The 71,542-nt window shown below is 44.9% G+C and overlaps 3 protein-coding genes and 1 long non-coding RNA gene across 5 annotated transcripts in view; 1 reads left to right on the top strand and 3 right to left on the bottom strand.

Moving 5' to 3' along the window:
* Positions 1-24,988, bottom strand: part of ino80 (INO80 complex ATPase subunit) — a 99,835-nt gene extending 74,847 nt beyond the window's left edge. Inside the window, exons 1-17 of the mRNA XM_029700776.1 lie at positions 24,821-24,988; positions 23,213-23,284; positions 22,787-22,986; positions 21,081-21,232; positions 20,831-20,898; positions 20,482-20,622; positions 19,585-19,705; positions 19,164-19,369; positions 17,268-17,321; positions 16,644-16,847; positions 12,923-13,118; positions 12,664-12,731; positions 12,316-12,528; positions 12,088-12,168; positions 10,930-11,025; positions 7,580-7,782; positions 3,975-4,059 (exon numbers count right to left, since the gene is read on the bottom strand). Coding sequence (XP_029556636.1) covers positions 3,975-4,059; positions 7,580-7,782; positions 10,930-11,025; positions 12,088-12,168; positions 12,316-12,528; positions 12,664-12,731; positions 12,923-13,118; positions 16,644-16,847; positions 17,268-17,321; positions 19,164-19,369; positions 19,585-19,705; positions 20,482-20,622; positions 20,831-20,898; positions 21,081-21,232; positions 22,787-22,944 — 2,046 coding nt within the window. The 5' untranslated portion in view covers positions 22,945-22,986; positions 23,213-23,284; positions 24,821-24,988. The remainder of the gene's footprint in view (positions 1-3,974; positions 4,060-7,579; positions 7,783-10,929; positions 11,026-12,087; positions 12,169-12,315; positions 12,529-12,663; positions 12,732-12,922; positions 13,119-16,643; positions 16,848-17,267; positions 17,322-19,163; positions 19,370-19,584; positions 19,706-20,481; positions 20,623-20,830; positions 20,899-21,080; positions 21,233-22,786; positions 22,987-23,212; positions 23,285-24,820) is intronic.
* Positions 24,989-25,973: 985 nt separating this feature from the next.
* Positions 25,974-55,792, bottom strand: vps18 (VPS18 core subunit of CORVET and HOPS complexes). The gene is made up of 16 exons (XM_029700907.1): positions 55,690-55,792; positions 51,334-51,475; positions 46,439-46,530; positions 43,788-44,038; positions 41,424-41,603; positions 40,565-40,738; positions 40,216-40,341; positions 32,789-32,895; positions 31,866-32,148; positions 31,367-31,612; positions 30,877-31,011; positions 30,361-30,588; positions 29,945-30,085; positions 27,924-28,133; positions 27,370-27,609; positions 25,974-26,972 (listed from the first exon to the last, which is right to left on the bottom strand). Exons 1-16 carry the CDS (start codon positions 55,790-55,792, stop codon positions 26,673-26,675), a joined length of 2,958 nt encoding a protein of 985 aa, XP_029556767.1. The 3' UTR covers positions 25,974-26,672.
* LOC115154596 (uncharacterized) lies at positions 44,938-45,752 on the bottom strand. The gene is made up of 2 exons (XR_003867916.1): positions 45,514-45,752; positions 44,938-45,475 (listed from the first exon to the last, which is right to left on the bottom strand). It is a non-coding gene; the product is annotated as an uncharacterized LOC115154596 (long non-coding RNA).
* Positions 55,793-57,463: 1,671 nt separating the features above from the next.
* rhov (ras homolog family member V) lies at positions 57,464-59,450 on the top strand. 2 transcript variants are annotated; one of them, XM_029701203.1, is made up of 4 exons: positions 57,464-57,722; positions 57,867-57,989; positions 58,224-58,282; positions 58,702-59,450. In XM_029701203.1, exons 1-4 carry the CDS (start codon positions 57,608-57,610, stop codon positions 59,146-59,148), a joined length of 744 nt encoding a protein of 247 aa, XP_029557063.1. In that variant the 5' UTR covers positions 57,464-57,607; the 3' UTR covers positions 59,149-59,450. The 2 variants fall into 2 exon arrangements, with proteins under 2 accessions (XP_029557063.1, XP_029556983.1); XM_029701123.1 differs by having other exon boundaries at positions 57,464-57,989.
* The last annotated feature ends 12,092 nt before the right edge of the window (positions 59,451-71,542 follow it).

Genomic DNA, 71,542 nt, shown 5'->3' on the forward strand with positions numbered 1-71,542 from the left:
AGCCTGCTTTCCAACAGACTGGGAGATAAATTCACCTTTCAGTAGAACAATAACCTAAAACAAAGCCAAATATACACTGGAATTGCTTACCAAGGTGACATTGAAATGTTCCTAAGTGGCCTAGTTACAGTTTTGACTTAAATAGGCTTGAAAATCTATGGCAAAAATTGGGAATGTCTGTCAAGCAATGATCAACACCCAACTTGACAAAGCTTGAAGATTATTTTTTTAAGAATAATGTGCAAATATTATACAATCCAGGTGTGCAAAGCTGTTAGAGACTTACCCAGAAATAATCACAGCTGTAATCGCTGCCAAAGGTGATTCTAACATGTATTGACTTATTACGGGGTAAAGAAAAAAATATTTAAATACATTTTTAATTCAGGCTGTGACACAGCAAAATGTGGAATAAGTCAAGCGGTATGAATACTTTCTGAAGGCTATACAGCATATACAGACAGGCTGAGAAAGAGGCTGAGAAAGAGACATAGAAAGGGAGAAAGAATTCACAAAACAATACCTGACCACTGTGACTGATCCAAAATAAAGGAAAGCTTTGACTATGAACAGACTCAGTGAGCATAGCCTTGCTATTGAGAAAGGCCGCTGTAGGGAGACCTGGCTCTCAAGAGAAGACAGGCTATGTGCATACTGCCCACAAAATGGAGGTGGAAACTGAGCTGCACTTCCTAACCTAGAGACTCATATTTCCCTCAGATTAAACAGATACAAAGAATTAGAAAACAAATCCAATTTTGATAAACTCCCATATCTATTAGGTGAAATACCACAGTGTGCCATCACAGCAGCAAGATGTGTGACCTGTTGCCACAAGGGCAACCAGTGGAGAACAAACACCATTGTAAATACAACCCATATTTGTTTATTTTCCCTTTTGTACTTTAGCTATTTGCACATTGTTACAATACCGTATATAGACTTATGACATCTTAAATGTCTATTCCTTTGGAACTTTTGTGAGTGTAATGTGTTTACTGTTTATATTTTATTGTTTATTATCTGTCTCACTTGCTTTGACAATGTAAACATACATTTCCCATGCCAATAAAGCTTTTTGAATTGAACTGTGAGAGGGAGGGAGAATTGGAGAGTGAATATGAGGAGAGAAAGAGAGTCCATTCAATCTGGTTTGTTGCCGTTTGCTTTCTCATGTGTATTCTTTACTATGTATAATTGTTTTGGTTGAGAGAGAGATATATATATCTATATCTATATATATATATGATTATTGTTGCTCAAACATATTTACATAAATGAACATACTACATATAGTGTACATTGATTTAGCAACAGTGGTAACCACCCATCCATGACAAAGCATTTATTAAATACAGAGAGCCAGAGAGACAGACAGACAGACAGAGCGAGAGAGCGAGACAGACAGAGCGAGAGAGCGAGACAGACAGAGCGAGAGAGCGAGACAGACAGAGCGAGAGAGCGAGACAGAAAGAGCGAGAGAGCGAGACAGAAAGAGCGAGAGAGCGAGACAGAAAGAGCGAGAGAGAGACAGACAAAAAGATCGAGAGAGCGAGAGCGAGACAGACAGAGCAATAGAGCGAGACAGAAAGAGCGAGAGAGCGAGACAGAAAGAGCGAGAGAGCGAGACAGAAAGAGCGAGAGAGCGAGACAGAAAGAGCGAGAGAGCGAGACAGACAGAAAGAGCGAGACAGACAGAAAGAGCGAGACAGACAGAAAGAGCGAGAGCGAGACAGACAGAAAGAGCGAGACAGAAAAAGCGAGAGAGAGAGAGACAAAAAGAGAGAGAGAGACAGACAGAAAGAGCGAGAGACAGACAGAAAGAGCGAGAGAGAGAGACAGACAGAAAGAGCGAGAGAGAGACAGAAAGAGCGAGAGAGAGAGACAGACAAAAAGAGCGAGAGAGAGAGACAGACAAAAAGAGCGAGACAGACAGAAAGAGCGAGACAGACAGAAAGAGCGAGACAGACAGAAAGAGCGAGAGAGCGAGACAGAGCGAGACAGACAGAAAGAGCGAGACAGACAGAAAGAGCGAGACAGACAGAAAGAGCGAGACAGACAGAAAGAGCGAGACAGACAGAAAGAGCGAGACAGACAGAAAGAGCGAGACAGACAGAAAGAGCGAGACAGACAGAAAGAGCGAGACAGACAGACAGAGCGAGACAGACAGACAGAGCGAGACAGACAGACAGAGCGAGACAGACAGACAGAGCGAGACAGACAGACAGAGCGAGACAGACAGACAGAGCGAGACAGACAGACAGAGCGAGACAGACAGAGCGAGAGCGAGACAGACAGACAGAGCGAGACAGACAGACAGAGCGAGACAGACAGACAGAGCGAGACAGACAGACAGAGCGAGACAGACAGACAGAGCGAGACAGACAGACAGAGCGAGACAGACAGACAGAGCGAGACAGACAGACAGAGCGAGACAGACAGACAGAGCGAGACAGACAGACAGAGCGAGACAGACAAAGAGCGAGACAGACAGACAGAGCGAGACAGACAGACAGAGCGAGACAGACAGACAGAGCGAGACAGACAGACAGAGCGAGACAGACAGACAGAGCGAGACAGACAGACAGAGCGAGACAGACAGACAGAGCGAGACAGACAGACAGAGCGAGAGCGAGACAGACAGAGCGAGAGCGAGACAGACAGACAGAGCGAGAGCGAGACAGATCAGACAGAGCGAGACAGACAGACAGAGCGAGACAGACAGACAGAGCGAGACAGACAGACAGAGCGAGACAGACAGACAGAGCGAGACAGACAGACAGAGCGAGACAGACAGACAGAGCGAGACAGACAGAAAGAGCGAGACAGACAGAGCGAGACAGACAGAGCGAGACAGACAGAAAGAGCGAGACAGACAGAAAGAGCGAGACAGACAGAAAGAGCGAGACAGACAGAAAGAGCGAGACAGACAGAAAGAGCGAGACAGACAGAAAGAGCGAGACAGACAGAAAGAGCGAGACAGACAGAAAGAGCGAGACAGACAGAAAGAGCGAGACAGACAGAAAGAGCGAGACAGACAGAAAGAGCGAGACAGACAGAAAGAGCGAGACAGACAGAAAGAGCGAGACAGACAGAAAGAGCGAGACAGACAGAAAGAGCGAGACAGACAGAAAGAGCGAGACAGACAGAAAGAGCGAGAGAGCGAGACAGACAGAGAGAGCGAGAGAGCGAGACAGACAGAGAGAGCGAGAGAGCGAGACAGACAGAGAGAGCGAGAGCGAGACAGACAGAGAGAGCGAGAGCGAGACAGACAAAGAGCGAGAGAGCGAGACAGACAGAGAGAGCGAGAGAGCGAGACAGACAGAAAGAGCGAGAGAGCGAGACAGACAGAGAGAGCGAGAGCGAGACAGACAAAGAGCGAGACAGACAGAAAGAGCGAGACAGACAAAGAGCGAGACAGACAGAAAGAGAAAGAGCGAGAGAGAGCGAGAGAGAGCGAGAGACAGCGAGAGACAGCGCGAGACAGCGCGAGAGAGCGAGAGACAGCGAGAGAGCGAGAGACAGCGAGAGACAGAGAGAGAGCGAGAGACAGAGAGAGAGCGAGAGACAGCGAGAGAGCGAGAGACAGAGAGAGAGCGAGAGACAGAGAGAGAGCGAGAGACAGAGAGAGAGCGAGAGACAGAGAGAGAGCGAGAGACAGAGAGAGAGCGAGACAGAGAGAGAGCGAGAGACAGAGAGAGAGCGAGAGACAGAGAGAGAGAGAGAGACAGAGAGAGAGCGAGACAGAGAGAGAGCGAGACAGAGAGAGCGAGAGAGAGACAGAGAGAGCGAGAGAGAGACAGAGAGAGCGAGACAGAATGACAGACAGAATGACAGACAGAATGACAGACAGAATGACAGACAGAATGACAGACAGAATGACAGACAGAATGACAGACAGAATGACAGACAGAATGACAGACAGAATGACAGACAGAATGACAGACAGAATGACAGACAGAATGACCTCTCACCTCTGCCATAGTGTTCTGTATGGGCGTTCCTGTGAGCAGCAGTCTGTTTCTACACTGAAACTGCAGCAAGATCTTCCAACGAACACTGTCAACACAGAGACACAATGCAAACTTAATGGACTACATGACGTATACATCATCATCGAATGCACTGGATGGGGAAATCGGGTCTCATTTGAGACAACTGAAAGAGCTGCTCCAGCTGCTACTGCTCTTTAGTGACTGGGCCTCGTCCAGAACCACGCACTCTCACTTGACCCTCTGAACCTCGATGGGTCGCTGCCGAGATGGGTCGCTGCCGAGATGGATCGCTGCCGTCTTAAGGGCTCCTGACCAATTCTGCTATTTATTATTATTATTGTATTTTTTATATAAGCAGATTCCATAATTTCCTATGACTGAAAGCCGCGCCTGGACATCAGAACAGCGATCACTAACCTTGTTTTTGGATGAAGATTTGTATTTCCGAGTCGACAGCTGTGGATGTACAGCTCACCTCGGACCAGGCCTTTAACCCCGGGATAAAAAGGACGAGACGAGATAGGCAGACGAGCTCCTTGATGAGACGAGTAAATAAACTGCCTCTACCATCCATTCTAATGGCGAACGTACAATCACTGGAGAACAAACTGGACGAGCTCCGTTCGAGACTATCGTATCAACAGGACCTGAAGAACTTTAATATCCTATGTTTCTTGGAGTCATGGCTGAACAAGGACAATATGCATCTAGCTGGTTTTTTCTATATCGTCAAGACCGAATGGTAGCTTTTGGTAAGGTTAAGGAGGGAGATGTGTCTCTGTCAACAACAGATGGTGCGCAATCCCAAGGCAAATAGCTGATTATGGATTACAGGAAACAGAGGGGCCGAGCACGTCCACATTAATGGGACTGTAGTGAAGCAAGTCGAAAACTTCCAAGTTTCTCGGTGTTCACATCACTAAGGAATTATCATGGTCCACACACATCAACACAGTCGTGAAAAGGGCACGACAACACCTCTTTCCCCTCAGGAGGCTGAAAAGATTCCACATGGGTCCTCAGATCCTCAAAAAGTTCTACAGCTGCACCATCGAGAGCATCTTGACTGGCTGCATCACCGTTTGGTATGGCAACTGCTTGGCATCCGACCGCAAGGCGCTACAGAGGGTAGTGCATACAGTCCAGTATAACACAGGGGCCGAGCTTCCTGCCACGCTGGACCTCTTTACGAGGCAGTGTCTAAGGAAGGTCCTAAACATTTTCAGCCACTCCAGCCACCCAAATCATAGACTGTTCTCTCTGCTACCGCACGGCAAGTCTGGAACCAACAGGACAGCGAACAGCTTCTAACCCAAAGCCAGAAACACTACTAGTTAACCAATAGCTACCCAGACTATCTGCATTGACTCATGTACGCTGCTGCCACTATTTATCATCTAACCTGCTGCCTAGTCAATTTACATTTACATTTTACATTTACATTTTACATTTTAGTCATTTAGCAGACGCTCTTATCCAGAGCGACTTACAGTAGTGAATGTTACCCCTACCTATAAGTACACATCTACCTCCATTACCTCGTACCCTTGCACTATGACTCGGTACTGGTACCCCGTGTATATAGCCAAGTTATCATGGACTCAGTACTGGTACCCCGTGTATATAGCCAAGTTATCATGGACTCAGTACTGGTACCCCGTGTATATAGCCAAGTTATCATGGACTCAGTACTGGTACCCCGTGTATATAGCCAAGTTATCATGGACTCAGTACTGGTACCCCGTGTATATAGCCAAGTTATCATGGACTCAGTACTGGTACCCCGTGTATATAGCCAAGTTATCATTGACTCAGTACTGGTACCCCATGTATATAGCCAAGTTATCATGGACTCAGTACTGGTACCCCGTGTATATAGCCAAGTTATCATTGACTCAGTACTGGTACCCCATGTATATAGCCAAGTTATCATGGACTCAGTACTGGTACCCTGTGTATATAGCCAAGTTATCATGGACTCAGTACTGGTACCCCGTGTATATAGCCAAGTTATCATGGACTCAGTACTGGTACCCTGTGTATATAGCCAAGTTATCATTGACTCAGTACTGGTACCCTGTGTATATAGCCAAGTTATCATGGACTCAGTACTGGTACCCCGTGTATATAGCCAAGTTATCATTGACTCAGTACTGGTACCCCTGCACATTGACTCGGTACTGGTACCCCGTGTATATAGCCAAGTTATCATGGACTCAGTACTGGTACCATGTGTATATAGTCAAGTTATCATGGACTCAGTACTGGTACCATGTGTATATAGCCAAGTTATCATGGACTCAGTACTGGTACCATGTGTATATAGCCAAGTTATCATGGACTCAGTACTGGTACCCCTGCACATTGACTCGGTACTGGTACCATGTGTACATAGCCAAGTTAACGTTACTCATTGTATATTTATTCCTTGTGTTATTATTTTTTCTATTATTTCTCTCTATGTTGTTGGGAAGGACCCGTACGTCAGCTTTTCACTTAGTCCACACCTGTTGTTTACCTTTCCACTGTTAGTCCACACCTGTTGTTTACCTTTCCACTGTTAGTCCACACCTGTTGTTTACCTTTCCACTGTTAGTCCACACCTGTTGTTTACCTTTCCACTGTTAGTCCACACCTGTTGTTTACCTTTCCACTGTTAGTCCACACCTGTTGTTTACCTTTCCACTGTTAGTCCACACCTGTTGTTTACCTTTCCACTGTTAGTCCACACCTGTTGTTTACCTTTCCACTGTTAGTCTACACCTGTTGTTTACCAAGCATGTGACAAAACAGATGTTGATCTATTAGTGTCTAGGAGTCTAGGGGGTAGGAGTTAGTGTCTAGGAGTCCAGGAGTTAGTGTCTAGGAGTCCAGGGGGTAGGGGTTAGTGTCTAGGAGTCCAGGAGTTAGTGTCTAGGAGTCCAGGGGGTAGGGGTTAGTGTCTAGGAGTCCAGGGGTTAGTGTCTAATAGTCTAGGGGGTAGGGGTTAGTGTCTAGGAGATAGGGGTTAGGGTCTATAGTTTATGGTTTACATGGTACTGCTCTTTAGGGACTAGGCCTCATCCAGAAACATGTACTGCCACTTGACCCTCTAGGGGTTAGGGTCTAGGGGTGAGGGTCTAGGGGTGAGGGTCTAGGGGTTAGGGTCTAGGGGTTAGGGTCTAGGGTCTAGGGGTTAGTGTCTAGGGTCCTCAAACTCAACTCTGGACCTCGAAGCCAGTTCCAATGCTTCTTTTCATTGTTCCCCTCTAATCAGGGACTGCAGGGTTCCATCTTTATATTTAGATTTTCATTGTTGGACATAAAACTGTATAAACACCAGGAAATAATCTCCCAAGTGATTTTGGAAATCTGTTCCCAATTATTCACTATAGAGAGACATGTGATCATACAGAAATGTAATAATTAGATTTTTATATCAAATATAATCTGTTTTGGCGTCGTGTGTTTAAATTTGCAGTAAAAAAAAAAGTATATTTGTAATTCTTTTCTACCCCCCCCCCCCCTACCGACCATCCACTCAATAAAAAAATAGTCCCATGACTGACTAGTTGAAGGTCCCTGGTCTTGGGGTCAGGGTTTACCTGGTACTGCTCTTTAGGGCCTGGGCTTCATCTAGAACCATGTACTGCCACTTGACCCTCTGGAAGTACTTGACATCCTGAACTACGAGCTGGTAACTGGTGATCACCACGTGGAACGGAGCATTCTGGGTGTACAGGGTTTTCTGGCTCCAGAACTTCCTGATCACTTTGCGGTCGTGAGGGTTCCCCCAGTACGGCAGAACCTGAGGGACAAACGGCACAAAGGGTTAATAAAGGAATAGAATATGTGAATCTGCTCTGTTTATTCTCTCAAGGAGGTCCAGGTATCATTGAGGCAGATCTAGAAAAGGAGTTTAGATACTTAGTCTGTGTTGAACTTTTGTTTCTAATTGAATATAGTTATTTTATCACAACAGAAGGTTAAAATTGTAACCTGACTTTTTCCAGTAGAAAGGAACACTTTACAAAGTTACTTTCTTAAAAAAAAAAGTCTTATTGTTTTAGTGAGAAAACATTTCAACTCTGACTCCATGGATTGTTGATGAGACGTTATGTTAAACTTTGTGACGGGACCATAATGAATCCCTCAACACAAATACTGGCGAGGCTCCATTGTGTGTGTGTCGTCCATTGTTGCCGCGTCAGTTTCTCCGCCTGTCTCGTTCTCAGGAAGTGATACTTATCTGATGTTTGTTAACACCTCATCACCACGGTGAAACACTTGATTTACTGTCTTCTGAAAAACGTCCAACAATGATGGTTTTGCAGTAAATGTTGGTGTATATGGAGGAGGGTGTGTGTGTGTGTGTGTGTGAGCGTTGTAAGATACCACGCCTCTGATTCATAGTTACCATAAGTCGTATAATACTATGCTGCCCCCTAAAGGACAATCGGAATAAGGCACCTAAACAACCACAGGTTCTCACACCTTCAGATTATACAGGGTGATGTGATGTATTATCCCCTCTCACAATATAACACATACAGGTAATATATACAGTCAATTAACACAGAGGCAGAACCAATAGGCTGAAAAGTTTAACCAAAGGAGAGAGATGGACAGAACAGCTGATGGACAGAACAGCTGATGGACAGAACAGCTGATGGACAGGACAGCTGATGGACTGGACAGCTGATGGACAGAACAGCTGATGGACAGAACAGCTGATGGACAGAACAGCTGATGGACAGGACAGCTGATGGACAGAGATGGACAGAACAGCTGATGGACAGAGATGGACAGAACAGCTGATGGACAGAACAGCTGATGGACAGAGATGGACAGAACAGCTGATGGACAGGACAGCTGATGGACAGAGATGGACAGAACAGCTGATGGACAGAGATGGACAGAACAGCTGATGGACAGAGATGGACAGAACAGCTGATGGACAGAGATGGACAGAACAGCTGATGGACAGAACAGCTGATGGACAGAGATGGACAGAACAGCTGATGGACAGAACAGCTGATGGACAGAGATGGACAGAACAGCTGATGGACAGAACAGCTGATGGACAGAGATGGACAGAACAGCTGATGGACAGAACAGCTGATGGACAGAGATGGACAGAACAGCTGATGGACAGAACAGCTGACAGGACAGAACAGCTGATGGACAGAACAGCTGACAGGACAGAGATGGACAGAACAGCTGATGGACAGAACAGCTGATAGAGAGAGATGGACAGAACAGCTGATGGACAGATGGACAGAACAGCTGATGGACAGAACAGCTGATGGACAGAACAGCTGATGGACAGAACAGCTGATGGACAGAACAGCTGATGGACAGATGGACAGAACAGCTAATGGACAGATGGACAGAACAGCTGATGGACAGAGCAGCTGATGGACAGAACAGCTGATGGACAGAACAGCTGATAGACAGAACAGCTGATAGACAGAACAGCTGATGGACAGAACAGCTGATGGACAGAACAGCTGAGAGAGAGAGATGGACAGAACAGCTGATGGACAGAACAGCTGATAGACAGAGATGGACAGAACAGCTGATGGACAGAACAGCTGATGGACAGAGATGGACAGAACAGCTGATGGACAGAGATGGACAGAACAGCTGATGGACAGAACAGCTGATGGACAGAACAGCTGATGGACAGAGATGGACAGAACAGCTGATGGGCAGAGATGGACAGAACAGCTGATGGACAGGACAGAGATGGACAGAACAGCTGATGGACAGGACAGAGATGGACAGAACAGCTGATGGACAGAACAGCTGATGGACAGAACAGCTGATGGACAGAGATGGACAGAACAGCTGATGGACAGAGATGGACAGAACAGCTGATGGACAGAACAGCTGATGGACAGAGATGGACAGAACAGCTGATGGGCAGAGATGGACAGAACAGCTGATGGACAGGACAGAGATGGACAGAACAGCTGATGGACAGGACAGAGATGGACAGAACAGCTGATGGACAGAACAGCTGATGGACAGAACAGCTGATGGACAGAGATGGACAGAACAGCTGATGGACAGAGATGGACAGAACAGCTGATGGACAGAACAGCTGATGGACAGAACAGCTGATGGGCAGAGATGGACAGAACAGCTGATGGACAGAGATGGACAGAACAGCTGATGGACAGATGGACAGAACAGCTGATGGACAGATGGACAGAACAGCTGATGGACAGATGGACAGAACAGCTGATGGACAGATGGACAGAACAGCTGATGGACAGATGGACAGAACAGCTGATGGACAGATGGACAGAACAGCTGATGGACAGATGGACAGAACAGCTGATGGACAGATGGACAGAACAGCTGATGGACAGATGGACAGAACAGCTGATGGACAGATGGACAGAACAGCTGATGGACAGATGGACAGAACAGCTGATGGACAGAACAGCTGATGGACAGATGGACAGAACAGCTGATGGACAGATGGACAGAACAGCTGATGGACAGAACAGCTGATGGACAGAACAGCTGATGGACAGAACAGCTGATGGACAGACAGCTGATGGACAGATGGACAGAACAGCTGATGGACAGAACAGCTGATGGACAGAACAGCTGATGGACAGAACAGCTGATGGACAGATGGACAGAACAGCTGATGGACAGATGGACAGAACAGCTGATGGACAGAACAGCTGATGGACAGAACAGCTGATGGACAGAACAGCTGATAGACAGAACAGCTGATAGACAGAACAGCTGATAGACAGAACAGCTGATAGACAGAACAGCTGATACTGATAGACAGAACAGCTGATGGACAGAACAGCTGATGGACAGAACAGCTGATGGACAGAACAGCTGAGAGAGAGATGGACAGAACAGCTGATGGACAGAACAGCTGATAGAGAGATGGTGTCAGAGCAACAGTAGGATCCTGATGTCTCACCTTGAATTTGGGGACAAAGCGTGTAAACTCCTGGTGCCAGTTATTCAGTGTGGAGGCAGGAGAGATGATGAGGAACGGACCCCAGATGTTGTCACGCTGCAGAGGACAGGACAGAGACACTCAGTCAGTCACCCTGACATGCATGCATGTGGGTGTGGACGTGTAACTATTCTTGTGGGGACCAGAAGTCCCCAAAACAACAGTAAACAAACAAACATTTGACCAACTGGGGACATTTTGTTAGTCCCCACGAGGTCAAATGCCATTTCTAGGGGTTTAGGGTTAAGGTTAGAATTAGTGTTACATTAAGGTTTAGGAGCTAGGGTTAGGTTTGGGGTTAGGGTTAGGTTTAGGGGCTAGGGTTAGGTTTAGGAGCTAGGGTTAGGTTTAGGAGCTAGGGTTAGGTTTAGGGTTAGGTTTAGGGGCTAGGGTTAGGTTTAGGGGCTAGGGTTAGGTTTAGGGTTAGGTTTAGGAGCTAGGGTTAGGTTTAGGTTTGGGGTTAGGTTTAGGGGCTAGGCTTAGGGGCTAGGAGCTAGGGTTAGGTTTGGGGTTAGGGGCTAGGGTTAGGTTTAGGGGCTAGGCTTAGGTTTAGGGGCTAGGCTTAGGTTTAGGGGCTAGGCTTAGGTTTAGGGGCTAGGCTTAGGTTTAGGGGCTAGGCTTAGGTTTAGGGGCTAGGCTTAGGTTTAGGGGCTAGGGTTAGGTTAAGATTAGGGTGATTGTAAGAGTATGGGTTAGGGAATGGGACTGAATTGTGTGTCCCCCAAAAGTTTAGCTGTACAAGACAGTGTGTGTGTGTGTGTGTGTGTGTGTGTGTGTGTGTGTGTGTGTGTGTGTGTGTGAGAAAAACAGGAAACACTAAGCTGTGAAACATGTCTTCCTGTGGGATATGGTGTTCTAGAGAGTGGGCTCAAATTCCCAAAACATGATTCTATTTCCCCTCCCTGTCATTTAAAACACCTTGGGGCCCATGGATACAGCTGGACTGTTCCCATTCACACGATTCATCAACAAATCGGCCCCCGTAATAAAACATTACAATACTACAACACATTTTTGACTTACAATGAAACTTTACGGCTTCTGCATGCCAAGTACAAAGGAAATCAAGTACAAAGGTTTGGAAGAGACCAGGTAAACGAAAGCAAGTATTTGACTTACCTCAGCCAGGTGACCCAGCAGAGCGATGCTCTGAACAGTCTTCCCCAGACCCATCTCATCTGCTAGGATACCATTGATACCCTACGGAGAGGGAGACAGGATGTCACTGCTGAGAAAAGTGAGAGTACTGGTGTGTGTGTGTGTGTGTGTGTGTGGTAGGGGGGGAGGAGAGAGAGCAACACAGACCAACAAAGAATGAAAAGTTGATCTTTTGAAGCTTGTGTTCACCTGTTCATAGAGGTTAGCCAGCCAGTTCATGCCTTTCAGCTGGTAACCCTTCAATTTCCCGTTGAAGATGGTTGGCTGGGGGATGTCCTCTCCGGCCTGGATGGAAGGGTTAGAGAGGCTGTAGCTCTCCCCGAACCCTGACCCTGACCCCCCACTGGCCTGGTGCAGGGAGGCACAGCGACTGTCCTTAGCCTCCTCGTCAAAGAGACGCGTCTTCAAGGGAGAGAGAGAAAAAGTGGACCGTCTTACTTTGAGAACACTGGGAGTAGAATCATTCCATGTTGAGTCTACATGTCTATCTGGGTGGACTCATGTTGACGTGGTGCCAGAGGTATTACTGGTACTTACTCTGGCCTGGTGTATCTCGTAGGCTTCTTTAGCGTTCCTTAAGGCCTGAGACTTGTAGTATTCACTATCTGAGACGGACAACAATTCAACACTGTTACAACTGCACTAAAAAATGGTAATGTTCCTCTGTTCATATTCAAGCACAAAATAAAAAAGGAAACGCTTGAGATCCAATCAATAAGGATTGTATTTGGCTATTGAGATTTAAAATGAAGTAACCGGAATATGTTTAGAATGATTAAAAAGTAACAACCATTACCGTAGTCCTCCTGTCCAACGTTGACCATCAACCCTCCCCCGACGGTCATCTGCCTGTGAGAGTTGGTGTCGTCCAGCTTGTTGAGAATGTCCTCCTCTCCCCCATCCTCCTCCCCAGGACCCTTGCCCCCCATGAAGTGGGCGTACAGCTCTGTCTGGGTGATCAGGAAGTTCAGCTTACGCTGCTGACGCTTCGCCTGGGAGGGAGAGAGGGAGACAGAGAGAGACAGAGACACAGAGACACAGAGACACAGAGAGAGATAGGTAGCGTTAATCCTTGACATTGTGGTGAGTTTAAGCATTTCTTTTGATCTGTTTTTAATCTGAAATCATTTTAGGGAGATCCCTAGACGTTTCTTTACGTGGTGGAGGGGTGACCAACCCGACTGGAGAGCTTCTGGATGTGCAGGCTTTTACTCCAACTTTACTGTAACACACCGGATTCAGCTAACCAAGTGACAAGTAGAATCAGGTGTGTTACATCAGAGCATTATACGGCAGGAAGCTAACTCGTCATGTTTCTGATGGTAGAGCAGTGTGTGTTACATCAGAGCATTATACGGCAGGAAGCTAACTCGCCATGTTTCTGACGTGGTAGAGCAGTGTGTGTTACATCAGAGCATTATACGGCAGGAAGCTAACTCGTCATGTTTCTGATGGTAGAGCAGTGTGTGTTACATCAGAGCATTATACGGCAGGAAGCTAACTCGCCATGTTTCTGACGTGGTAGAGCAGTGTGTGTTACATCAGAGCATTATACGGCAGGAAGATAACTCGTCATGTTTCTGATGGTAGAGCAGTGTGTGTTACATCAGAGCATTATACGGCAGGAAGGTAACTCGTCATGTTTCTGATGGTAGAGCAGTGTGTGTTACATCAGAGCATTATACGGCAGGAAGCTAACTCGTCATGTTTCTGACGTGGTAGAGCAGTGTGTGTTACATCAGAGCATTATACGGCAGGAAGCTAACTCGTCATGTTTCTGATGGTAGAGCAGTGTGTGTTACATCAGAGCATTATACGGCAGGAAGCTAACTCGCCATGTTTCTGACGTGGTAGAGCAGTGTGTGTTACATCAGAGCATTATACGGCAGGAAGCTAACTCGTCATGTTTCTGATGGTAGAGCAGTGTGTGTTACATCAGAGCATTATACGGCAGGAAGCTAACTCGCCATGTTTCTGACGTGGTAGAGCAGTGTGTGTTACATCAGAGCATTATACGGCAGGAAGATAACTCGTCATGTTTCTGATGGTAGAGCAGTGTGTGTTACATCAGAGCATTATACGGCAGGAAGGTAACTCGTCATGTTTCTGATGGTAGAGCAGTGTGTGTTACATCAGAGCATTATACGGCAGGAAGCTAACTCGTCATGTTTCTGACGTGGTAGAGCAGTGTGTGTTACATCAGAGCATTATACGGCAGGAAGCTAACTCGTCATGTTTCTGATGGTAGAGCAGTGTGTGTTACATCAGAGCATTATACGGCAGGAAGCTAACTCGTCATGTTTCTGATGGTAGAGCAGTGTGTGTTACATCAGAGCATTATACGGCAGGAAGCTAACTCGTCATGTTTCTGACATGGTAGAGCAGTGTGTGTTACATCAGAGCATTATACGGCAGGAAGCTAACTCGCCATGTTTCTGATGGTAGAGCAGTGTGTGTTACATCAGAGCATTATACAGCAGGAAGCTAACTCGTCATGTTTCTGATGGTAGAGCAGTGTGTGTTACATCAGAGCATTATACGGCAGGAAGCTAACTCGCCATGTTTCTGACGTGGTAGAGCAGTGTGTGTTACATCAGAGCATTATACGGCAGGAAGGTAACTCGTCATGTTTCTGATGGTAGAGCAGTGTGTGTTACATCAGAGCATTATACGGCAGGAAGCTAACTCGCCATGTTTCTGACGTGGTAGAGCAGTGTGTGTTACATCAGAGCATTATACGGCAGGAAGCTAACTCGTCATGTTTCTGATGGTAGAGCAGTGTGTGTTACATCAGAGCATTATACGGCAGGAAGCTAACTCGCCATGTTTCTGACGTGGTAGAGCAGTGTGTGTTACATCAGAGCATTATACGGCAGGAAGCTAACTCGCCATGGTTCTGACGTGGTAGAGCAGTGTGTGTTACATCAGAGCATTATACGGCAGGAAGCTAACTCGTCATGTTTCTGACGTGGTAGAGCAGTGTGTGTTACATCAGAGCATTATACGGCAGGAAGCTAACTCGTCAGGTTTCTGATGGTAGAGCAGTGTGTGTTACATCAGAGCATTATACGGCAGGAAGGTAACTCGTCATGTTTCTGATGGTAGAGCAGTGTGTGTTACATCAGAGCATTATACGGCAGGAAGCTAACTCGCCATGGTTCTGACGTGGTAGAGCAGTGTGTGTTACATCAGAGCATTATACGGCAGGAAGCTAACTCGCCATGTTTCTGACGTGGTAGAGCAGTGTGTGTTACATCAGAGCATTATACGGCAGGAAGGTAACTCATCATGTTTCTGATGGTAGAGCAGTGTGTGTTACATCAGAGCATTATACGGCAGGAAGCTAACTCGTCATGTTTCTGATGGTAGAGCAGTGTGTGTTACATCAGAGCATTATACGGCAGGAAGCTAACTCGTCATGTTTCTGATGGTAGAGCAGTGTGTGTTACATCAGAGCATTATACGGCAGGAAGCTAACTCGTCATGTTTCTGACATGGTAGAGCAGTGTGTGTTACATCAGAGCATTATACGGCAGGAAGCTAACTCGCCATGTTTCTGATGGTAGAGCAGTGTGTGTTACATCAGAGCATTATACAGCAGGAAGCTAACTCGTCATGTTTCTGATGGTAGAGCAGTGTGTGTTACATCAGAGCATTATACGGCAGGAAGCTAACTCGCCATGTTTCTGACGTGGTAGAGCAGTGTGTGTTACATCAGAGCATTATACGGCAGGAAGGTAACTCGTCATGTTTCTGATGGTAGAGCAGTGTGTGTTACATCAGAGCATTATACGGCAGGAAGCTAACTCGCCATGTTTCTGACGTGGTAGAGCAGTGTGTGTTACATCAGAGCATTATACGGCAGGAAGCTAACTCGTCATGTTTCTGATGGTAGAGCAGTGTGTGTTACATCAGAGCATTATACGGCAGGAAGCTAACTCGCCATGTTTCTGACGTGGTAGAGCAGTGTGTGTTACATCAGAGCATTATACGGCAGGAAGCTAACTCGCCATGGTTCTGACGTGGTAGAGCAGTGTGTGTTACATCAGAGCATTATACGGCAGGAAGCTAACTCGTCATGTTTCTGACGTGGTAGAGCAGTGTGTGTTACATCAGAGCATTATACGGCAGGAAGCTAACTCGTCAGGTTTCTGATGGTAGAGCAGTGTGTGTTACATCAGAGCATTATACGGCAGGAAGGTAACTCGTCATGTTTCTGATGGTAGAGCAGTGTGTGTTACATCAGAGCATTATACGGCAGGAAGCTAACTCGCCATGGTTCTGACGTGGTAGAGCAGTGTGTGTTACATCAGAGCATTATACGGCAGGAAGCTAACTCGCCATGTTTCTGACGTGGTAGAGCAGTGTGTGTTACATCAGAGCATTATACGGCAGGAAGCTAACTCGCCATGTTTCTGACGTGGTAGAGCAGTGTGTGTTACATCAGAGCATTATACGGCAGGAAGCTAACTCGCCATGTTTCTGACGTGGTAGAGCAGTGTGTTTTCCAGTCTCACCTCTCTCATCTCCTCGTCCAGTTTGCGTTGCTCCAGAGCCTCTTTCTCGGCTCTCTTCCTGTGTTCCTTCTCCACCTTCTCGTATTTCTTCCAGTAGAGCGTCATCTCCTTGGTCAGTCTCCTGGCCCGGGGAAGGGTTTCCTTACAGTTCTTCTGGGCTTGGATGGCTGCCCTGCGCACCTCACGCATACACTGGTGGGCCAGCTAGAGACGAGGAGGAGATAACAGATTAATGAGATGGTACTGAGTTAAGATCAGACAGACACTGGTGGACCAGCTAGAGATGAGGAGGAGATAACAGATTAATGAGATGGTACTGAGTTAAGATCAGACAGACACTGGTGGACCAGCTAGAGACGAGGAGGAGATAACAGATTAATGAGATGGTACTGAGTTAAGATCAGACAGACACTGGTGGACCAGCTAGAGATGAGGACCCACAAAAACACAAAGAAAACAGAACACATACAGACATTTAGTTTGAAGTAAAATATACAGAAAAACTACACACAGGATTTATCTCAGGTAAAACACAGAGACACTTACACAGGGATACTCTTTCAAACATCTATACATACAGACACTAGCTTTTAATAGGTCAAGAAAGCCTTAAAAACATTTTACCTTTTTGGCATTGGTAAGGACAAAGTTCTTGGCTGATGCTTTTTGCTTGAATGCCTAAAGAAAGATAATGCAATTATGAATACATAACTTCATACCCATTCACGTGAAAACATCACTTCATACCCATTCACGTGAATACGTCACTTCATACCCATTCACGTGAAAACATCACTTCATACCCATTCACGTGAAAACATCACTTCATACCCATTCACGTGAAAACATCACTTCATACCCATTCACATACTCTAAATATCAACTTTAGCCCCTCTCAGATATCCTTTAATCAGATATCAGGGCCAGCATCCACAAAGCAGCTCAGAGTGCAAGTGCTGATCGAGGAGTCATTTATTTAACTAGGCAAGTCAATTAAGAAGAAATTCTTATTTACAATGACGGCCTACCCCGGACAAACCCGGATGATGCTGGGCCAACTGGGCCAATTGTGCGCCGCCCTATGGGACTCGCAATCACCGCCGGTTGTGATTCAACCTGGAATCGAACCAGGGTCTGTAGTGACGCCTCAAGCACTGAGATGCAGTGCCTTAGACCCGCTGCGCCACTCGGGAGCCCCTAGGATCTGTCCATATAATCCTATTGATTCTGATCTGTCCATATACCGTAATTTCCGGACTATAAGCCGCTACTTTTTTCCCAGGCTTTGAACCTCGCGGCTTAAACAATGACGAGGCTAATATATGGATTTTTCCCGCTTTCAAATAATATTTTTTTTTTAAAAACACATTCTGTGACGTGCTCAGTTTTTTGGCGGCATGAAGCTTTCATTAGACCAATGAAATTGCCGAACGGGTTAAGGTCAAACAACTTTTTTGTTTACTGTTTAGATTAAATCGAGCGCGCTCAAACATTCTGATTACGGTAGTCATTTTGTCACCCTCATCATGGCAAAGACACGGAGAAATGCATATGATGCAGCTTTCAAGTTGAAGGCGATTGATCTGGCTGTTGGAAAAGGAAATAGAGCTGCTGCACGGGAGCTTGGTCTGGAGCAATGACTTTCTTGGTAGGCTACTGTTTACTGCTCATTTTAAATTTTTTGTTACAAGCCGTGCTTCGTTAAAGCCTATTTATTTTTGCTACAAGCCGTGTTTCGTTAAAGCCTATTTATTTTTGTTACAAGCCGTGTTTCGTTAAAGCCTGTAAAGTTCATTTGTTTCAATGTACCGGTAGGCACCTGCGGCTTATAGACATGTGCGGCTTATTTATGTTCAAAATAATATTTTTTTTTTAATTCAGTGGGTGCGGCTTATATTCAGGTGTGCTCAATAGTCCGGAAATTACGGTAATCCTATTGATTCTGATCTAGGATCTGTCCATATAATCCTATTGATTCTGATCTGTCCATATAATCCTATTGATTCTGATCTGTCCATATAACCCTATTGATTCTGATCTGTCCATATAATCCTATTGATTCTGATCTGTCCATATAACCCTATCGATTCTGATCTGTCCATATAACCCTATCGATTCTGATCTGTCCATATAACCCTATTGATTCTGATCTAGGATCTGTCCATATAATCCTATTGATTCTGATCTAGGATCTGTCCATATAACCCTATTGATTCTGATCTAGGATCTGTCCATATAACCCTATTGATTCTGATCTAGGATCTGTCCATATAATCCTATTGATTCTGATCTGTCCATATAATCCTATTGATTCTGATCTAGGATCTGTCCATATAATCTCATTCACTATGATGTAAAAGGCTAAACTGATCCCAGATCAGCACTCCTACTCAGACGCTTTATGGATACGGGCCCTGAGGACAGTTCACAACAACTCACAGATTTACAAAGACCTACATCCACTCCTACAGTTATCATTCTGACTCCTGTAGACCTTTCAGACTACACTACCCAGCGTACCTTGGGGCACTCCTTCTTGGCGATGGTGAGCCAGACTTTGCGTCGTCGTGCGTTCAGCTGCTCTACGGTCAGGTGTTTCTTCTTCAACATGGGAAGAGGGGCATCATGGGAAAACTTGGCGAAGATCTTGGTGACATGCGGCCGCCCCTCGCCTGAGAACTCCCCCTCCCCTCTCTTCTTTTTCCTCTTGCCCTTCTTTAGCTTGCCTGAGAGGAGAAGGGAATACGGACAGGGACATCCATTATTGGAAACCAATGTGACATTTTCCAGGACGCAAGAAAACCTGTTCACTAGTAGCAGTATTAAAAATCTATACGATTCCCTCTAGAAAGAAATTGGTTTGCGGGCACAATCATCCATAAAAAGACAAACAAAGCAAAGAAAGACAATTATAACTAAGTAAATAAACTGTGTTTCTTACCCTTGAATTTCTTCTCCTCCTTGATCTTCTTCTTCTTGGGGCCCAGCAGGTGGCGCTGTTGTTCATAGAAAGGGTCCTGGGAGGAGAGCAGTCCCGTACTATAGTACTGATATTGCTGCAGCTGAGAGGAGAGGAGGGAGTGGTTACAAACTGGAATTTAGAGGAGCAGGTGTATAGAGATGTCAAGTTTGTATCTGTGCCTTTATGGTGACTGTGACAACATGGGCAGCGCCATTTAGACTATTGCCTTTTTAAAATGTAGTCAATTTTCATCCTTCTTTTGATGTTTTAAAATAAAGTCTAAAGCTAATATTGGTGATTTACCACCCCCTGCAGGGCTGGAGTCCTGAAACACATTGTGTGTCATTCATTTGTGGCCACTAGATGGCGGTGATAAAGACTAATGCCAATTTACAAACTAAGCAAACCAACTTGAAGAAGACACACTTTTCAGGGGTAGAATGACAGATGTTTACCTTTTCAGCTCGGGGATTCGATCTAGCAACCTTTCAGTTACTGGCCCAACACTCTAAAGACTAGGCTACCTGCTGCCCCAAAAATGTCACATTTGTTTCCAATAGTGTATGTACTCCTCTATATACCCTTTTCCTCTCAGGCAAGCTCTCATTGGCTGATCCCTCCCAACCTATAAGGAATCCCCAACCAGTTGACTACTTTAAAATAGTGGAAGCCCTCAATGGTAATGTCCATGCAAAAACAAAATCTCTACAAATCGCTATAGAGTCATCATTGTTCAGTCAACGCCATCACAACGAGCACAATAGTAGTGGTGGCCGTGCGGCTATACATCAAGTAATAACATAGTTGTGTATGCACACGCATGCATGCCTGTGTGTATGCCTAGATGTGTGTGTGTGTGTGTGTGTGTGTGTGTACCTCTCTGTCGTTGTGGAACTTGTTCTGATGCTCCCTGGTGAACTGGTGCAGTCTGAGCATGTCCTGTAGCTCTTCTCTGGACAGACTGAAGTCAGAGTCCTCTGTGTCTGACTCACTGGTGTCGTCACTCAACAGGATACTCTATGGGGGAGGAGAGAGAAGAACAATTCAGATACATCCACCCACTATCTCTCTAAATACACCACTTCAGACTGGTTTCCTGGACACAGATGAAGTCTAGTTCTGGACTAAAAATCATGATCATTTGTTTTGGTTTAGGACTAGGCTTTGTGTTTGGGAAACCAGCCCTGAATGTTAACACACTCAATCATGAATCAATGAAAAATACCTTGAGCCATTTTCTGCTCTTCTTCAGTTTGGAGAAGTTGTATAGACTGGCTTTGTCTTCCTTGTGTTCTGTGGAGAATAAAAAGAGCGTGAAAGAAAATCAAATGTCTTTGAATAAAGATCTGGGTGAGATTTTGGATATGGATCCAGGATATTGCACTTGGTATGGAGCCAATGTTGGTACACCACTTATAAAGCTGCATGCAACTATTTGAACGTTCCAGGTGAACTCTCTCTAAGCTCCCCTTCACCTTGTGATGGAGTTCCGTTGAGGGTGGTTCCCTCGGTAACAAGCCCCTCCTCATCCAGGTCACATGACTCCTCTTTTATGGCCAAGGCTGCGTGCTGATTGGCCGGCCCCAGAGAAGGCCCCTCCCCTAATCCGCCATCGTCGCTGTCATCACTGTGATATGACAAACACGTACACATGAGCCCAGAGTCATCCCAGTCATGTCATAAAGCACAGACATCTAGTCCAGCCTTTATTTTATGGATAAGGTGCAAGCAGTGGCTGTGGGCTCCTGGCTCTCATTCACACAACTGCTCACTCTGTTTGCTACAAATATAAGTTGTAACTCGTCACACTGATCTGAAAGGGATAGTGCAAGACTTTGGCAATTAAAATGGTGCACTACGCAAAAATAATAATAATAAATAAATAAAAATAGCCATTTCCTGGTTGCTAAAATTCTATTAGTTCGCCTAATTTCAGTTTATGTGACAAAACATGCAAGTACAGTGTAGAGCAGGGGCCTGGGGCCCACCGTTGGTGCACATTTAAAATTTGCCCAGCACTATACAGCTGATTCAAATAATCAAAGCTTGATGAGGTGGTTATTTGAATCAGCTGTGTAGTGCTGGGCAAAAAACAAAAGGTTCACCAAGGGGAGACCCCCAGGACCGAGTTTGGGAAACCCTGCCCTACAACACCTGTCAAACTCATTCCACAATGGGCAGAGTGTCTGCGGGTTTTCACTCCTCCCTTGTACTTGATGAATTAAGGTCCCTGATTAGTAAGGAAAAACTAAACATAACGGGAACTATAGAAGTAGTGCAAATAGAACATCTCTACCGCTTCTTGCTTTCAACGAGAATGACGGATCTATAGCTCACATTTCTATGTGAATTTGGTTGAGTCACCCAAAAAGTGACATATTGCAGCTTTAAGAGTCAGATGAACTCATGGATACAATGTATGTCTCTGCGTTCAGTTTGAAGGAAGTTGCTAACTATAATTAGTGCAATTGCTAACAGCTAGCTGTTCCCATAGACTACCAGTCATTGTGCTAACGCTAGTTAGTAAGGAACTCGCCCTATGCCCTCTTAGGCCCACTCATTTGAAATCCATAAATTAGGGCCTAATTTATTTATTTCAATTGATTGAGTTCCTTCTATGAACTGTAAATCAGTAAAATCTTTGAAATTGCTGCATGTTGTGTTGCATTTATATTTGTGTTCAGTATACCTTCAAACTGCACGCAGAGACATACAAAAGGTATCCATGAGTATCCAAGCGTGTCTCAGTCGAAATATGTGTTTATATGCGTTTTTGTCAACGATTTAGCAGCGGCTGGGCTCCGCTGCTAAATGAACATAGGAGAAACACTGGTATATTACCTGAATAGGTATCTGTTCTGATATATTGCATTATAAATAGAGTACCACACTATGAGTCATAATACCCATGAAACCTAGCGCCCAAACAGGGAAATGGTTCCATTCATTTTTCCCAGGGGGAGCCAAATATAATGATAAAAGTCAACTTTTTCGAGAGATTTACATGGTTTTCAAAACATCACACCAGGGTAAGCCAGCACGAAACACAGCCCTTATTTTAAATGTTTCTAAAATACCCTATGTGAAAAAGAAATGGTGGAAAAACCATTTGCCTGTTTGACCGCTCGGTTTTATGGGTATTATGACAACTCCACAGTGGGGCTCTATAACTGTACTCTACCTGGATAGGTCTCTGTTGAAGACTGAGGCGGTCTGGCGGAGGAAGCTGTCAAGGCGTAGGGATCTCTCCAGGTGCTGAAGGTGAAGAGGCTTGGCCAGGCCTGATGACGACCATGCTGCCCCATCGTCGGCCTCTGTCTGCCCAGCCCCAGACGCCATGGAGGACTGAGACCTGTAGGCCCTACTAGGTAGGGATACTCACTGGGGGAGAGAGAGAGAGAGAGAGAGATGTAGGGGGTTTAGATGGAGAGAGATCTGGAGGGTAGAGCAATGTGGGGGGTAGAGCAGAAGTTGTAATATTAGAGCTAAAGATTCTTTCCTGTGTTTTTCAGTCAGGACCTCCATGTCGCCTCCCGACAGCTAGTCTCTGCATGCAACATAACACTGACATTATATGTTTGTGCAGAAATTAACAAAACAATGGAACCTTTCTAATATGGGATATGGATATCCTCATTATCTCCAATCACAACTGTCAGTTCAGAAGATGTGAAAAGGCCTGAAACAGAGAGAAAGAGCCACAAGTCACACACTGCACCACACCAATCAAAGCTGTCAAAATTGACTAATCAGTGTATGGACCTTCAAGCACTTTCATGTACCAGATTGAAAGAACTTATGTTGAACTGATAAAATTTGTTGAACAATTGATAAAGGAAATTGAGTATAAATATGCTTAAGTTATAGGCCTACAGGTCTCAGTCCTCCATGTTTTGTTTTTAATGTTTCAAGACCTTAAGTCTGAGCTTGGGGGTGCTAGAGGCGTCACTACAGACACCCTGGTTCAAATCCAGGCTGTATCACAACCGGCCGTGATTGGGAGTCCCATAAGGTGGCGCACAATTGGCCAGCGTCGTCCGGGTTTGGCAGTCATTGTAAATTGGGGTAATAAGAACTGACTTATCTAGCTAAATAAAGGTTAAATAAAAATAGTTTTGTTTGAAATGTCCACAAATCCTCACAGGAGATAGAGGTTCATGCCACATAACACCTCTATCTGGATGTAAATACTTTGATTCCCACTACCCTGTAAGAAGAATTGGACATTTAGGGAACTTATATAAACAGACATCATTTTATTCAGGTGGATCCTTTGTATGTCTAATGCAGGTGTGGGGAAATGTGGGTTATTATAGGTTTACTTAATGGTTCAATCATAGAGATGATTGAGTGATGAGATCAGGTGTCTGCAAAGTGAATCAAGCCACTGCACTACAATCTAGCTAACCTGAGTTACAATATAGCTAGCCTGCCAGTAAACACTCAGAGCAAAGCACAACTGATGAATGTTCAGCTAAATTAGCTAGCTAGCTAGCTGTCTAACTGAACGGGGAATTAGCTGGCTAGTTAACGCTAAATGAACGTTTAGCCTGAAAGCGAGATGCTACCATTATTTAGCTTACTAGCCTTAGCCTGTTAGCTCTTAGCATTAGCTCGCGCCAAGTATTAGCTGTGTGGGCCAGCTAACCTTGTATGACATGTTAGCTAGCAGGCTAACGTTAGCTAGCTAGCTACCTACACAACACACGATAGACATGTATATCAAGGGTCAAGGTATGCAGCTACGTTAGCAAGGTAATATGTTGTGGTTAGAACGGGCATTGGCCAGCTGAATTCCTATTTAAAAGAGCAGGCTAGCGTTTGACATTTTTGACTGTCTGGGTAGCCGGCCTTTGTTACATTTGAATGGCTAACTGTCAATCTTGTTGCGTTTCTGGTCATTTGAATTAATTAGGTATGAAGTTCCCACTCACTCTTGAGTTATTCAAATGGGTTCTGCCCCTTTAAGGCTACCACCTTCTCTGGACATATGAGTATTTTAGTAATACAATTCATTTTTGAGGGATTAAGCAACTTTGGCTTGTTTACAGCGAGGCCTACGAATCTTTCCAGCACCTATCCGTCCCCTTGAATAGACACGAGGGTCGTCTCAGAAGCCTCTGTTCTCGGATCCCCGCGATCTAATTCTTCTCTCCCTCCCGGCCATCTTACCCCATTGCTCCCTCACCATATTACCTCCAAAACACTTTCTCACCTTGGCCCCGTGTCCCCCTTTTGCGCTCTCTCGTAGCTGCTGCCGACTCTCAGTTCTCTGACTCCAAGATGGCGGGTCTAGGCAACGAGTGAGTCTATGAGCTTTGGGTCGACAGCAGCAGAGAGGCGGCCACTTTCTGTAACTGAGGGAGCAGGGACACGGCGCCATGGCGAGGATAGAGCAGGGAACAGGCATACTAATCGAATGCAGAGAGAGTGACGATTTCGTATCTGCTCTTCAAAGGAATTGCTGCGGAAATATAGCAACACAAACATTGTAACAAGTATTTTGGATTCAGTTCTGGCGAGAGTTGCTCATAAGTAGTAGTTCATATGATTTATGAGATATTATCGTTTGCGATCCGAACTCCATTGGTGGAGTCTGCGAATCCCGAAGATTACCGAGCTACATGTTACGTCACTCACAGGGGGAAAGTCGTTACGAGTATCGCGAGCCTGTTACATTTTCCGGAAAATTGTGTAGATTTTATAACTGATTTGATATGAGCTATAAATGGCAAACAATACATAAGTGTTACAATGGAACTCATTAGAAGTTAGAGCATCATCAATATGTACCCGATACTGGTCCTCCTTATTAAGAAGCCTTGTGTGCATATGATGCTTTACTTTATCCCAAACAACCTTCACATTCACTTTTCAATCTCATAGTTTACTATGCATTGATGACAATGTAAACATTGAATTACTTGGCAGGTCCTCGTCAGTTTATGCATATGAATGAGAGGAAGGCATCTCACTCAATCCCCTAACCCACAATAAAATCATCCAGGTGTTTTAACCCCCATTACTTTGTATTTTCATATTCACCAGCCCAGCTTTCAGATTCTAAGACTCATTTTATTTTATTTAACCTTTAACTAGGCAAGTCAGTAAAAAACAAATTCTTATTTACAATGACGTTCTGCTCCGGCCAAACCCCGACGGTGGGCCAATTGTGCACCACCTTATGGGACTCCCAATCACGGCCGGATGTGATAAAGCCTGGATTCGAACCAGGTACTATAATGATGCCTCTTGCACTGAGATGCAGTGAATTAGACCGCAACGCCAATCAGGAGCCCATCAGAGGAATTCATAACATTCAGATTTCATAATAAAATTCAAAACACTTGAAATAACAATTCCAAAGACAGAATTTAAGACTCGTTTAATTTTCATAGGTGCGTTTTGCAAAAACCAAAGTGGGTTACATTGACCTGATCTCAGATGATGTCACAACAGAATAAACTGTCAGCCAATGTAACAGGTGTGAATTAAGTTCTCATTATGTCATAAAGGACAGTAATAACAAAAACTGTAGTTCTTTACATACCTTTTATAGTACTATTCATGTCAATAGCCAGTGGAACTAACTAATAATACCAGTGAAGATTTATAAATATGCATTCAATTTCAGAGAACATTTCACAAGTTAATTTGTTCATTTAGACAGATGAGTGTAAAAGATAGTATACTGATCTTGTAATGTGTGTGATCTCGACATAGAGAGAGTCTGTAGAATATATCGTGTTACAGAGACGCATAGGGGATAGGGGCTTATATAGGAGCGCCTGCATTCTTCCCCACTCCTGTGAGTATCCATCACCAGGCACTGTGCAGCTGTGGCTGTACATCCCATTATCAAAGAGAATAACAGCTGATTTTCTGGCCTGTAGTGTACACACTGGTCGGTTCCATTTCAGACAAGTCTATTTCACCTCTCATCGGTTCAGACAGTTAAAGCCCATTTCACTAATTTCAGACCTTTTTCAGTCAAATTCTCCCACCTCATATCAGGCAGTCCATTTCAGACCTAGTTGATTTCAGCTCCAAGCTGCCAACCATTTAACTCAGAGCCAACTGGACTTTTCCTCCTCCAACTTCCCTGGATCAATAAACGGCTTGTCGATCGACTTGATCATCAGCTCGCCGCAGTACACACATTCAAACGCAATGATGTCATCGATGTCTGACTTGATCTGCTCACGGCTGACTCCGGCACTTTCTTTGCCCAGGCTGGCAGTGTCGCCCCCCTCCTCCTTCTCCTTGGGGGAGGGGCGGTGGCGAGACTTGGTCTGAGTGGCTGCAGCCAGCTTCTTCTGCAGCTCACCTAGTTTAGCCTGCTTGTAGGTGGACAGGTGAGGGCTCACCTGAGGAAAGATCCACCGTTACAGTATGTGAGGTCCATATATGGTGGTGAATAATAAAATGGGTATTTATAACTATTGAATCTCCTGAAGAAAAAAAATTATAGTTGTGATTATAATGAGACATACCTGGTTCTTAATATATTTTTGGGGGGATACCCCCTCCAACCAATTTTCCTTCTGTATGTAGTGTACATAATTTACAAATATATGTACTAATGACCCAATGTCTCAGTTTTAATTGTTACATTGTTAGCCATCTCTTTATGAAATAGGGTCAAAGGTCAAGGTAAAATGGTATGCTACTGACCTACTGGTATGACTTACTGGTATATACATCTTTAGGCAACTGTTCTTGAAATAGGGTCAAGGGTCAAATAAAACAGCTTTGCATACTGACCTCCAGGAAGAGGCAGTCGTAGTGGAACATGTGTCCACAGAGGAACAGATAGAAGGGTCTGTTGAGGAGGGGGAAGTCGCAGGCAGCACATTTCTCCTGGCTCTCCACCACCCCGTATTTGTTCCTCATCTCCTGGATGTCCTCTCTGATCCGCTTGGCGCTCTCCGTGGCCTCCTCCATCTCCTGCTTCAGCTCATCTATGTGCTGGTTGTACTCCTCTAAAGAGCTGCAGATAGCCTCCTGGGGAAAAAGGGATATAGTTTTATCAACTTAAAATTATCCTACATGGGGAAATTCATTTGGTTCCAACTCATCATATACACATATGCTCGTGATATGTTTGATTTGCCTGGTACAATGAAACCAATGGAAGTCACAAAAAAAGTGCAAGGTCCAAGGTAAATGAAATGCACCTCAAAACACTGAACTTAAGTATATAAACCTAGGTAGTATACTAGACCCAGGTCTGATTACTACTCTGTTGTGTGTAGAAGTGTCTTTGGGCTTAAGAAAAGCGCTATATAAATCCAATGTATTTTCTTTAACACTACAACCTTGAAGTGGTCTATGGTGACAAAATCCGGGAAGAAGGGCAGTATGTCTTCTATCTTGAGCAGGTTACAGCTGGACAGACAGTTCATGGCCTTCTTCACATCCTTCTCCTCTTGTACCACGTGACGGGCGATCTTCAGCCACAACTTCTTCCTCAACTCCTCATCATCCTCAGGCAGGTCAGCACATGACTTGGCCAGGTCCACATCCACCTGGAATAATAATAATAATAATAATAATAATTCATTATTTACTGTGTCCCTTTCGGGAAATGTATCTTGAATCTCAACAGCACAGCTGGGAGAGGGAGAGCACAGGAGTTACACCAGCTGGTTTAGGAAAGTGGTTTTTTCCTTCCCCAGTGCTGTGCGTAGCCAAAATAAAAACATACACACTTGATAGATGCCCTTTCAGATCCTGATTTAACATTTACTGATGCAGACTAATAGCACTTTCAGATCCTGATTTAACATACAGTGCCGTGAAAAAGTATTTGACACCTTTCTGATTTTCTCTATTTTTGCACATTTTTAATACTGAATGTGATCAGATTTTCAACCAAAACCTAATATTCGATACATGGACCCTGAGTTTACAAATAACCCCCCAAAAATTGGACGACATGAGTGCCATTATGTCTGGTGAAAACCAAACACTGCATTCCACAGTAAGAACCTCATACCAACAATCAAGCATGGTGGTGGTAGTGGGATGGTTTGGGGATGCTTTGCTGCCTCAGGACCTGGACCACTTACCTTAATAGAAGGAACCATGAATTCTGCTCTGTATCAGAGAGTTCTACAGGAGAAAGTCAGACCATCTGTCTGAGTTGAAAACACACAATCAAGTCTACATGAAAATGGCTAAAAAGCAACACATTTGAAGTTTTGGAATGGCCTAGTCAAAGTCCAAACCTAATACCAATTGAGATGTTGTGGCAAGACTTGAAACAAGCAGTTCATGCTTGAAAACCCACAAAACGTTGTAAAGTTCAAGCAGTTGTGCATGGATGAGTGGACCAAAATTCCTCCACAGTGACGTGAGACTGATCAACAACTACAGGAAGTGTTTGGTTGGGAGTCATTGCAGCTAAAGGTGGCACAACCAGTTATTGAGTGTAAGGGGGCAATTACTTTTTCACACAGGGGCATTGGGTGTTACATAACTTCTTATTTCTGAAATAAATTAAATAAGTATTTAATTGTTGTGTTTATTTGTTCTAATATTAGGTTTTGGTTGAATATCTGATAACTCGGCCACAAAAAAATATGCAAAAGCAGAGAAAATTAGAAAAGGGGGCAAATACTTTTTCACAGCACTGTACATTGAGTGTACAAAACATTAGGAATACCTGCTCTTTCCATGACATAGACTGACCAGGTGAAATGATCCCTTATTGGTGTCACTTATTTAAATCCACTTCAATCAGTGTAGATGAAGGGGAGGAGACAGGTTACAGAAGGATTTTTAAGCATTGAGACAACTGAGACATGGATTGTGTATGCGTGCCATTCAGAGGGTGAATGGGCAAGACAAAATATTCAAGTGCCTTTGAACAAGGTATGGTAGTAGGTGCACCGGTTTGTATAAGGACTGCAACGCAGTTATTTCAATTTAATTTATTTTTTTAAACGCTCAACAGTTTCCCGTGTGTATCAAGAATGGTCCACCACCCAGAGGACATCCAGCCAACCTGAAACAACTGTGTGGAAGCCTTGGAGTCAACATAGGCCAGCATCCATGTGGAACGCTTTCGACACCTTGTAGACTCCACGCCTCGACGAAATGAAGGGTTTTCAGAGAGCAAAAAGGGATGGGACTCCATTTTAGGAAGGCATTCCTAATGTTTCGTCCACTCACTGTATACCGATTTAGATGACCAACTCTTTAACTTTCAGATAACGAATAAGATGGATGCACTTCCACTTTAAATCTTGCATGTGTGCCTGTTACAACATCCTGTCAATATTACATCGTCAACAATTAGCTACATAGTCATCAAAACACTAGCCAAGATCCTCACGTGTAGGGCCAGATCGACAGCTTCCTCATACAGCTCCATGATCTTATAGACCAGAACACAGGCCTGGAGGTAACCATGTTCAGCACACAGCCTCAGGGTGTACTTTAAGTCATAGTGGATGTCTGACGCGTGGGTACCAGCCTGTCAATAATAATAACACTTTTTATTAATAATAAATTAATTAACAATTAATAATATGTTCATGTATATTTGATCAAGATACCCTAGAACACTTACCAGAGGAAACTAAGAATAAAATAGCAAATATTGGTCAAAACGTGACATTATAACAACAAAAAGTATATTGTACAATTATCAATCGACATTTGGTCCGAGTCCCTATGGGCCCTGGTCAACAGTAGCATACTGTAGAGGGAATAGGAAGCCACTTGGGACGGTCACAGCCTTGAACCTACCTGTTCCAAATACCACAAGAGACTATCAGGTTTGTACTTGGCGTAGAGGGACAGCAGGTAGTTGTGTATGGCCTCTTCTGTCACAGTGAGCTGGTAGACACAGAACTCCATGTAACGGATGGTCTCGTTGACCTGTTGTGTTGAACCCATCTGACTGTAGTTGACCAGGGCTGGGATCAGCTTCTTAGGGTCCAGCCTGCTACCCATCTGGATCCAGGCATCCACCACCTTATGATCGAGGTAGATTCATTCTTTTATTGACATTTTATTTAACCTTTATTTAACTAGGCAAGAATATTTATTATTCATTCAATTTCCCTTTCACAAATACACATAGGCACTTCACATGCCATAAAAATGGACAATCAAGTATGGTATTGTATTTCAAACTGATTTAAAAAATAAAATTATTTAACTAGGCAAGTCAGTTAAGAACTAATTCTTATGTACTTGAACACAGACAACAATAAAACAACAAAACATTTCAATGCAAGCAGATACAAATCATTGTATCACCTTCTTAGGTATGTGTTGCATGAGGATGGGGGAGAACTTATAGAATAGCTTCTCGTCGCAGTGCTTAGAGAGCACCTCCAGGGCGGCGCTATAGTCATCATGCTGACAGTGGTGGGAGATCACCCTCTCGTAGTCCTAGAGAGATAAATACACAGATTCTTTCATGTCAAACAGCAGCAGATAAAAATACATACTTTACAAAACTGAAAATAAAGTCAACAGCCATAAAGTGGCCTAAACATGCCACATCATTAGAGACTACCAAAAGAGACCACTCTAAATTGCACAATACAATGCTACGCATGAATAGCAGGGTTGGAGTCAATTCCATTTCAATTCCAGACAATTCAGGAAGTACACTGAAATAACAATTCTCTTCAATGCTTTTCAATTAGGAACATTTTGAATTGGAATTTGGATTACTTTCTGAATTGACTTAGTATTGAAATGAAATTGAGCCCAAGCCTGGATAAATAGCATCATAAGATACCTGCATGATGACAGAGAAGTAGACCATGTCATCCACGTTGCCGTGGCTAGCCAGCAGGTCATAGATGGTCGTACGGTTGTTATAGAGACACTCCTTGTGTTTGGAACTACTGAGAAACTTCCGGAACTCATCACGCGTCTCCTGGAACACCCCATGTTTCCCCTCGTCTGATTCTAGAAGTCCCAGGTGGTTCAGGTAAAGCTCAGTCAGCCAAGTGACCAGTAGGGTGATCTGAGTCTTCTCACTCTGTTTCAATCAATCAAATCAATCCATTTTTATTGTCCCCAGAAGAAAAGTTGCTTTGCAAATAGGGGTAACATGATGAAAAAAGTATCAAATATGACATGACAGTTGAAAACATACCACACAAAAAGACAAACTATCTGGCAGGTTGAGAAGTGAGCAGAAGACAAGCTTCCATTGTTCGCTGTAATGGACAATAAAGTTGTATGGTTTTGAATTGTAAACTTCGTCACAAAAACATAGAAACATCATATACCTGTTTTAAATTATTGAGTTTCTTCAGCAGGAACTCTTTCAGAGCCTCGTCCTGTTTTGCCTCGATAAACTTCAAAGCAATCTCTTCGAAGTAGTTCTGGGTCAGAGCGTAGCACTTAGCACTCTCCAAGTAGCGTTTGTTCTGGAAGCAGTGTTCTGCCTCCTTAGCCAGGACCATGTCCATGCACTCTGGCCGGTCCCGGCAGTACTCCTTAGCCAGGTCAAACTTGTTCATGCTCATGTACATCTGCCACACATCCCTGGCTTCTCTCTGGATGTGGTATCTGGATTGAGAAAAAAATTAAATTAAATTAACGTCACGCTCACTTGTCTGTTCTTTCTAGTCTGTTCCACAGATGACAGTTAAACCTTGTTCAGCCACTAAGGGCAGAGCTAGTCTGATTCCACAGATGACAGTTAAACCTTGTTCAGCCACTAATGGCAGAGCTAGTCTGATTCCACAGATGACAGTTAAACCTTGTTCAGCCACTAATGGCAGAGCTAGTCTGATTCCACAGATGAGTTAAACCTTGTTCAGCCACTAATGGCAGAGCTAGTCTGATTCCACAGATGAGTTAAACCTTGTTCAGCCACTAATGGCAGAGCTAGTCTGATTCCACAGATGACAGTTAAACCTTGTTCAGCCACTAATGGCAGAGCTAGTCTGATTCCACAGATGAGTTAAACCTTGTTCAGCCACTAAGGGCAGAGCTAGTCTGATTCCACAGATGAGTTAAACCTTGTTCAGCCACTAATGGCAGAGCTAGTCTGATTCCACAGATTGTGGCTATTGTAAAGATTTTACTGCCAAATGGCAGTGATGTGGTTGTTTTGTCGATCTTAGTTGAATGCACTAATTGTAAGGCTCTCTGGACACGAGTGTCTGTTAAAATGATTAAAAACTAAAATGTCATGTAAACGAACCTGAAGACAGCCTTCTCAGTATAGATCCACACCAGACCTCCTGCTGGGTCTTTGATCATCTTTTTCAGCGTTCCGAACTTATCAGGAAACACATCCTCGTTCACCACCTGTCAATCAAACCATGCATTTAATCTATTCATAAAAGGGGGCCTAGTCAAAAGCAGTGCACTAAATCAGATAACATTTTATTGGTCGCATACACATATTTTGCATATGTTATCGCAGGTGCAGCGAAATGCTTATTTTTCTAGCTCCAAAAGTGCAGTAATACCTAACAATAGACATAAGTCCAAAAATATAAAAATAAAGAAATCAAGAAATATCAGAACGAGCAATTTCAGAGTATGGAATATATATATATATAAATAAAACTAAAACATTTTTTTAAATCAAAATATATTTTATATTTCAGATTCTTCAAATAGCCACCCTTTACCTTGAAGACTGCTTTGCACACGCTTGGCATTGAAGGTCCCCAAGAACACAATGGTCTCCATTCTTAAATGGAAGAGGTTTTGAACCACCAAGACTCTTCCTAGAGCCGGCCGCCCGGCCAAACTAAGCAATCGGGGGAGAAGGGCCTTGGTCACGGAGGTGACCAACAACCCGATGGTCACTCTAGAGCTCTGTCAAGAGTTCCTCTATGGAGAAGGAGAACCATCTCTGCAGCACTCCACCAATCAGGCCTTTATGGGAGAGTGGCCAGACGGAAGCCACTCCTCAGTAAAACGCACATGACAGCCTACTTGGAGTTTGCCAAAAGCCACCTAAAGGTCTCTCAGACCATAAGAAACAAGATTCTCTGGTCTGATGAAACCAAGATTGAACTATTTGGCCTGAATGCCAAGCGTCACATCTGGAGGAAACCTGGCACCATCCCTACAGTGAAGCATGGTGGTGGCAGCATTATGCTGTGGGGATGTTTTTCAGCAGCAGGGACTGGGAGACTAGTCGGGATCGAAGCAAAGAGGAACAAAGCAAAGCACAGAGAGATTGTTGATGAAGTCCTGAGCGCTCTGGAGCAGGTTCTCAGACTGGGGCAAAGGTTCACCTTTCAACAGGACAATGACCCTAAGCACACAGCCAAGACAACACAAGTCTCTGAATGTCCTTGAGTGGCCCAGCCAGAGCCCGGACTTGAACCCGATCGAACATCTCTGGAGAGACCTGAAAATAGCTGTGCAGCAACGCTCCCCTTACAATCTGACAGAGCTTGAGAGGATCTGCAGAAAATAATGGGAGAAACTCCCCAAATACAGGTGAGCCAAGCTTGTAGTGTCATACCCAAGAAGACTCAAGGCTGTAATCGCTGCCAAAGGTGCTTCAACAAAGTACTGAGTAAAGGGGCTGAATACTCATCTAAATGTAATTTTTAAGTTGAAGAAAAAAAACTATTAATTAGTAAACATTTATAAAAAACGATTTTTGCTTTGTCATTATGGGGTATTGTGTATAGATTGGAGGGGGGGGAAAAACGATTTTATCAATTTTAGAATAAGGGTGTAACCTAACAAAATGTGGAAAAAGTCAAAGGGTCTGAATACTTTCCCGAAGGCACTAATATATATATATATATAACTAAACAATGATGTGTATAGACGTTATGGGCAGTATATGAATAGAAAATGTGTGTATAGCAGTAGTTATATAGGATGAGCCTTGACTAGAATACAGTAAATACATATGAAGTGGGTAAATCTGTATGTAAACATTCGAGTGACCAGTGTTCAATGACTATGTACATAGGGCAGTAGTCTCTAAGGTTCAGGGTACTGGGTGGAGGCCAGCTAATGGTGACTATTTAACATTCGGATGCCTGGAGATAGAAGCGGTTTCTCAGTCTCAGCTTTGATACACCTGTACCGTCTCTGCCTTCTAGATGGTAGCGGGGTGAACAGGACATGGCTCGGGTGGCTGATCATAAAGGATATTCTTGACCTTCCAGTGACACCGGGTGCTGTAGATGTCCTGGAGGTCAGGCAGTTTGCCCCTGGTGGTGTGTTGGGCTGACCACCTCTGGAGAGCCCTGCGGTTCCAGAAAATGGAGGTGATATAGCTCGACAGGATGCTCTCAATGTAGATACATCTGTAGAAGTTCGAGAGGGTCTTAGGAACCAAGACAAATTTCTTCAGCCTCCTGAGGTTGAAGAGGTGCTGTTGCGCCTTCCTCACCACCACTGTCTGTGTGGATGGACCACTTCAGGTTGTCAGTGATGTGCAACGCAGAGGAACTTGAAGCTTTTCACCCTCTCCACTGCGGCCCCGTCGATGTGGATGGGGAAGTGCGCTCTCCTGAAGTCCACGGTCAGCTCCTTCGTTTTGTTGACGTTGAGGGAGAGGTTATTTTCCTGGCACCACTCCGCCAGGGCCCTTCACCTCCTCCCTGTAGACTGTCTCATCATTGTTGATGAGGGCACTACGGTGTTGAAGGCTGAGCTGTAGTCGATGAACAGCATTTTTACATAGGTAGTCCTCTTGTCCAAATGGGATAGGGCAGTGTGCAGTGTGATGGCAATTGAGTCATCCGTGGATCTGTTGGGGCGGTATGCTCCTTAACTAGCCTCTCAAGGCACTTCATGATGACAGAAGTGAGTGCTACGGGGCGATGTTAATTTAGTTCCGTTACCTTTGCTTTCTTAGGTACAGAAACAATGGTGGACATCTGGAAGCAAAGTGGGGACAACAGACTGGGATAGGGAGAGATTGAATATGTCCGTAAACACTCCAGCCAGCTGGTCTGCACATGCTCTGAGGACACGGCAGGGGACGCTGTCTGGGCCTGCAGCCATGCGAGGGTTAACACGCTTAAATGTGATACTCATAGAGAACGAGAGCTCGCAGTCCTCAGGAGCGACGGCGGCGGCACCACGTTTTCCTTGAAGCAGGCAAAGGTGTTTAGCTTGGCCGGGAGAAAGGCGTTGGTGTCTGTGGCTGGTTTTCTTTTTATAATCCGTGATTGGCTGGATCAATGTTCCCTGTAATTGTTTTCAGCACTGAGCATATTTCTGGTCTGCTAAGCGCAAACTGGAACGTTGTGTGCAATTCTGTGCAACTTCTGGCACAAGTTTACTGTGAACACTGAGGCTGCACCCGCTTTAAGTTACAGTTTAACAGTGGCCAAGTAGGCTACTGTGGTTATTTGATCATAATGTAGGCCTACCGAAGTGGCCTACCGTCAAAACAATGGAGAGAAATGCCATCCCATAACATTTTAACATGGAAATAGCTGTTCTATCATTCAGCCTACAGTAGCAGCAAATGTGTGGTGTTCAATGTAGTCCTACATTCCATGAGACTTTTGAAAAAAAAACAAAAAACATGCAGGGCTTGACATGAACCTATTTATCCACTTGTCCTTTAGATAAGGAGGTGACTGAAAATGTGTTGTTTGAGGCAAGAAACCACTTTATATAATTAATTATTATTCCCATACCATTATTACAGAGAATCAGACAAATTACGCTACCCTCTGCCTATTGGCTACTTAGCATATTCAAGACAGTCTCAAAATACAACACTGCCTCTAAGACATAAAAAGCTGTACACATTTTGTACTCTTGTAGGAAGTAACCACTCCCCATTTATGGCGCAAGAGCCTGAGTAGTACCTGTCAGCGCAATAGAATCCTACTCCGATGCGTTCTATATTTCGGTGCAGTGAGAGAGGGAAAGAGAGAGAGATAGAGGGAAAGAGTACGATGGGAGCTGCGCACGCCCGCAGCTTAGAGGGAAACATTGGTCTGGAATCCCTGCCACAAACGTCTCGTGTCTGAGCCGTTGAATTGCGACTCCACTTTTCTGAACTGCTGTTTTGCCACTGATTGCCTTACAGAGGTCATCAGAGCTGGTCTGTTTGTACACATCCATGTTCCCAGTCACCTTGCCGTGGTTAAATGCGGTGGTTTCGAGCTTTCAGTTTTATGCTAATACTTCCACCTGTCATGGTTTTTGGTTTGGATAAGTCCTAATCTTCACAGTGGGAACAACATTCTCTATTAGGGATGCACAATACAGTCGGTGAACATATCGGAATCGGACGATATTAGCTAAAAACGCCAACATCGGTATCGGCCCGATGTATAGTTTAACGGCAATGTTAAAAATTGATGTCAAAGCTACCAAGCATACCTATATAACGTGATGTAATAACGCCACGTAAAATGTTGCGCTAAACGTGCAACACAGCATTCCTAACCTAGCCCACAATGTCTGCTGTGTGGATCGAGCAGTCAACAAGTCAAGCAGTCATTTGAAAGAGTAAGAACATTTCAGCGAGACAACTCAAAGGTGAAATACATTAAAGCCAAGATAATGGAATTCATTGCCCTTGACAATCAACCGTTCTCAGTCGTGGGTGACGTTGGCTTTCGGGGGCGGGTTGAGCACCGGGACAACACTACCAAATGCGCTATTTTTCAGATGTTGCCCTACCGGAGTTACACAGTAATAGCGTCACTGCTATTAGCTTCACAACTTACATACTATGGAATGCCGTTTGGGTCTTTGCGTATCAAAAAAGATACAGTAACTCTGTCAAAGCTGCACAAAAAAAGTCTGCAAACAAGCAAACACCGGCCACGAACGATTTGTTTACAATACCGCTTTGGTAATAAAGTATAATTTGTTCTACCACAACTTCTGGGGTAGCTAGCTTTAGCTTGGTACCTAGCTAGCACCAATACAACCAGTCTGAAAACAATGACCAGTAGAACCTGCAGTCATTTTCATTATTCTTAGCAATGATTAAGGAATCCTTGTCAGTAAGTATTAGCTAGGTTGCCACTTGTTGTTCGCCTATTGAAATTGAACTTCAGTTCATGAAAATAAATAGCTAGCCAGCTATTTAGACTGTTGCCCAAAGCTAACGTTATAAGCAGCCAGCTAGCTTCATCTGGCTAGTGAGGCTCACGCGACCTGGATTATGTGTTGTGAAGCTAGCCACAATAAGGATTAGGTACAATAGTGAAACTTGCGGTTTGCCTTCAAAATAAAAGTATGTCATTGACAGTGAAGCAATTGAATACAAATAGTAGAATTACGCCTTACTTTAATTTTGAAGGCTAACCGGGTCCGACCATTAACCAATTATTAGGGTTATTTTAGATGACACCTAGCTACAAAGCTAGCTAGCGACAGCTACTGAAACAGATTATGTCGTGTTATATGACACATCAAATAGTATTATCTGACGTGTATCTTTTTTGACATGCAAAGACCCAAACGGCGTTCCATGGTTGAGAAGGAAACGACTGAACAACGAAACAGCACAGCATGTAAGTGAAAGAAATAGGTTTTGATTATGTTTTGCTGGTAATGGGGACATACGTAAATGCCAACAAAATAACTTTTTGGTCAGTGTGGTGTGTGTATAACCTTTATTTAACTAGGCAAGTCAGTTAAGAACAAATTCTTATTTACAATGACGGCCCGGACGACGCTGGGCCAATTGTGCACCGCCCTATGGGACTCCCAATCACGGCCGGATGTGATACAGCCTGGATTCGAACCAGGGACTGTAGTGACGCCACTTGCACTGCGATGCAGTGCCTTAGACCGCTGCATCCATGTGTGTATTTAAACTAACTGTATTAGAATGCTTAAAAGGCCGCAAATATTTTAAATTTCGGTATCGTTTTTTTTGTTGGCAAGGAACATTTCGGATATCAGTATCGGCGCATCACTATTCTCTATGCCTACATCAATACTATTCTCAGAGACAACCCGGAACATATCCCTGTCCGTGTGATCAAAACAATCTTGAAGCATAGATTCCGATTGGTCAGTCCAACAGTTCATAGTAGTGCAGTATTTCATAGTGCTACGGGGTGATAGTGCACAATATAAGGAATAGGGTGCTATTTTGGAAGATTCCAATGTTGTTGTTTTTTGACATCAGTTTTCACAAACATGCTTTACAGTAACCTGGCCTACACCTTTTACAGTGACCTGGCCTACACCTTTTACAGTAACCTGGCCTACACCTTTTACAGTAACCTGGCCTACACCTTTTACAGTAACCTGGCCTACACCTTTTACAGTGACCTGGCCTACACCTTTTACAGTAACCTGGCCTACACCTTTTACAGTAACCTGGCCTACACCTTTTACAGTAACCTGGCCTACACCTTTTACAGGGACCTGGCCTACACCTTTTACAGGGACCTGGCCTACACCTTTTACAGGGACCTGGCCTACACCTTTTACAGTGACCTGGCCTACACCTTTTACAGTGACCTGGCCTACACCTTTTACAGTGACCTGGCCTACACCTTTTACAGTAACCTGGCCTACACCTTTTGCAGTAACCTGGCCTACACCTTTTACAGTAACCTGTCCTACACCTTTTACAGTAACCTGGCCTACACCTTTTACAGTGACCTGGCCTACACCTTTTACAGTAACCTGGCCTACACCTTTTACTGTAAAAGGTGTAGGCCAGGTTACTGTAAAAGGTGTAGGCCAGGTTACTGTAACCTGGCCTACACCTTTTACAGTAACCTGGCCTACACCTTTTACAGTGACCTGGCCTACACCTTTTACAGTGACCTGTAACCAAAGACTAAGCAGAAGCAGTCAGAGGCGCACCTGTCCGTGTGTGTGTGTGTGTGTGTGACCCCACCTGTCCGTACGTGTCCGTGTGTGTGTGCGTGTGTGTGACCTTACCTGTCCGTGCGTGCGTGTGTGTGTGACCCACCTGTCCGTGCGTGTGTGTGTGTGTGACCCCACCTGTCTGTGTGTGTGTGTGTGTGACCCCACCTGTCTGTGCGTGTGTGTGTGTGTGACCCCACCTGTCTGTGCGTGTGTGTGTGTGACCCCACCTGTCTGTGCGTGTGTGTGTGACCCCACCTGTCTGTGCGTGTGTGTGTGACCCCACCTGTCTGTGCGTGTGTGTGTGTGTGTGTGTGTGTGTGACCCCACCTGTCTGTGTGTGTGTGTGTGACCCCACCTGTCTGTGCGTGTGTGTGTGTGTGTGTGTGTGACCCCACCTGTCTGTGCGTGTGTGTGTGTGTGTGTGTGTGTGTGACCCCACCTGTCTGTGCGTGTGTGTGTGTGTGTGTGTGTGTGACCCCACCTGTCTATGCGTGTGTGTGTGTGTGTGTGTGTGTGACCCCACCTGTCTGTGCGTGTGTGTGTGTGTGTGTGTGTGACCCCACCTGTCTGTGCGTGTGTGTGTGTGTGTGTGACCCCACCTGTCTGTGCGTGCGTGTGTGTGTGTGTGTGTGACCCCACCTGTCTGTGCGTGCGCGTGCGTGCGTGCGTGCGTGCGTGCGTGCGTGCGTGCGTGTGTGTGTGTGTGTGTGTGTGTGACCCCACCTGTCTGTACGTGTGTGTGTGACCCCACCTGTCTGTACGTGTGTGTGTGACCCCACCTGTCTGTACGTGTGTGTGTGACCCCACCTGTCTGTACGTGTGTGTGTGTGACCCCACCTGTCCGTTGAGGGTGCAGATGGCCTTGACGCGGTCAGGGAGGAGGAGTAGAAAGTGGAACTGAGTCAACACGATGGAGATGGGCTTGTTGAAACTGAAGTCTATGTCTGGGGTATAATCCCACACCTGATGGAGAGAGGGAAGAGAGAGAATGTATTAGGTTTTTAAAAAAATGTAATCAATGCTTCAGCAATATCAATTTCAAGAGTACAATAGAATTATTTTGAAAGACCAATGACAAAATGTATTTAATAGTCACCTGTAGGGAGCTTACCTGTACAACACATCAAACCTGAAAGTACACTAGCCTAAATATTAAGAACTATATAATATAGTATAACAACAGTACCTGCACATCACTGAGCACAGAGTCCGGCCTGATGTAGTCCAGCTGACCGTAGAGAACTCCATTACCCATCATCCATGCGAAGGCCTTGGGGCAGGACCTGAGCTTGGAGGTGTAGAAGGTGATCTCACTGTAGCCCATGTTAAACGGAAACTCCTGGAAGCTGGGCAGCAGCTCCTAGTAGTAATGAAGGCATAACCTCTTATAAGCATTGTTATAAGATATTCTAAAGGCTTATACATGCTTATAACAAATGATAAATCATTATACTGGAAACTGGGCAGCAGCTTAATATTTAAGCAATAAGGCCAGAGGGGGTGTGGTATATGGACAATATACCACGGCTAAGGGCTGTTCTTTTGTACGACACAACGCTGAGTGCCTAGATACAGCCTTTAGCCGTGGTATATTGGATATATACCACAAACCCTTGATGTGCTTTATTGCTATTATAAACTGGTTAACAACTTAATTAGAGCAGTAAAAATAAAGATTCTGTCAGCCAATCAGTATTCAGGGCTTGAACCACCCATCTTATAAAACAAGTTATAACAACAAATATAACAATAAATGGCATAGTTGCTAGAGGTCATTAGAGAAGTGAGAAAAGTGCATGGAGTGTAAATAGTCAGATATAGTAGGGAGTGTAAATAGTCAGATATAGTATGGAGTGTAAATAGTCAGATGTAGTAGGGAGTGTAAATATTCAGATATAGTATGGAGTGTAAATATTCAGATATAGTATGTAGTGAAATATTCAGATAAAGTGGGGAGTGTAAATGCACTACATAATAGGGAGTATAAATACACTATACAGTAAATAGGTTGCCATTTGGGCTGTAGCCCTGTTGTTTAAACAGACCTGGTTCTGTGAGAAGACGGAGCTGAAGCCTTGCTGCTCGGACCCCTCCGCCACACGACCTACGAACTGGAACAGACGCTTCCTGGTGGTGGCGATGATGACGACTTTAGACTCCGGACCTCGTTCCACCTCTATACAGCATACTGGAGCAGGCCTCCCGTCCTCCTCCAGGGAATGGACCTGTGTTTCAATTACATACATTAATCATTATAATATCTAAATCATTATAAAATCTAAATGCTACATCAAATACAGTCACAAAAGCTAGTAGCCTGCGGATAAGTTCACATGAAGGAGTGTAACTAATGAATGTACAGTAACTAGGGATGCAGCGATATGACATTTTTTTGGCCGATTCCGATATCCAATATTTTCCTTGCACAAAAAAAAAACGACACAGATATCGATAATCGATATGAAAAAATATTAGCGGCCTTTTAAGGATTCTAGTACAGTTAAATTGGTGAAACAAAGTGTCATATGTTCATTTGTTCAGCTAGGAACAGATTGTTTAATAACTTGTAAATCCATTAATGTATTTGAATTCGCACAACAGATATTCATGAGAAAATATTCTAACTGCCCCACATTACAAAGATGCTTAAGGTGGCTCTTCTTACTATCCAATCTTGCCATGACAGAGGGTATCACGTCTGCTGCAGACACAGTTGATGAGCTTATTTCTCGAGTCAGTTGTTTCGAATGGAGCTAGGAGTGTGTTCATGTTTTCAATGAGAATCCACTGGTTTGTACTGATTGTTGCTGCATACACCCCAAGCACTCGTTTTGTTCCAGCAGGCTCTCCACATAAGTACTGTTCCATCTGGTGGAAACGTCTTGCTTAAGCCTTTTCGTTGTCACTCCAAGCTGCTCCTGCTCCTCCAACAGCCACCTGCATTGCAGGTGGCTGTATGCTAGCTGTGAGTGTTTTAAAATGACCCACTATCTTCCTACCTGTTGCCACTGTCTCAGACATGCTGCGTTGGGTCAAAACACCTTCGTTCACTGCCAGTTGCAGCGTGTGTGGCATGCATGGCAAACTGACGACTCCACATTCTTCCAAAGCCTTTGTCATGTTCCGTATAATATCACATAGCACAGCGTGTACTTTGTTCTTGGGAAATTTCCTAGTTTCAAACATGTTCTCAAATGCCATTGAAATGGCAGCAGCGGTATGAGAACCAGCACATTCTTGAGCATGCAATACGGCTTTCCTCAGTACGAAATCCTCGTGGACCCACTGTGCTGTCAGACTCAGCATGCTCATGGGGCTGACATTGCTGGTCGAAATGTCAGTTGTGAAGTTAATAGAAGTGACGCCCATAGCAAGTAGCTCATGGATGTGCTTTTCAACAATAATGTGTAACTCCGGTAGGGCAACATCTAAAAAAATAGCGCCCTACTTGGTCATGTGTACCGGGGCTCGAGGTTCTCGACCAGTCGGCGAAAGCCAACATCATCCACGACAGAGAACGGTTGGTTGTCAAGGCCAATGATAGAGCGTTGGACTAGTAACCCGAAAAGTCTGTCGTTCTGCCCCCGAACAAGGCAGTTAAACCCACTGTTCCTAGGCCGTCATTGAAAATAAGAATTTGTTCTTAACTGACTTGCCTAGTTAAATAAAGGTAAAATAAAAAAATAAATGAATTCCGTTATCTTGGCGTTAATAGATTTTATCTTTGTGTTGTCTCTCTGAAATGTTCTTACTCTTTCAGATGACTGCTCAACTTAAACTTGTTTAGTTGGAAGTGTGCGCTTAGTTTTTTTTCTGCTTTTGTTCTAAGTAGCCGCTGAACGTCTGGGGGTGATGCACTTTCAAATGAGTCATTAGGTTTGCGGTATTGAAAGATTTCACTTTCTCCCCTCGGGAAGTAAATAGCAGCACAAATGTTGCATATGGCCTTTTTGTCATCTTCCTTTGAAACTTCAAAATAGATCCACACAGCAGACATTGTGGGCCGGGTTAGGAATGCTGTGTTGCACGTGTAGCGCTGTATTTTTCGTGGCGTCATTACGTCACCTATCTATATTATACAGGTTATGAACGTCAGCTTTGACATCGGTTCTGCACATCGGCGTTAAACTATACGTAGAGCCGATGTTGACATTTTTAGCTAATATCGCCCGATTCCGATATGCTTACCGATATATATCATGCATCCCTAGTAGTAACCAAATCAGCATTGATGAATTAGTTTGAATGTCAAGAGGTTTGATAAGCATGGCTTTCCATTGGTTCAATCTACAAAACATAATCTTGGGGCGATGTTTATTTTCTGATCCCATCACTGACTTGTTTGAAGTAGCCTACTGTGTGTGTGTGTGTGTGTGTGTGTGTGTGTGTGTGTGTGTGTGTGTTCTCACCTGTTTGAAGTACTGGTCAGGGTTGGTGTTAAACAGGCTTCCCTCTGAAGCAGAGATCTCAGCCTCGAAGATGATTCCCTGGCTGGTTCCCACTAGGACGGGCCCAGTGTTGGTCTCTGTCCCCAGAAGCTTGTTCCAGCCTACACTCTCTATGAGGTGTCCTCTCCAGCGGGACAGAGACCTTACCTTCTGGGTGTTCCTGTTCAGATACAGACATTCACTGGTACTGAGAGAAATCACCAGGTGGGACCCTGCAGGGGACGAGAGGGGAGAGCAGTGTTAGAAATGTTTAATGACTGATGTAATACTATTGAATAACCAGAAATACACAGATATCTTATTAGTTGCACTAGCTTATGAAAGGAGCATTGCATTTATTGTTGCATTAGCTGGTTGGTAAGCTTCTCTTTCGCTTCATATAAATGACTGGCTCAGGCTTAGAGCTAACCAGATAATGCTGGACAGGGTTTCATATAAATGACTGGCTCGGGCTTAGAGCTAACCAGATAATGCTGGACAGGGTTTCATATAAATGACTGGCTCGGGCTTGGAGCTAACCAGATAATGCTGGACAGGGCTTCATATAAATGACTGGCTCAGGCTTGGAGCTAACCAGATAATGCTGGACAGGGTTTCATATAAATGACTGGCTCGGGCTTAGAGCTAACCAGATAATGCTGGACAGGGCTTCATATAAATGACTGGCTCAGGCTTAGAGCTAACCAGATAATGCTGGACAGGGCTTCATATAAATGACTGGCTCAGGCTTGGAGCTAACCAGATAATGCTGGACAGGGTTTCATATAAATGACTGGCTCGGGCTTGGAGCTAACCAGATAATGCTGGACAGGGTTTCATATAAATGACTGGCTCGGGCTTGGAGCTAACCAGATAATGCTGGACAGGGCTTCATATAAATGACTGGCTCAGGCTTAGAGCTAACCAGATAATGCTGGACAGGGTTTCATATAAATGACTGGCTCGGGCTTAGAGCTAACCAGATAATGCTGGACAGGGCTTCATACGCATTATGAAACATCAGAAATACAACTTCTTCAGGCACTAAACTCCTTCGCTAAATGTAAAATAACCTCCTTGGCCAAATGTCTAAATTAATTTAAAATGTATTGATTTATCTTCATTTATTCTATTTTTTTTAGGGTGAAGTAGTAATAACTATGTTGCTGCTTGGTAACACAGATTCATGGGAAGAACTCGCTGCTAAGGGCAAGGAGTCGGCACAGGATGCCCGCTCAATAAAAGAGGCCTCCAAAGGACGCAGTGGAGCCCTCGATGACTCCACAACTAGTGTTTGAGATTGACTCGTGAACAAGCATATCGAGCGCTCGGTTTGAGATTCAGCCCATTTCAGTATGCACCAAAATAAAATAACTGTAAGAGTTTTGGGAATTGAATTGGTACAGACGTTTCTGTCGTTCATTTGGGGTAGTAATTAGATTAACCATAATGGTGCGATGATTACTCACATTAATGAGCTATGAATAACAACGGCAAACTCTGGTGATGATTTACCTGAGAAGTACACCTATGGAACATGTATCAGTCAGCACAAATACTAATCTGACAATGAGGTAAAACATGAATGAATTGGAGGATCCTGATGCCAGTCCATCTCTGGGAGTACTGTGCAAGTATTCTACTTTACGATCCTGCTCCCCAGTTCTCACCTGCGGGGTCCAGGAAGAGCTCCCCGGTTGGTTCTCACCTGCGGGGTCCAGGAAGAGCTCCCCGGTTGGTTCTCACCTGCGGGGTCCAGGAAGAGCTCCCCGGTTGGTTCTCACCTGCGGGGTCCAGGAAGAGCTCCCCGGTTGGTTCTCACCTGCGGGGTCCAGGAAGAGCTCCCCGGTTGGTTCTCACCTGCGGGGTCCAGGAAGAGCTCCCCGGTTGGTTCTCACCTGCGGGGTCCAGGAAGAGCTCCCCGGTTGGTTCTCACCTGCGGTTGGTTCTCACCTGTGGGGTCCAGGAAGAGCTCCCCGGTTGGTTCTCACCTGCGGTTGGTTCTCACCTGCGGGGTCCAGGAAGAGCTCCCCGGTTGGTTCTCACCTGCGGGGTCCAGGAAGAGCTCCCCGGTTGGTTCTCACCTGCGGGGTCCAGGAAGAGCTCCCCGGTTGGTTCTCACCTGCGGGGTCCAGGAAGAGCTCCCCGGTTGGTTCTCACCTGCGGTTGGTTCTCACCTGCGGGGTCCAGGAAGAGCTCCCCGGTTGGTTCTCACCTGCGGGGTCCAGGAAGAGCTCCCCGGTTGGTTCTCACCTGCGGGGTCCAGGAAGAGCTCCCCGGTTGGTTCTCACCTGCGGGGTCCAGGAAGAGCTCCCCGGTTGGTTCTCACCTGCGAGGTCCAGGAAGAGCTCCCCGGTTGGTTCTCACCTGCGGGGTCCAGGAAGAGCTCCCCGGTTGGTTCTCACCTGCGGGGTCCAGGAAGAGCTCCCCGGTTGGTTCTCACCTGCGGGGTCCAGGAAGAGCTCCCCGGTTGGTTCTCACCTGCGGGGTCCAGGAAGAGCTCCCCGGTTGGTTCTCACCTGCGGGGTCCAGGAAGAGCTCCCCGGTTGGTTCTCACCTGCGGGGTCCAGGAAGAGCTCCCCGGTTGGTTCTCACCTGCGGGGTCCAGGAAGAGCTCCCCGGTTGGTTCTCACCTGTGGGGTCCAGGAAGAGCTTGTGTACTCTGCTGTCATCCTTCCTCCCCAGTTCTATCTGGTTGGGCTGGTCCGGCTTGGCAAGGTCAATCCTGGAACAACATGCAGAGGAAATCTTAATAAACTCCTTTATAAAGTCGTGTTCACTCATCTTAGACACCAATACGGTACATGCAATCTTATGTGAAAACACACATACACACACAGGTATTTCAGAATAGATTTTACAATTGATATTTTATAAGACATGAAATATTCATGCTTATTATCATTATACCAATACAATGTTATACAGTATGCATTGAAATACCATCATAGTCTTTTACAGATCACCCTGAATGACTGACAAGATCAACCCTTACCCTTTTAATCCCATCACTTAGCAATCACATCAAGATACAAACTGCACCATTCACACGTTTGGTTCTTCTCACACAGATAGGTTTGGACAGGCATGGGTGACAGGCATGGGTGACAGCAAGGCATGGGTGACAGGCATGGGTGACAGCAAGGCATGGGTGACAGCAAGGCATGGGTGACAGCAAGGCATGGGTGACAGCAAGGCATGGGTGACAGCAAGGCATGGGTGACAGCAAGGCATGGGTGACAGCAAGGCATGGAGCACAGCAAGGCATGGAGCACAGCAAGGCATGGAGCACAGCAAGGCATGGAGCACAGCAAGGCATGGAGCACAGCAAGGCATGGAGCACAGCAAGGCATGGAGCACAGCAAGGCATGGGTGACAAGGCCAATTGCTCTTTCAAAAATGTTTGGCACTGAGCAAATTTCAGGTGCTGTGAGGCGTAAACTTGAACGTTGTGAGTATTCTGTGCAACTTGCAGCGCGTGTTTACTGCGAACACTGAAGTAACACTTTTATAGTGTGGCCAAATAGGCTCCTGTGGATATTTGAGCATAATGTAGGTCTATAAGAGTGGCCTACCAACAAAACCAATACAGCCCATGTATTTCTATGATATAGCCTACAATAGTCTATATGGTGATCAATGAAGGTCTACATTCCATGAACCTTTCTAAACACATGTGGGGCTGGACATGAACCTTTTATACACTTTATCCAGGACTGATGTTTCCCTGGTCTGTAACACCGTGGGTCAAATAGAGGACTGATGTTTCCCTGGTCTGTAACACCATGGATCAAATAGAGGACTGATGTTTCCCTGGTCTGTAACACCATGGGTCAAATAGAGGACTGATGTTTCCCTGGTCTGTAACACCATGGGTCAAATAGAGGACTGATGTTTCCCTGGTCTGTAACACCATGGGTCAAATAGAGGACTGATGTTTCCCTGGTCTGTAACACCATGGGTCAAACAGAGGACTGATGTTTCCCTGGTCTGTAACACCATGGGTCAAATAGAGGACTGATGTTTCCCTGGTCTGTAACACCATGGGTCAAATAGAGGACTGATGTTTCCCTGGTCTGTAACACCATGGATCAAATAGAGGACTGATGTTTCCCTGGTCTGTAACACCATGGGTCAAATAGAGGACTGATGTTTCCCTGGTCTGTAACACCATGGATCAAATAGAGGACTGATGTTTCCCTGGTCTGTAACACCATGGGTCAAATAGAGGACTGATGTTTCCCTGGTCTGTAACACCATGGGTCAAATAGAGGACTGATGTTTCCCTGGTCTGTAACACCATGGGTCAAATAGAGGACTGATGTTTCCCTGGTCTGTAACACCATGGGTCAAATAGAGGACTGATGTTTCCCTGGTCTGTAACACCATGGGTCAAATAGAGGACTGATGTTTCCCTGGTCTGTAACACCATGGGTCAAATAGAGGACTGATGTTTCCCTGGTCTGTAACACCATGGGTCAAATAGAGGACTGATGTTTCCCTGGTCTGTAACACCATGGGTCAAATAGAGGACTGATGTTTCCCTGGTCTGTAACACCATGGGTCAAATAGAGGACTGATGTTTCCCTGGTCTGTAACACCATGGGTCAAATAGAGGACTGATGTTTCCCTGGTCTGTAACACCATGGGTCAAATAGAGGACTGATGTTTCCCTGGTCTGTAACACCATGGGTCAAATAGAGGACTGATGTTTCCCTGGTCTGTAACACCATGGGTCAAATAGAGGACTGATGTTTCCCTGGTCTGTAACACCATGGGTCAAATAGAGGACTGATGTTTCCCTGGTCTGTAACACCATGGGTCAAATAGAGGACTGATGTTTCCCTGGTCTGTAACACCATGGGTCAAATAGAGGACTGATGTTTCCCTGGTCTGTAACACCATGGGTCAAATAGAGGACTGATGTTTCCCTGGTCTGTAACACCATGGGTCAAATAGAGGACTGATGTTTCCCTGGTCTGTAACACCATGGGTCAAATAGAGGACTGATGTTTCCCTGGTCTGTAACACCATGGGTCAAATAGAGGACTGATGTTTCCCTGGTCTGTAACACCATGGGTCAAATAGAGGACTGATGTTTCCCTGGTCTGTAACACCATGGGTCAAATAGAGGACTGATGTTTCCCTGGTCTGTAACACCATGGGTCAAATAGAGGACTGATGTTTCCCTGGTCTGTAACACCATGGGTCAAATAGAGGACTGATGTTTCCCTGGTCTGTAACACCATGGGTCAAATAGAGGACTGATGTTTCCCTGGTCTGTAACACCATGGGTCAAATAGAGGACTGATGTTTCCCTGGTCTGTAACACCATGGGTCAAATAGAGGACTGATGTTTCCCTGGTCTGTAACACCATGGGTCAAATAGAGGACTGATGTTTCCCTGGTCTGTAACACCATGGGTCAAATAGAGGACTGATGTTTCCCTGGTCTGTAACACCATGGGTCAAATAGAGGACTGATGTTTCCCTGGTCTGTAACACCATGGGTCAAATAGAGGACTGATGTTTCCCTGGTCTGTAACACCATGGGTCAAATAGAGGACTGATGTTTCCCTGGTCTGTAACACCATGGGTCAAATAGAGGACTGATGTTTCCCTGGTCTGTAACACCATGGGTCAAATAGAGGACTGATGTTTCCCTGGTCTGTAACACCATGGGTCAAATAGAGGACTGATGTTTCCCTGGTCTGTAACACCATGGATCAAATAGAGGACTGATGTTTCCCTGGTCTGTAACACCATGGGTCAAATAGAGGACTGATGTTTCCCTGGTCTGTAACACCATGGGTCAAATAGAGGAACTGATGTTTCCCTGGTCTGTAACACCATGGGTCAAATAGAGGACTGATGTTTCCCTGGTCTGTAACACCATGGGTCAAATAGAGGACTGATGTTTCCCTGGTCTGTAACACCATGGGTCAATAGAGGACTGATGTTTCCCTGGTCTGTAACACCATGGGATCAAATAGAGGACTGATGTTTCCCTGGTCTGTAACACCATGGTCAAATAGAGGACTGATGTTTCCCTGGTCTGTAACACCATGGGTCAAATAGAGGACTGATGTTTCCCTGGTCTGTAACACCATGGGTCAAATAGAGGACTGATGTTTCCCCTGGTCTGTAACACCATGGATCAAATAGAGGACTGATGTTTCCCTGGTCTGTAACACCACCATGGGTCAAATAGAGGACTGATGTTTCCCTGGTCTGTAACACCATGGATCAAATAGAGGACTGATGTTTCCCTGGTCTGTAACACCATGGGTCAAATAGAGGACTGATGTTTCCCTGGTCTGTAACACCATGGATCAAATAGAGGACTGATGTTTCCCTGGTCTGTAACACCATGGGTCAAATAGAGGACTGAAAAGGGCATTTTATTGAGTTGTATTGATGCAAGAAACCAATATACAAAATAAATTATTATCACCATGCAGCGAATTAGACAAATATGTAGGCCATTTTGGTTTCTTTGCATATTCCAGCCTCTCAACATACAACACTACCCCTTTAAGACATTAACCAGCTATTTACCAGACACCTTTGTCAGACAGCTATTTTAACATTTTTAAATGCAACTTTTATTTAACCAGCCAAGTCAGTTAATTAAGAACAAATTCTTATTTACAATGACGGCCTACTGGGGAACAATGGGTTAACTGCCTTGTTCAAGGTCAGAATTACAGATTTTTACCTTGTCAGCTCAGGGATTCGATCCAGCAACCTTCCGGTTACTGGAGCAACATCCTTTTGTAGGACACAATCACTCTCCCATTGCTAATAATTAGCCCCACACACACACACACACACACACACACACACATACACACATACACACATACACACATACACACATACCCGTACACACACACACATACACACACCTACACACACACACACACACACACACCTACACACACACACAACACAGCTAATTATATCTGGGCTAATAACTCGCAAAGAATATCAACAAATGTGCACACGCCACTCTGCACTTTGACCTGATAAGCACCACTGGAAAAAGACCACTTGTAGGCTACCGGTCCGAATTCTCCTCCGATGCGCCAGACACCTGTATATAACGAGGAGTTGCTCATGTCTTCGCCTTAACAATAGGAGTTATTGTCCCAAAGGCAGGAAGGCAGGCGACAAGCTTAAATCCAATATAAACCCATAGAAACGCATTGGGCTTATTTTGGACAGATATTGGCCTCTCGCTTCACCTCTCTGGATGTGCAATGCCTACAGCAAAATCACTAACTCAATCATGCAAAGTTAGATTTGTTTGCATTCAAAGGAGGGTGATACTGTGTTGATTTGATCACAAATCCCACCGAAGAGAAACGTTGATATAAATATTAGTGTAAACTAACAGGGCGAACTCAGTGAAATTCAATCTCGTGCGTCTCCGGAACCTGGACTGCCGCGCACGCAGCTTAGAGGGAACATTGGAAAGGGCTATTCACAACACCATGAAATCGCAGATTTCAAAAGTGTCTCCTTACCTCAGAAGAGTGTCCTTCCCTAAACTCATGCATAGCTGATTGTTGCAGACAGCGAAGTGGTTGATCTTCTCCGGGGGTGAGAAATCAATCCTCTGTTTGTTGAATATCGGCTTCTCCTCTTCCAGTCTCACATTCACAAACCCTGCAACGAATCAGAAGCAGCCATTAATACTTATCATGTCATTGATCATCATCGCCAGCCCAATGGACTAAAAGCCTAACGTTCTTCCTTATAGTCCAGGACCTTACATGTTCTGTTTAGAGGAGAATTCACCTCTACCTACATGTACAAATTACCTCAACTAACCTGTACCCCAGCACAATGACTCGGTACCGGTACCCCCTAACTAACCTGTACCCCCTAACTAACCTGTACCCCAGCACAATGACTCGGTACCAGTACCCCCTAACTAACCTGTACCCCAGCGCAATGACTCGGTACCGGTACCCCCTAACTAACCTGTACCCCAGCACAATGACACGGTACCGGTACCCCCTAACTAACCCGTACACCCTAACTAACCTGTACCCCAGCACAATGACTCGGTACCGGTACCCCCTAACTAACCCGTACCCCAGCACAATGACTCGATACCCCCTAACTAACCCGTACCCCAGCACAATGACTCGGTACCGGTACCCCCTAACTAACCTGTACCCCCTAACTAACCTGTACCCCAGCACAATGACTCGGTACCGGTACCCCCTAACTAACCTGTACCCCCTAACTAACCTGTACCCCAGCACAATGACTCGGTACCGGTACCCCCTAACTAACCTGTACCCCCTAACTAACCTGTACCCCAGCACAATGACTCGGTACCGGTACCCCCTAACTAACCCGTACCCCCTAACTAACCCGTACCCCAGCACAATGACTCGGTACCGGTACCCCCTAACTAACCCGTACCCCCTAACTAACCTGTACCCCAGCACAATGACTCGGTACCGGTACCCCCTAACTAACCTGTACCCCAGCACAATGACTCGGTACCGGTACCCCCTAACTAACCTGTACCCCCTAACTAACCTGTACCCCAGCACAATGACTCGGTACCGGTACCCCCAAACTAACCCGTACCCCCTAACTAACCTGTACCCCAGCACAATGACTCGGTACCGGTACCCCCTAACTAACCCGTACACCCTAACTAACCTGTACCCCAGCACAATGACTCGGTACCGGTACCCCCTAACTAACCCGTACCCCAGCACAATGACTCGATACCCCCCAACTAACCCGTACCCCAGCACAATGACTCGGTACCGGTACCCCCTAACTAACCTGTACCCCCTAACTAACCTGTACCCCAGCACAATGACTCGGTACCGGTACCCCCTAACTAACCTGTACCCCAGCACAATGACTCGGTACCGGTACCCCCTAACTAACCTGTACCCCAGCACAATGACACGGTACCGGTACCCCCTAACTAACCCGTACACCCTAACTAACCTGTACCCCAGCACAATGACTCGGTACCGGTACCCCCTAACTAACCCGTACCCCAGCACAATGACTCGGTACCCCCTAACTAACCCGTACCCCAGCACAATGACTCGGTACCGGTACCCCCTAACTAACCTGTACCCCCTAACTAACCTGTACCCCAGCACAATGACTCGGTACCGGTACCCCCTAACTAACCTGTACCCCAGCACAATGACTCGGTACCAGTACCCCCCAACTAACCCGTACCCCAGCACAATGACTCGGTACCGGTACCCCCTAACTAACCCGTACCCCAGCACAATGACTCGGTACCGGTACCCCCCTAACTAACCCGTACCCCAGCACAATGACTCGGTACCGGTACCCCCTAACTAACCTGTACCCCAGCACAATGACTCGGTACCGGTACCCCCTAACTAACCTGTACCCCAGCACAATGACTCGGTACCGGTACCCCCTAACTAACCTGTACCCCAGCACAATGACTCGGTACCGGTACCCCCTACCTAACCTGTACCCCAGCACAATGACTCGGTACCGGTACCCCCTACCTAACCTGTACCCCAGCACAATGACTCGGTACCGGTACCCCCTACCTAACCTGTACCCCAGCACAATGATTCGGTACCGGTACCCCCTAACTAACCCGTACACCCTAACTAACCTGTACCCCAGCACAATGACTCGGTACCGGTACCCCCTAACTAACCCGTACCCCAGCACAATGACTGGTACCCCCTAACTAACCTGTACCCCAGCACAATGACTCGGTACCGGTACCCCCTAACTAACCCGTACCCCAGCACAATGACTCGGTACCCCCTAACTAACCAGTACCCCAGCACAATGACTCGGTACCGGTACCCCCTAACTAACCCGTACCCCAGCACAATGACTGGTACCCCCTAACTAACCCGTACCCCAGCACAATGACTGGTACCCCCTAACTAACCCGTACCCCAGCACAATGACTGGTACCCCCTAACTAACCTGTACCCCAGCACAATGACACGGTACCGGTACCCCCTAACTAACCCGTACCCCAGCACAATGACTCGGTACCCCCTAACTAACCAGTACCCCAGCACAATGACTCGGTACCGGTACCCCCTAACTAACCCGTACCCCAGCACAATGACTCGGTACCGGTACCCCCTAACTAACCCGTACCCCAGCACAATGACTCGGTACCGGTACCCCCTAACTAACCCGTACCCCAGCACAATGACTCGGTACCGGTACCCCCTAACTAACCAGTACCCCAGCACAATGACTCGGTACCGGTACCCCCCTAACTAACCAGTACCCCAGCACAATGACTCGGTACCGGTACCCCCTAACTAACCAGTACCCCAGCACAATGACTCGGTACCGGTACCCCCCTACCTAACCTGTACCCCAGCACAATGACTCGGTACCGGTACCCCCTACCTAACCTGTACCCCAGCACAATGATTCGGTACCGGTACCCCCTAACTAACCCGTACACCCTAACTAACCTGTACCCCAGCACAATGACTCGGTACCGGTACCCCCTAACTAACCCGTACCCCAGCACAATGACTGGTACCCCCTAACTAACCTGTACCCCAGCACAATGACTCGGTACCGGTACCCCCTAACTAACCCGTACCCCAGCACAATGACTCGGTACCCCCTAACTAACCAGTACCCCAGCACAATGACTCGGTACCGGTACCCCCTAACTAACCCGTACCCCAGCACAATGACTGGTACCCCCTAACTAACCCGTACCCCAGCACAATGACTCGGTACCCCCTAACTAACCAGTACCCCAGCACAATGACTCGGTACCGGTACCCCCTAACTAACCCGTACCCCAGCACAATGACTGGTACCCCCTAACTAACCTGTACCCCAGCACAATGACACGGTACCGGTACCCCCTAACTAACCCGTACCCCAGCACAATGACTCGGTACCGGTACCCCCTAACTAACCTGTACCCCAGCACAATGACTCGGTACCGGTACCCCCTAACTAACCAGTACCCCAGCACAATGACTCGGTACCGGTACCCCCTAACTAACCAGTACCCCAGCACAATGACTCGGTACCGGTACCCCTTAACTAACCAGTACCCCAGCACAATGACTCGGTACCGGTACCCCCTAACTAACCCGTACCCCAGCACAATGACTCGGTACCGGTACCCCCTACCTAACCTGTACCCCAGCACAATGACTCGGTACCGGTACCCCCTGTATATAACCTCGTTATTCTTATTGTGTTACTTTTTCTTTCTTTAGTTTCTTTGGTAAATATTTTCTTAACTCTTCTTGAACTGCAGTGTTGGTTAAGGGCTTGTAAATATGCATTTCACCGTAAGGTCTACACTTGTATTCGGGGCGTGGTGACAAATAAAGTTTGATTTGAATTGGCAATGGCAGCCACAACAGACAATATTATTGCGGTACGGTTCTAGAAACATAAAGTCCTCTACTTTCCCATCACATCAAAATGATTTAACAAATGCACTTACTCTACACTGTTTTGACCGGTTTTAACACAGTTACAGACAGTATTTTTCAGTGGCAACACGTTTGTGGCATCCGTCTTCCGTTAACACAGAGACGCAGATATTAAAATAACCCTTTAAACCAAACAGAAGACGCCTTCGTCCAGTGAATCGCATGTGTAATGTAATGAAACTCAGAGCCATGAGATGAAGGGCCAGAGGAAATACTAGGCGCTAGGAGCTATGAATGGTTTACATAATTACCAACATCATCAATTCCATATTATCAAATCGGTATCAAGCGGAACATGAATACATATAATCATACTACTAGCTATATTGACGTAATTTAGTGCATAAATTCAACAATAGAGCCTTATCCTAAACAGACCTATTTGAAAGGCCCGTAGCCTTGCCCCAGTACCTGAATGCGTTATGCCGATGTTGGCAGCAGACAGGCGGCTACTGTGTTGCACAGGGTGCCTGCTGTTCTGCGAGTCTTCGTATTCATCCAGGATAGAAGACATTACAAAACGTAAAGAGGTGATCTACAGCAGAGAACCTAAATAACAGCTAACTTAAGCGCTACAAAGTCGGATCATGCGGTGGCATAATGACTGGACGAGCTATGAGCTAACAAGGTAACGCTAGTTTACAAACACCCCCATTCTGTTGCGTGGGGAAAAAAAGGATTCAAAATTGAAGCGTACTCTACATGAAAGAAAACGGCATTATCTTAGCCATATAAAAACATGCTAACTGTGTGTAACTTCCCGAAAATGTACAAACGCACAAAAAGGGAAAGGACCAGTGTGTAGTCAGGTGATCTTGACACCAAAATCATGTGACGAGAACAATATTGTAGTTCTATAGTCTGGCACGAGACGGCGCACTTTGTCCAATTTTCTGACAGCCGCTGACATCTATTTTAACATTTGAGGCTTGTAAATCCACTCCCCCAAAAAAATATATCAAATTGTATTTGCATGAAAAAGAAAAGGAGAGCTGCACACTAGGAGCTCAGATGCAGTAATTTAATAACCTAATATCCAACGTGTCGACAGACAAGCTGTCTTCATCGGGGTATAATGCGCTTGTAAGTAAATTACTATTTACAAGCCCTTAACCAACAATGCAGTAAGAAAATATTTGCAATTTTTTTATATAATTAAGAGGAAAAAGTAACAATCAAATAACAATAACGAGGCTATATACAGGGGGTACCAATAATGAGTCAATGTGCGGGTACAGGTTTATCGAGATAATTAAGGTAATATGTATACTTAACAAAAAGATCCCAGGCATTTTCCATACGCACAAAAAGCTGAGGAGTATTTCTGTCTGTAATAAAGCCCTTTTGTTGGCAAAAACTCATTCTGATTGGCTGGACCTGGCTCCCAAGTGGGGGGCCTATGCCCTCCCAGGCCCACCCATGGCTGTGCCCCTGCCCAGTCATGTGAAATCCATAGATTAGGGCCTAATGAATGTATTTCAATTGATTGGTTTCCTTCTATGAACTGTAACTCAGTAAAATCTTTTAAATTGTTGCATGTTGCGTTTATATTTTTGTTCAGTATACATGTAAGTAGGGGTAAAGTAACCATGCATAGATAATAAACAGCCAGTAGCAGCAGCGTAAAACAGGAGGTAAATGGAAATAGTCAGGGTAGACATTTTATTAACTGTTTTAGCAGTTTTATGGCTTGGGGGCAGAAACTGTTAAGGAGCCGTTTAGACCTGGACTTCAGTACAGCCGTGCGGTAGTAGAGAGGACAGACTACAGATGGCTGGAGTCTTTGACCATTTTTAAGGCCAATACAAGACCTTCGTTAATTATACTTCATATCTGTTGTCAAAATACACAACTGGAAATCATGTATTGCACTTCTGATTCGTTGCACAATAGAGACAATGCCAACACTAAAAAGTTAAGATAAATAATTGTATTACTGTCACGATCAAAAAAATATTATCACAGCAAATATTTTGGGAAGTAGCTTTACACCTTTAAACAGCCTGCAATATAGGAACTCAAGCAACCATTCAAGGGTCTTACTATATATATATATATATATATATAGTCTGCCAACTCTCCGCAAATAGTTCCCATCTTTCCCTGAGCTGCGTCTGGTGGGGGCGGGCTATGCAAATCACAACATGACTGAGCGGACTGAGCCTCAAAACCGATTCACGTCGCTGTCATTCACAGTCCAACAAGGTGACAGAACACATCGCTGACAGAAGAAAAACTCTTCTACAGAATCGCACTTCGGAATAGCCTAAAATAAGACTGAGCTTTTATGCACTGGAAAATTACTATTCTTCAACTTTAATCGTTGGACATGCCACCTCAAATGGATTATTATTGTGAAGAATCCCGCGTCCCCTCTTCATGCGGATTGATGAGCCAAGAGGCCGGGTTGGAGAGGGAGCCAGCGCCCGGGTTGGAGAGGGAGCCAGCGCCCGGGTTGGAGAGGGAGCCAGCGCCCGGGTTGGAGAGGGAGCCAGCGCCCGGGTTGGAGAGGGAGCCAGCGCCCGGGTTGGAGAGGGAGCCAGCGCCCGGGTTGGAGAGGGAGCCAGCGCCCGGGTTGGAGAGGGAGTCAGCGGCTATCAGCTGTATGCTGGTGGGGGACGGGGCGGTGGGCAAGACAAGCATGATAGTCAGTTACACCAGTAATGGATATCCCACGGAATACAAACAGACCGGCTTTGATGTCTTTTCTGGTGAGTACCTTTCAATTACTGGAAATACATTAAAGAAAAATAACTATATAGCCTAAGTTTATAACCGTATAATATCCTTATTTATAAGAATTAAACAACTAAATGTATTGTTGTCTACTAGGTAATTGCACTGTATATAATGTTTTTATGGAACTAGAGCCTATGATTTACAAACCCAAACTATTAACAAACTTGAGTTATGAAATAATTCTATTCTTGTGTTTTCTTCAACAGGTCAGGTCCAAGTAGAAGGAGCCCCAGTCAGAATACAACTACTGGACACAGCTGGACAGGTAACAATATCAGACTCTGTATATATATATATAAGAACATTATATCATCCATAATGAATAGTCTATTCTTGAATCTCATCAGTCCAATTCAATGACAACGGTTTGAAACATGTTGGAATGTAATTTTGAGATGAATTAGACACGTCTGCTTTGTAGAATCAGTCACAAATGTGACAAACAGATTTAGTGACAGGAAACTATCAGTCGTCTACAATGTAGCAGCAGTAGATTGGAGTGTTCAATTCTAAAGGCCACTACATGTCATACCGTGTGTGTCATTGTCTCTCTCTGTCACGGTGTCCATTGTTGTTGTTCTGACCCCCAGACAGTATTCACATTCACACTCTGCTGAATCAGCTAACCTGACCCCTCTCTCTCTCTCTCTTCCTCTCTCTCTCTCTCTATCTTGACATTTCCAGGAGGTGTTTGATGATTTCCGCTCCCTCTCCTACTCCCAGACGGACGTCTTCCTGCTCTGCTTCAGTGTGGTCAACCCCACCTCCTTCCACAATGTCACCAACAAGTGGATCCCCGAGATCCGAGCCTGCAACCCCTCAGCTCCCATCATCCTCGTGGGCACCCAGTCCGACCTCCTGCTGGACGTCAACGTTCTGATCAACCTGGACCACCGCGGGGTCAAACCGGTGCTGACCACTCGGGCACGGAGCATGGCGGTGAAGATCAGAGCGGCGGACTATGTGGAATGTTCTTCATTAACGCAGAAGAACTTAAAAGAGGCGTTTGACGCGGCCATCTTTGCTGCCATCAAACACAAGGTCAGAAAGGAGAAGAAGAGGCAGCTGTCAGACAGACGCAGCAAGGCCTTCTCTAAATGCAGCTGGAAGAAATTATTCTGTTTTATCTGAGATGAGATCCCATGGGGTCCTGGACAGAATAATGACTATTATTATTTATTAACTTATGAAGACTTACTAAGAACTTTGTAGCTTTGGAATCATCCCAAAATTGGTAAATGAACTGAGTTCTATTGGAGTCCTGGACTGGAGACAGTGGAATAGAGTACTTCAGTACAGTGGAATAGTGTACTTCAGTACAGTGGAATAGAGTACTTCAGTACAGTGGAATAGTGTACTTCAGTAGCCCTTTCAGGTAACCAAGTAAGAACGGGTACTGAAGCATAATAAAGACAAGATAATATCAAATCAAACCAAGGACATTCAGTACATCTTGTCAGTGGGACAAGGCTGTCATGTAAATGTAAAATTTACTGCACTGCCTCTGTGTGATAGAGAGTCAGTGGGTTGTGAGAGAGAAGGATATTTTTCAGTAATCAGGGGTTGGTCTCATTTGGATTCTTTGCTGCCCAGCCACACAGACCCAGGCCTATTCATATTCAACAGTGTATGTAGGCTGAAGTCACAGGGCTAGGCTAGGTCCTACCTTCTTACCTGTGTGTGAACTGGGAATGGCTTCCACAGGCCATTGTGTCGATTAGGGCGGCACGTAGCCTAGCGGTTAGGGCATTGGGCCAGCAACCGACAAGGTCAAAAAATCGCAAGGCACTTTTTAGTTATTTTATTTCAACTTTATTTAACCAGGTAGGCTAGTTGAGAACAAGTTCTCATTTACAACTGCGACCTGGCCAAGATTAAGCAAAGCAGTGCGACACAAACAACAACACAGAGCTACACATGGAATAAACAAACATGCAGTCAATAATACAGTAGAAAAAAAGGAAGTCTATATACAGTGCGTGCAAATGGCGTGAGGAGATAAGGCAATAAACAGGCCATAATTGCTCCAGGGTCGCGACCCCACTCTCCGAGGTTGTCTCAGGGAGAGTTGGGATGTGCCAAAAACACACATAGGACTAATAGGAAATAGGACAAATATAAGCACCCACCAAATGAGTTAGTTAAATTATTAAGCTTTGATGCAATCAACTGTCAGTATCAACACCTCTGACCTCCATCCTCTCACCTACCAACCAATGTAATGTTATCAACTGATAGTCGTCTCATGTCAGACAAGTGATGGAAGGTTGGTCCATTCATTCTTTAACTATGATAAATCTTGAGGCAACTTGGGGAACATATTTTCAATTACAATGTAATGACTGTATACAGTACAGGCTATAATCCCCCAGCCTGAGGCTTCAAATCAAATCTTATGGTCACATACACATGTTTAGCAGATGTTATTGCTGGTGTAGCGAAATCCATTTTACTTGTTTTTTATAACACATAAAAAACTAAATACTGCAAAGTTGCTTAGGGGCTAAAAGCGAGGCTGCCTGATCTTTCGGCGCCATCTTTTCTTGCAGCCTAAAGGCCTCTGCAGAATGTTCAGTTGGGTTTGCAGCCTTAAGGCCTTTGCAGAATGTTCAGTTGGGTTTGCAGCCTTAAGGCCTCTGCAGAATGTTCAGTTGGGTTTGCAGCCTTAAGGCCTCTGCAGAATGTTCAGTTGGGTTTGCAGCCTTAAGGCCTCTGCAGAATGTTCAGTTGGGTTTGCAGCCTTAAGGCCTCTGCAGAATGTTCAGTTGGGTTTGCAGCCTTAAGGCCTCTGCAGAATGTTCAGTTGGGTTTGCAGCCTTAAGGCCTCTGCAGAATGTTCAGTTGGGTTTGCAGCCTTAAGGCCTCTGCAGAATGTTCAGTTGGGTTTGCAGCCTTAAGGCCTCTGCAGAATGTTCAGTTGGGTTTGCAGCCTAAAGGCCTCTGCAGAATGTTCAGTTGGGTTTGCAGCCATAAGGCCTCTGCAGAATGTTCAGTTGGGTTTGCAGCCTAAAGGACTCTGCAGAATGTTCAGTTGGGTTTGCAGCCTAAAGGACTCTGCAGCATGTTCAGTTGGGTTTGCAGCCTAAAGGACTCTGCAGCATGTTCAGTTGGGTTTGCAGCCTTAAGGCCTCTGCAGAATGTTCAGTTGGGTTTGCAGCCTTAAGGCCTCTGCAGCATGTTCAGTTGGGTTTGCAGCCTTAAGGCCTCTGCAGAATGTTCAGTTGGGTTTGCAGCCTTAAGGCCTCTGCAGAATGTTCAGTTGGGTTTGCAGCCTTAAGGCCTCTGCAGCATGTTCAGTTGGGTTTGCAGCCTAAAGGCCTCTGCAGAATGTTCAGTTGGGTTTGCAGCCTTAAGGCCTCTGCAGCATGTTCAGTTGGGTTTGCAGCCTTAAGGCCTCTGCAGAATGTTCAGTTGGGTTTGCAGCCTTAAGGCCTCTGCAGCATGTTCAGTTGGGTTTGCAGCCTTAAGGCCTCTGCAGAATGTTCAGTTGGGTTTGCAGCCTAACGGACTCTGCAGAATGTTCAGTTGGGTTTGCAGCCTTAAGGCCTCTGCAGAATGTTCAGTTGGGTTTGCAGCCTTAAGGCCTCTGCAGAATGTTCAGTTGGGTTTGCAGCCTTAAGGCCTCTGCAGAATGTTCAGTTGGGTTTGCAGCCTAAAGGACTCTGCAGAATGTTCAGTTGGGTTTGCAGCCTAAAGGACTCTGCAGAATGTTCAGTTGGGTTTGCAGCCTAAAGGACTCTGCAGAATGTTCAGTTGGGTTTGCAGCCTAAAGGACTCTGCAGAATGTTCAGTTGGGTTTGCAGCCTTAAGGCCTCTGCAGAATGTTCAGTTGGGTTTGCAGCCTTAAGGCCTCTGCAGAATGTTCAGTTGGGTTTGCAGCCTTAAGGCCTCTGCAGAATGTTCAGTTGGGTTTGCAGCCTTAAGGCCTTTGCAGAATGTTCAGTTGGGTTTGCAGCCTTAAGGCCTCTGCAGAATGTTCAGTTGGGTTTGCAGCCTTAAGGCCTCTGCAGAATGTTCAGTTGGGTTTGCAGCCTTAAGGCCTTTGCAGAATGTTCAGTTGGGTTTGCAGCCTTAAGGCCTCTGCAGAATGTTCAGTTGGGTTTGCAGCCTTAAGGCCTCTGCAGAATGTTCAGTTGGGTTTGCAGCCTTAAGGCCTTTGCAGAATGTTCAGTTGGGTTTGCAGCCTTAAGGCCTCTGCAGCATGTTCAGTTGGGTTTGCAGCCTTAAGGCCTCTGCAGAATGTTCAGTTGGGTTTGCAGCCTTAAGGCCTCTGCAGAATGTTCAGTTGGGTTTGCAGCCTTAAGGCCTCTGCAGAATGTTCAGTTGGGTTTGCAGCCTTAAGGCCTCTGCAGCATGTTAAGTTGGGTTTGCAGCCTTAAGGCCTTTGCAGCATGTTCAGTTGGGTTTGCAGCCTTAAGGCTTCTGCAGCATGTTCTGTTGGGTTTGCAGCCTTAAGGCCTCTGCAGAATGTTCAGTTGGGTTTGCAGCCTAAAGGACTCTGCAGAATGTTCAGTTGGGTTTGCAGCCTTAAGGCCTCTGCAGAATGTTCAGTTGGGTTTGCAGCCTTAAGGCCTCTGCAGAATGTTCAGTTGGGTTTGCAGCCTTAAGGCCTCTGCAGCATGTTCTGTTGGGTTTGCAGCCTTAAGGCCTTTGCAGCATGTTCAGTTGGGTTTGCAGCCTAAAGGACTCTGCAGAATGTTCAGTTGGGTTGGCAGCCATAAGGCCTCTGCAGAATGTTCAGTTGGGTTTGCAGCCTTAAGGCCTCTGCAGAATGTTCAGTTGGGTTTGCAGCCTTAAGGCCTCTGCAGAATGTTCAGTTGGGTTTGCAGCCTTAAGGCCTCTGCAGAATGTTCAGTTGGGTTTGCAGCCTTAAGGCCTCTGCAGAATGTTCAGTTGGGTTTGCAGCCTTAAGGCCTCTGCAGAATGTTCTGTTGGGTTTGCAGCCTAGCAGAACTCCACTAGGAGAAGTGAATGTCTGTGCCTCGCATACTCCCTTAAAATACCTTTTCTTGAAAAGCCGCAATAGTACTCTTTGTCCCTCTTGATATTCCGTAGCCAGTATACACTTCCTCAAAATAATCAGAATTAATCGAAAATAATTCAAGAAATCTGTAATAAATTGACTGTTTGTTTTTTTCAGAGGGGGTCTTAGTCATGCAATTTTGCATGTAACTAAGATGTTTGGTTCAGTATTTCTCTAGGAAATGAATGTGAAAATGAGTCGTCTCGTTGAATGACAACCATCACTATGTTGAAGAATCCCTACTGTTGACCGATCACCGACAAAAAGGCGTAGACTTCGGCCACCGAACTTCAGCTTGCCTCAAGAAAAATGTTGTGTGCACGAACAGATGGGAAAAAAACATTGCCAAAGACCAAAACGAGCCAAAACGTGACAAAAAAATGGCATCATAATATAGTATACGCAGAAACTGTTTCGGATGGGAAGCATGCGGATGCCTTTAGGGTGGCTATGTAAACAGCCTCTTAACCAGATCTCCATCCTCCCCCATCTTAATCAGTGTAAAGCCAACAGGCGGGGTAGAGAAACTAGAGAGTAATCCAACCTTACCCTGGCCCAGCAGAAAGCCCTCGGCCCACTGTCTCTGTTTTAGCCTTTGTTTGTTTACATCGGTAGTGAGTAGAGACTAAACCCCAGGCAATAGAAACCCCAAGACTGCCCAGCTCAGTTAACCTCCAGTGAATGAAACACCCCTCCTGTCTCTGTCTGATTGTAGTCTCCACTCTCTATCTCCAGCAGATTCAACCCTACTGCTCTATAGAATACACTGTGTACATTATAGAATGTTAACACTCACTTTAAATAGCCTGGTTGCCCATCTAGGTATGTGGTTTATTGGTCAGGGATGTTATTTCCAGACCAATGGTGACGGTCAGTCCTAGCTTGTTTATAGAGATGAGGGTTGGCATCCAGGCTATATGCTGGTTATGCTTCTCGTGGAAGAGCTAATGTGAATTTGATATATATTTCTGTTTGTTTTAAACAGTTCATTGAAAGTCTTTTTGTCTGCAATGTTACAGATGACATGGAATTTTTACCATAATGCTTTTAAAAGCTGTGAACAGTTTACTTTTGGGGAATCGTATATTTCTGTCACTAATCTTTGAAACCAAACCCTCTGTCAATACTTTGCTTTTTCATACTGTGTTTGAATGAAGCGATGGAAATAAATAATTAAACAAAACCAAATGTATATTATTTTGTCATCATTTATCACTGATATATTTGAATAAAAATAAATAAATGTATATTGATATTCCATTGTGTGGCTCCAGAGACTCCTAAAACCATGTCTAGCACCTCAGAATGATATGAAGGTCTGGTTAGGGAGAACCCAACTGGAGTCTATGGGCTTTTAGCATTGGGGGGTTCTGAGTATTCTGTACCAACACCCCAGATTCCTTATACCGGGACCATCACATTACCTTAGAAAAGGGTTCCCCAAATGGCAGGCCGCGGGTGATTTTTATTTGGACCCACAAGTTCTGATTAAAAAAAAAGAGTTGTATTTTTTATTGTTGGAGATAAGACTGTAAAAACACCTGCAAATCAGCTCCAAGGGATTTTTATGGAGAGATACAGTGCCTTCGGAAAGTATTCACACCCCTTGACTTTTTCCACATTTTGGTTGTTGTTTCAGCCTGAATTTAAAATGGATTCAATTGCGATTTTTTTTCCCACTGGCCTACACACAATACCCCTTAATGTCAAAGTGGAATGATGTTTTTCAAAAAAAAATGTAAACAAATTCATTAATAATGAAAAGCTAAAATGTCTTGAGTCAATAAGTATTCAACACCTTTGTTATGGCAACGCCTAAATACAGTACGTTCAGGAGCAAAAATTTGCTTAACAAGTCACATGAGTGGCACAGTGGTCTAAGGCACTGCATCTTAGTACAAGAGGTGTCACTACAGTCCCTGGTTCGATTCCAGACCGTATCACATCCGGCCATGATTGGGAGTCCCATAGGGCGGCGCACAATTGGCCCAGCGGCGTCCGGGTCTGGCCGGGGTAGGCCGTCATTGTAAATAAGAATTTGTTCTTAACTGACTTGCCTAGTTAAATAAAGGTTACATAAAGGTTACATAAAGGTTAAATAAAACATGATAAGTTGCATAGACTCACCATACAGTACATGGACTCACCCTGCAGTACATGCAATAGTAGTGTTTAACATGATTTTTGAATGACTACCTCATCTCTGTACCCCACACATGTAAGGTCCCTCAGTTGAGCTGTGAATTTCAAACACAGATTCAACCATAAATACCGGGGAGGTTTTCTAAAGCCTCGCAAACAAGGGTAGATGGCTAAAAATATAAAAGCAGACATTCAATATCCCTTTGAGCATGGTGAAGTTATTAATTACACTTTGGATGGTGTATCAATACACCCAGTCACTACAAAGATACAGGCATCATGTTATGGGTATGCTTGTCATTTTTAAGGAATGGAGCTAAGCACATGCAAAATCATAGAGGAAAACCTGGTTCAGTCTGCTTCCCAAAAGACACTGGGATAAATTCCCCTTTCAGCAGGACAATAACCTAAAACACAAGGCCAAATCTACACTGGAGTTGCTTACCAAGAAGAGAGTGAATGTTCCTGAGTGGCCTAGTTACAGTTTTGACTTAAATCGCTTGAAAATCCTTGGAAAGACCTGAAACTTGTTGTCTAGCAATGATCAACAGCCATTTTGACAGAGCTTGAAGAATTTAGAAAAGAATAAACGGGTGTGGAAAACTCTTAGAGACTTACCCAGAAAGACTCACAGCTCTTAGAGACTTATCCAGAAAGACTCACAGCTCTTAGAGACTTACCCAGAAAGACTCACAGCTCTTAGAGACTTATCCAGAAAGACTCACAGCTCTTAGAGACTTATCCAGAAAGACTCACAGCTCTTAGAGACTTATCCAGAAAGACTCACAGCTCTTAGAGACTTACCCAGAAAGACTCACAGCTCTTAGAGACTTATCCAGAAAGACTCACAGCTCTTAGAGACTTACCCAGAAAGACTCACAGCTCTTAGAGACTTACCCAGAAAGACTCACAGCTCTTAGAGACTTATCCAGAAAGACTCACAGCTCTTAGAGACTTACCCAGAAAGACTCACAGCTCTTAGAGACTTACCCAGAAAGACTCACAGCTCTTAGAGACTTATCCAGAAAGACTCACAGCTCTTAGAGACTTATCCAGAAAGACTCACAGCTCTTAGAGACTTACCCAGAAGACTCACAGCTCTTAGAGACTTACCCAGAAAGACTCACAGCTCTTAGAGACTTACCCAGAAAGACTCACAGCTCTTAGAGACTTACCCAGAAAGACTCACAGCTCTTAGAGACTTACCCAGAAAGACTCACAGCTCTTAGAGACTTACCCAGAAAGACTCACAGCTCTTAGAGACTTATCCAGAAAGACTCACAGCTCTTAGAGACTTATCCAGAAAGACTCACAGCTCTTAGAGACTTACCCAGAAAGACTCACAGCTCTTAGAGACTTATCCAGAAAGACTCACAGCTCTTAGAGACTTATCCAGAAAGACTCACAGCTCTTAGAGACTTACCCAGAAAGACTCACAGCTCTTAGAGACTTATCCAGAAAGACTCACAGCTCTTAGAGACTTATCCAGAAAGACTCACAGCTCTTAGAGACTTATCCAGAAAGACTCACAGCTCTTAGAGACTTATCCAGAAAGACTCACAGCTCTTAGAGACTTACCCAGAAAGACTCACAGCTCTTAGAGACTTATCCAGAAAGACTCACAGCTCTTAGAGACTTACCCAGAAAGACTCACAGCTCTTAGAGACTTACCCAGAAAGACTGTAATCGCTGCCAAAGGTGATTCTACAAGGTATTGACATAGGGGCGTGAATACTTATGCAAAGGAGATATTTCTGTATTTAATTTTCAATACATTTGCTAACATTTCTAAAAACATGCTTTATGGGTTATTGTGTGTAGATGGGTGAGATTTCTTTTCATTTTATCCATTTTTAATTCAGGCTGTAACAATTCAGGCACTGTATATGTGAATGTATACAAATGTAAACAAGGTTTGGAATTGTGACGTTTTAGTCAAATGTTATATCTGTTTGGGATTCTTGCAGTCCATTTGCAGTCTACAAATTATTTGTAGTTATGTTCCTGACCATCCGCTCAAGAAAATAAATCTGCCTGCGGCTGAATCTAGTTGATGATGCCTGCCTTAGGATATGGTAATAAGTGACCGCAGGAACTGTCTGCTTAGTGAAGGGGGTAAGAGGGTAAATGCTGGGTGAAATTCACATGGGGAGTTGATATTGTAGCACAGCTATCAGGACTGGCACCAGTCTTTTGGGGGCCTTAAGCGAGATTTGGTTGGTGGGGCCCCCACCAAGCGAGTACATTTTTGGACTGCAGAGAGATTATTTTTTCTGGTAGTGTACATTTCCTGCAATTCTACACATTTAGCCATGGGCAGTGAGAAACTGTTGCAGATTTAAACCAATTTTGTTGCAGTTCTACATATTTTGCCATGGGGCGGAGAGACATTTTAGCAATTTTAATACAAATTTCATGCAATTCTACTCATTTCGCCATGGGGCAGAGATAATTATTTGTGTTACGACCTGGGCTCATAGTTCATAACAAAGGGAGACCACGCATGACTTAAATGTAAAAAGGAACACATTTATTAAACAAATAATAATAAACACAAAATTATAACATAAGCTATAAGACGTCTGCAGGATTAGTAGCGTTTTGCAGCGTGTGGGTGAGTGGCGAGTGTGAAAACCAACCAAAAAACCTAAAAGGTGGTGGAAACCAGCCTGCCAGTCAAGAAAGAAAGATTGTTGGATGATGTGGCCACCCTTGATAGCCTGCAGGCTGAGCCTGCCCAGGTGCGCCACATCAGCTGATCATCCTCCCAGCTCTGCCCACTGGCCTCCTGCAACAAGCAGACTGCCAAACAAGATATCTCAGCATGCAGAGTGGGAGGGACGTCACACTATGCACCGCCATTTCCTGGTTGCTCAAATTTAACTAATTTCAATTTATGTGACAAAACAAGCAAGTGTACTGTAGAGAATCATTGTACCATCTCAACTGCTGTGAAATATCTTTGCCATAACCAAAAATATAGTATTTTCAGCTGTTTGAATCTGGTGTACAAAACCGAAAGTGAAAGATTAAAAAATGAAACGTAAAAACGGGAGGCATAGAAATAGTGCACATAGAACAGATCTACCGCTTCTTAGACTTGCTTTCAATGAGAATGACAGATCTATAACTCACATTTCTATGTGAATTTTGTCAGGTTGCCCAAAAAGTGATATATTGCAGCTTTGAAGCTAATTTCCTGCAATTCTAGACATTTTGTCTTGACCTACAGTACCAGTCAAAAGTTTGGACACATCTACTCATTCAAGGGTTTATATCTCTATGTACTTTTTTCTACATTGTAGAATAATAGTGAAGACATCAAAGATATGAAATAACATGGAATTCTGTAGTAACCCCCAAAAAAGTGTTAAACAAATCAAAATATATTTTAGATTCTTCAAAGTAGCCACCCTTTGCCTTGATGACAGCTTTGCACACTCTTGGCATTCTCTCAACCAGCTTCACCTGGAATGCTTTTCCAACAGTCTTGAAGGCGTTCCCACATATGCTGAGCACTTATTGGCTGCTTTTTCTTCACTCTGCGGTCCAACTCATCCCAAACCATCTCAAATGGGTTGAGGTCGGGTGATTGTGGAGGCCAGGTCATGTGATGCAGCACTCCATCACTCTCCTTGGTGAAATAGCTCTTACACAGACTGGAGGTGTGTTTTGGGTCATTGTCCTGTTGAAAAACAAATGACAGTCCCACTAAGCGCAAACCAGATGGGAATGCTGTGGTAGTCATGCTGATTAAGTGTGCCTTTAGTTTGCCTCACAGACAGTGTCACCAGCAAAGTATCCCCACACCATCACACCTCCTCTTCCATGCTTCACGGTGGGAACCACATATGCAGAGATCATCCATTCACCTACTCATTGGCTCACAAAGACACGGCGGTTGGAACCAAAAATCTCCAATTTGGACTCATCAGACCAAAGGACAGATTTCCACTGGTCTAATGTTCATTGCTCGTGTTTCTTGGCACAAAAAAGTCTCTTCATCTTATTGGTGTCCTCTAGAAGTGGTTTCTTTGCAGCAATTCGACCATGAAGGCCTGATTCACGCAGTCTCCTCTGAACAGTTGATGTTGAGATGTGTCTGTTACTTGAACTCTGTGAAGCTTTTATTCGGGCTGCAATCTGAGGTGCAGTTAACTCGAATGAACTTATCCTCTGCAGCAGAGGTGACTCTGGGTCTTCCTTTCCTGTGGTGGTCCTCACGAGAGCTAGCTTCATCATAGCGCTTGATGGTTTTTGCAACTGCACTTGAAGAAACTTTGAAAGTTCTAGAAATGTTCAGGATTGACTGACCTTCATGTCTTAAAGTAATGATGGACTGTCATTTCTCTTTGCTTATTTGAGCTGTTCTTGCCATAATATGGACTTGGTCTTTTACCAAATAGGGCTATCTTCTGTATACCACCCCTACCTTGTAACAACACAACGGATTGGCTCAAACGCATTAAGAAGGAAAGAAATTCCACAAATTAACAAGGCACACCTGTTAATTGAAATGCATTCCATGCACCTCATGAAGCTGGTTGAGAGAATGCCAAGAGTGTACAAAGCTGACATCAAGGCAAAGTGTGGCTACTTTGAAGAATCTCAAATGTAAAATATATGTTTATTTGTTTAACACTTTTTGTTTACAACAGCATTCCATATGTGTTATTTCATAGTTTTGATGTCTTCACTATTATTCTACAATGTAGAAAATAGTCAAATAAAGAAAAGCCCTTGAATGAGTAGGTGTGTCCAAACTTTTGACTGGTACTGTATGCCATGTTAATGATATCTGAGTTAGAGTGACTAACAAAATCAAATGAGGGCCACCCTGGAGGTCAGGGCCCCTGGGCATGTGCCCTGCACACCGGGTCAGTATTCGTATATAATTACTACAAATTTTGAAAAGTGGCTAGACTACCTTACCAATAAAAAAAATGTGTTAGCTGACATCGCTAATTGAGTTACTGTCAGTGACTAAGTAACCTAATATAGCAGTCATAAAAGATACACCTGAAACTAGATCCCACACATTCTGTCAGGGAAGGTTCTCTTGTGTTCAACCAATCCAGGAAATGCAGAGGAGTAAAAGACGTTAACGTCCAAAAATGGAAATCAAGTCGCAGACTCTCTTCCATTTCCCCTGAAAACTGGAATATCCGGTTTTTAACAACCCAGCTGTGACAAAGCAAGATGAAAAACTGCTGATGCACAACCATATTTATAACTTGCACCTGGTGTATTCAACTATTGTAACTCTCAACAGGATGTTCCTAAAATAAAAATTAATAAACATTTAAAAGTAGTTTTTTGGGGGGGGGGTCGTGGACCATAAGCAACTGCATATGTTTGTAATGGTGCTGGAGGGGATGGCTGCCATTTTACGGGCTCCTAACCAACTGTGCTACTTTGTGTATTTTTCCATTGTTTGACATTTATTTTGTCCATAAAGTTGCTGCTACCGTCGCTTATGACCGAAAATATCTTCTGGATATCAGAACAGAACTCACCAAGGATTTTCTTTTTAATGAGTGCGACACAAAGGATATACTGCTTCTACAAGGCACAAATCCCAGTCATTCGCATGAAGAAAAGAAGGAAATACAGGGGGCGGAGATCGGGGTGCCTTGTGAGAATTTGTCGGCGAGTGGTTAACGCGCCTCTACCATCCGTTCTATTGGCCAACTTGGAATCACTGGAGAATAAACTGGATGATCTCCGTTCGAGACTATCCCACCAACGGGACATTAAAAACTGTAATATCATGTTTCACCGACGACACGGATAATATACAGTTGGCTGGGTTTTCCGTGCATCGGCAGGACAGAACAGCTATGTCTGGTAAGACGAGGGGTGGGGGTGTGTGTCTATTTGTCAATAACAGCTAGTGCGCCATGTCTAATATTAAGGAAGTCTCGCCTGGGGTAGAGTACCATGATAAGCTGTAGAACACACTTATCTACCAAGAGAGATTTAATCTATATTTTTTTGGAGCCGTCCATCAAACAGGCAAAGTGCCAATACAGGACTGAAGATTGAATTCTACTACACCGGCACTGACACTCGTCGGATGTGGCAGGGCTTGCAAACTATTACGGACTACAAAGGGAAACCCAGCCGCGAGATGCCCAGTGATGCTAGCCTACCAGACGAGCTAAATGCCTTTAATGCTCACTTCAAGGCAAGCAACACTGAAGCACGCATGAGAGCACCAGCTGTTCCGGATGACTGTGTGATCACACTCACCGTAGCTTATGTGAGCACGACCTTTAAACAAGTCAACATTCACAAGACCATGGGGCCAGACGGTTTACCAGGACATGTATTAAGAGCATGCGGGGACCAACTGGCAAG

Source organism: Salmo trutta, chromosome 1, assembly GCF_901001165.1.
Source record: "Salmo trutta chromosome 1, fSalTru1.1, whole genome shotgun sequence".
Taxonomy (NCBI): Eukaryota; Metazoa; Chordata; class Actinopteri; order Salmoniformes; family Salmonidae; genus Salmo; species Salmo trutta.

Excerpts from the sequence above, each read along its gene's own strand:
- vps18 (XM_029700907.1), bottom strand. The coding sequence starts at position 55,792 with ATGTCTTCTATCCTGGATGAATACGAAGACTCGCAGAACAGCAGGCAC. Across the intron at positions 31,012-31,366 it reads ACTTCTCTGTCATCATGCAG|GACTACGAGAGGGTGATCTC; the intron begins GTATCTTATGAT and ends TTATCTCTCTAG. Across the intron at positions 30,589-30,876 it reads TGCAACACATACCTAAGAAG|GTGGTGGATGCCTGGATCCA; the intron begins GTGATACAATGA and ends CTCGATCATAAG.
- rhov (XM_029701123.1), top strand. The coding sequence starts at position 57,608 with ATGCCACCTCAAATGGATTATTATTGTGAAGAATCCCGCGTCCCCTCT. Across the intron at positions 57,990-58,223 it reads CGGCTTTGATGTCTTTTCTG|GTCAGGTCCAAGTAGAAGGA; the intron begins GTGAGTACCTTT and ends TTTCTTCAACAG. Across the intron at positions 58,283-58,701 it reads TACTGGACACAGCTGGACAG|GAGGTGTTTGATGATTTCCG; the intron begins GTAACAATATCA and ends TGACATTTCCAG.